This window comes from Mus caroli, unplaced genomic scaffold (assembly GCF_978045245.1).
Source record: "Mus caroli unplaced genomic scaffold, Mus_caroli_1 scaffold_9, whole genome shotgun sequence".
NCBI lineage: Eukaryota > Metazoa > Chordata > Mammalia > Rodentia > Muridae > Mus > Mus caroli.
The window spans coordinates 77,610,960-77,683,048 of NW_028227264.1; the positions used below are offsets into that span (position 1 = coordinate 77,610,960).

At 37.7% G+C, this 72,089-nt stretch overlaps 1 protein-coding gene across 4 annotated transcripts; it reads left to right on the forward strand.

The window, feature by feature from the left end:
* The first annotated feature begins 5,642 nt into the window (after window positions 1-5,642).
* LOC147002685 (vomeronasal type-2 receptor 116-like) lies at window positions 5,643-49,308 on the forward strand. 4 transcript variants are annotated; one of them, XM_085842956.1, is made up of 6 exons: window positions 5,643-5,903; window positions 23,470-23,761; window positions 24,796-25,605; window positions 27,251-27,391; window positions 31,284-31,407; window positions 44,970-49,308. In XM_085842956.1, the coding sequence occupies exons 1-6, from the start codon at window positions 5,689-5,691 to the stop codon at window positions 45,905-45,907; spliced, it is 2,520 nt and encodes an 839-aa protein (XP_085699082.1). In that variant the 5' UTR covers window positions 5,643-5,688; the 3' UTR covers window positions 45,908-49,308. The 4 variants fall into 4 exon arrangements, with proteins under 4 accessions (XP_085699082.1, XP_085699081.1, XP_085699084.1 ...); XM_085842955.1 differs by having other exon boundaries at window positions 27,251-27,478; window positions 44,970-49,307; XM_085842958.1 differs by having other exon boundaries at window positions 27,251-27,336; window positions 44,970-45,331.
* The last annotated feature ends 22,781 nt before the right edge of the window (window positions 49,309-72,089 follow it).

A 72,089-nucleotide genomic window follows, 5' to 3' on the forward strand; every position in this document is an offset into this window, starting at 1 on the left:
ATTCGGTTAGCAAGAACTTTATTGAGGATTTTTGCATCAATATTCATAAGGGATATTGGTCTGAAGTTTTCTATCTTTGTTGGGTCTTTTTGTGGTTTAGGTATCAGAGTAATTGTGGCTTCATAGAATGAGTTGGGTAGAGTACCTTCTGTTTCTATTTTGTGGAATAGTTTGTGAAGAACTGGGATTAGATCTTCTTTGAAGGTCTGATAGAACTCTGCACTAAACCCATCTGGTCCTGGGCTTTTTTTAGTTGGGAGACTATTAATGACTGCGTCTATTTCTTTGGGGGATATAGGGCTGTTTAGATCATTAACCTGATCTTGATTCAACTTTGGTACCTGGTATCTGTCTAGGAACTTCTCCATTTCATCCAGGTTCTCCATTTTTGTTGAGTATAGCCTTTGGTAGAAGGATCTGATGGTATTTTGGATGTCTTCAGGATCTGTTGTTATGTCTCCTTTTTCATTTCTGATTTTGTTAATTAGGATGCTTTCCCTGTGCCCTCTAGTGAGTATGGCTAAGGGTTTATCTATCTTGTTGATTTTCTCAAAGAACCAGCTCCTTGATTGGTTGATTCTTTGAATAGTTTTTCTTGTTTCCACTTGGTTGATTTCACCCCTGAGTTTGATTATTTCCTGCCGTCTACTCCTCTTGGGTGAATTTGCTTCCTTTTGTTTTAGTGCTTTTAGGTGTGTTGTCAAGCTGCTAATGTGTGCTCTCTCTAGTTTCCTTTTGGAGGCACTCAGAGCTATGAGTTTTCCTCTTAGAAATGCTTTCATTGCGTCCCATAAGTTTGGGTATGTTGTGGCTTCATTTTCATTGAACTCTAAAACGTCCTTAATTTCTTTCTTAATTCCTTCCTTGACCAAGGTATCATTGAGAAGAGTGTTGTTCAGTTTCCACGTGAAGGTTGGCTTTCTATTATTTATTCTGTTATTGAAGATCAGCCTTAGTCCATGGTGATCTGATAGGATGCATGGGACAATTTCAATATTTTTATATCTGTTGAGGCCTGCTTTGTGACCAATTATGTGGTCAATTTTGGAGAAGGTACCATGAGGTGCTGAGAAGAAGGTATATCCTTTTGTTTTAGGATAGAATGTTCTGTAGCTATCTGCCAGATCCATTTGATTCATAATTTCTCTTAGTTTCACTGTGTCCCTGTTTAGTTTCTGTTTCCATGATCTGTCCATTGGTGAAAGTGGTGTGTTGAAGTCTCCCACTATTATTGTATGAGGTGCAATGTGTGCTTTGAGCTTTACTAAAGTTTCTTTAATGAATGTGGCTGCCTTTGTATTTGGAGCATAGATATTCAGGATTGATAGTTCCTCTTGGAGGATTTTACTTTTGATGAGTATGAAGTGTCCCTCCCTGTCTTTTTTAATGACTTTGGGTTGGAAGTCAATCTTATCAGATATTAGAATGGCTACTCCAGCTTGTTTCTTCATGCCATTTGCTTGGAAAATTGTTTTCCAGCCTTTCATTCTGAGGTAGTGTCTATCCTTTTCTTTGAGATGAGTTTCCTGTAAGCAGCAAAATGTTGGGTCTTGTTTGTGTAGCCAGTTTGTTAGTCTATGTCTTTTTATCGGGGAGTTGAGTCCATTGATATTAAGAGATATTAAGGAAAAGTAATTGTTGTTTCCTGTTATTTTTGTGGTTAAAGTTGGCATTTTGTTCTTGTGGCTGTCTTCTTTTAGGTTTGTTGAGGGATTACCTTCTTGTTGTTTCTAGGGCGTGGTTCCTGTCCTTGTATTGGTTTTTTTCTGTTATTATCCTTTGAAGGGCTGGATTCGTGGAGAGATAATGTGTGAATTTGGTTTTGTCGTGGAATACTTTGGTTTCTCCATCTATGTTAATTGAGAGTTTGGCTGGGTATAGTAGCCTGGGCTGGAATTTGTGTTCTTTTAGTGTCTGTATAACATCCGTCCAGGATCTTCTGGCTTTCATAGTCTCTGGTGAAAAATCTGGTGTAATTCTGATAGGCTTGCCTTTATATGTTACTTGGCCTTTTTCTCTTACTGCTTTTAGTATTCTATCTTTATTTAGAGCATTTGTTGCTCTGATTATAATGTGTCGGGAGGTATTTCTTTTCTGGTCCAGTCTATTTGGAGTTCTGTAGGCTTCTTGTATGTTCATGGGCATCTCTTTCTTTAAATTTGGGAAGTTTTCTTCTATAATTTTGTTGAAGATGTTTGCTGGTCCTTTGAGTTGAAAATCTTCATTCTCATCCACTCCTATTATCCGTAGGTTTGGTCTTCTCATTGTGTCCTGTATTTCTTGGATGTTTTGAGTTAGGATCTTTTTGCATTTTACATTTTCCTTGATTGTTGTGCCGATGTTCTCTATGGAATCTTCTGCACCTGAGATTCTCTCTTCCATCTCTTGTATTCTGTTGCTGATGCTGGTATCTATGGTTCCAGATTTCTTTCCTAGGGTTTCTATCTCCAGTGTTGCCTCATTTTGGGTTTTCTTTATTGTGTCTACTTCCCTTTTTAGGTCTAGTATGGTTTTGTTCATTTCCATCATCTGTTTGGATGTGTTTTCCTGTTTTTCATTAAGGACTTCTACCTGTTTGATTATGTTATCCTGTTTTTCTTTAAGGATTTGTAACTCTTTAGCAGTGTTCTCCTGAAATTCTTTAAGGGATTTTTGTGCTTCCTCTTTATTGTCTTCTGCCTGTTTAGCAGTGTTCTCCTGCATTTCTTTAAGTGTGTTATTAACGTCCTTCTTGAAGTCCTCTATCATCATCAGGAGATACGCTTTTAAATCCGTGTCTAACTTTTCCGGTGTGTTGGGGTGCCCTGGACTGGGCGAAGTGGGGGTGCTGGGTTCTGATGATGGTGGGTGGTCTTGGTTTCTGTTAGTAAGATTATTACGTTTACCTTTCGCCATCTGGTAATCTCTGGGGTTAGTTGTTATCGTTGTCACTGTTTAAAGATTGGAGCAGAAGCTGTGTTCCACTCACCAGCAGTCTCTAAATCCTGTGGCGGGGGTCGTGGGTAGCTGATGGTACCCCGGTGCTGGTCCAGCCGGAAGAGGCCTGTGGTCCTACTCAGGCCGTTTTTCTGCTTCCCTAACTAATGCAGTCTCTGGTCCCGCGTGCAATTGGATTGGAGCAGAAGCTGTGTTCCACTCTCCAGAAGTCTTAAGATCCTGTGGTGGGTATTGTGGGTAGCTGGTGAGTGTCAGCCGACCCTGCGCCCCAGCTGCCCAGGTGCTTTTCTGACCGGAAGAAGGTTGTGGCCCTATGTAGGCCGCATTTCTCTCTCCCCAACCAGAGCAGTCTCAGGTCCCGCGTGATTGGACTGGAGCAGAAGCTGTGTTCCACTCACCAGCAGTCCCAAAATCCTGCGGCGGGGGTCGTGGGTAGCTGGCGGGTGTCAGGCAACCCTGCGCTCCTGCTACCCCGGCACTGATCCGGCTGGATGAGGCCTGTGGCCCTACTCAGGCCGGTTTCTGCTTCCCTAACTAATGCAGTCTCAGGTCCCGCGCAATTGGATTGGAGCAGAAGCTGTGTTCCACTCACCAGCAGTCCCAAAATCCTGCGGCGGGGGTCGTGGGTGGCTGGCGGGTGTCAGGCAACCCTGCGCTCCCGCTACCCCGGCACTGATCCGGCCGGATGAGGCCTGTGGCCCTACTCAGGCAGGTTTCTGCTTCCCTAACTAATGCAGTCTCAGGTCCCGCGCAATTGGATTGGAGCAGAAGCCGTGTTCCACTCACCAGCAGTCCCAAAATCCTGCGGCGGGGGTCGTGGGTAGCTGGCGGGTGTCAGGCAACCCTGCGCTCCCACCACCCTGGCGCTGATCCGGCCGGATAAGGCCTGTGGCCCTACTCAGGCCGGTTTCTGCTTCCCTAACTAATGCAGTCTCAGGTCCCGCGCAATTGGATTGGAGCAGAAGCTGTGTTCCACTCACCAGCAGTCCCAAAATCCTGCGGCGGGGGTCGTGGGTAGCTGGCGGGTGTCAGACAACCCTGCGAGCTCCTGCTACCCCAGCACTGATCCGGCTGGATGAGGCCTGTGGCCCTACTCGGAGTGCTAGGTTCTGATGATGATGAGTTGTCTTGGTTTCTGTTAGGAAGATTCTTATGTTTGCCTTTTGCCATCTGGTAATCTCTGGAGTTAGTTGTTATAGTTGTCTCTGGTTGGACTTGTTCCTCCTGTGATTCTGTTAACCTCTGTGGGCAGACATGGGAGTGTAGCTCTCTCCTGAGTTTCTGTGATCAGAGTACTCTCTGCAGGAAAGCTTCCTCTTGCAGGGAAGGTGCACAGGTATCTGCCGTTCGGACCTGCCTCCTGGCTGAAGATGAAGGCCCAAACCTGGGCCTGTGCCAGAAGCTGTGTCACTTCTGCCTGTCCCAGAAGCTGTGTAGCTTCTGTAGTCCTCACTCTCACCTGCACAGACTAGTCATTGAGGGAACCTGGATCCAAGATGTGTCCCCCAGGTGCTCTGCAGCAGAGCCCTCCCGGGCAGGGCAGACACCTATCCTCTGGCAAAAAAGGTGCCCAGATGTCTGGAGCTGGAAACAGGGCTTGTCCCAGAAGCTGTATAGCTTCTGTAGTCCACACTATCACCTGTGCAGACTAGTCACTGAGGGATCTGGGAACCCAAGATGGCTCCCCCAGGTGCTCCACAGCAGAGCCCTCCTGGGTGGGGTTATCGAGCTTTCATGGCAATCAAATTAACAAGAAAATGTAGACATGTCTAAACTACAGCACAATGTATTTCACGGTACTAAAATTGTTTTATTGCTAGAAAATAATACTTTCTCTTGTTTTATCTGTAGAGTAATTCCATGAAATGCACATAGAGATCCTCCGCACATATGTCATTTGGAGAAATTGGAGGTTGGGGACAGTATTTCTCTAATATGCTCATGTCAAAAATGGGGAGAAGTGATAAGGAGGACAATGAAGATATATCAATTCAGCGATCCAACATGGATAAAAATAGAGAAAAATAGCCAAGAAGATCAAACTTAAGATCAAATTAGTATGATATCTACAGTGAAATTAAGTTATGCATTTGAAGTGATAAGTTCACCTTCACATCAAGCTAGATAAAAATGAGACCCAAAAGGTCAGGAGCAGTGAACTGACCAATTATTTGTATATAAACATGCATGTATCAAAGACAGAATGGTCTCAGAATCCTGAGACACATAGGAAAGTAAAAAGTATTAATTTTTATGGACTCTGGTGTCCCTTTAATTAAACCATCAATTCGTGGTAATGTGTTTTTGCTTCTCTGTTCCTGTATTTCCAATGATGATTATCTTTGATGACATATCTGGACATTATCTTGAAGGACTCTCTCAAAAAAATCTGTCTTCTTACACCCCTGTGGCCAAAACCAGAAAAGCAGAAAGCAACCCTGGGGTTTTTCAGTCTTGGGCTAAATAATTGTGATTCTGATTAGAAAAGAAAATAAGTCCTATTAAGCAGTAATCTGTTTATCACTGAGTGTGGTGACTCAGGTGGAAAGCCTGAAGGATCAAGTGCCATAGAACTCTCAAGAGGTGGATGAAAGGATCCCTGCAAATGTCTCTAGATTATTAGAGTGACATATTCAGTCAGAATGTCAACAACAATGCAAATATACAAGCACAGTAACTCAAAATATATATGTTACACACCATGGGTTTTACCACCACATGACTTAGATCTTAACGGAAATATCACTTAATATGCTGCTCTCTTGGCTTCTTATCGTTTGGTTTTTACAGATGCCAACTTTCACCTGGATCATTGCAAATGATCTCTGCCCAAATGACACAAAATGCCTAATACACTCTGATGGAACTGTTGTCATTGGTGCATTTTTTCCTATTTTACATAATTCACTTGTACATTCAACAACAGATTGGAAATACTTTCCTATGGACTCAGATAATTATTTTGGGTAAGTGCTTTGTATTAACTAATATTACATATTCTTGTCTCCTGATTTTAATATGTATTCTAACATTTTCCCAAGTATTTCTCATCATGAGGCTTGACATATTCCATACCAAGTTCTCTAATTTTTTTCCTTAGTGCCTTTTTCTGTCCTCTCAAGTGAGAAGAAAAATGTGTCATTGAATAGTTTTATGTTTAATATTTGATTGCTGCAGTTCGTTCTCCTTTCCCCATGCTGCCTGTCATTCCTCAGACTCAGAGCATATACCATGCCAGTTCCGTATTAGAAAGGGAATTGGCAGTAGCCTGACACAACTGTTCAGAGAATTGGGGAATGCCAGTAGTGATTATGTTAGAGCAGATAATGCCTTTGAAGTTTTTGACTTTGGAAGGCCTGCAAAGCTTCTAGGGTGATCTGTGTTGCTTGTGTCAGCTAATTCTGATTTGAGTTCAATAATGGCAGAATATGAAATTTACCTATCTTCACTGTTATTTTGTATCATTAACATTTTGTATAGTATTGAAACCTAATATTTTCACATCATTTGATTTCAGATTAAAACATATTTAAACCATATGTTTCCTTTATACATCACTTGACCTTGAGGATTTATTCATAAAATAACATTCATTGAGATTATGTGCACTGATAACTCTTCCGTAGTTTTTAGTCTGCATGAACAGCAGATCTAGATAGACAGTTTATTTCAATTTCCTTGGTGAACTCAGAGATAACCATGTGCAATACTTTTTCAAAGAAATATAGGGTATTTTGTATCATGCTGAAATTCCTATCACTGTAGTATACACATAAATTAAAGAACTGAAATGGAAAACCAAAGCATGTATTCAACCCTGAACTCAACATGGGGGAATAAACATGGGTAATGTGTGTCCAGCTTGTGGTTAGTTGCATTGAAAATTGCTGAAAGACTAAGTAGATTCTTAGGAATGATACATTGCTACTCTTTGCTAAAAATTTGGTATGGTGATAATGTGTTAGTTAGGTCAAGACAGTGCAGAAGAGATATAATTCAGAAATGAAACATTTTTAGGTAAAGAAAACATCTTTGTATATTTTGTCATAAGATTTAATAGTGACCAGAGTAATTGAAAAGTTCACAGCTCGGGGAAATATTTCATATGCATATTTCAAGGATACATTTTTTTTTTGGTTTTGCTAGAAATAACACTGTATTTGATTTCTCTTTTCTTTTCTTGTGCAGTATCTCAATGCCAGGCACCACTTTGCACTATGCCCCATGTCTCTTCAGACAGTATAGAGATAGCAATCTGACTGCAAAAACACATGTGAAATAAACAGATGTAAGTGCCAAGCTCATCAAAAACAAACAGTCGCAAACGGCTTGTCAGATTATTTAACATGATATAAAATAAGGAAATAGAATTTTCAGATTTTTTTATTTACCAAGTATGATAAATACAGTTATTTGCCTTATTTAACTTATTTTAACAATATTTAGTTTTATACAATTAGGGTATATGTACAGAGATACATTAATATCTACTAATCTTCGTTCAAACCAGGGACTAAACCTATATAATACAGTGAAGGAGTGCATAGCCGTTTGACATGACTATTTCTGACAGTGGTCAGTGCATTTTCTGCACACTATGAGTCATTGTGCACAAGCACAAGCATAATGATTCCAATGAACACAAATGATGATGTGCTTTAGCGTGGCTAGAAATATATACATCAACATTGCTGTTTCAATTTACCTGTGTGTAATTGAATTTATTTTCTGATTTTTTTATAAATTCATTTTGCAATAATTTAATGCAAGAAGTGGTTATTGTTCTTATTTTATGTGTTTTTTAATTATTTGGAAGCATAATCAACAGTAAGACAAGCATTGGAACTTCAAGCTAAAGTGTTTTACACATAAAACAAAGTCTAAATATTTGATTTATTTTTATATAGTGGTATTTTAAAGCTGTAACTTTTTTCAGTGAAATATTGCTAGTTATGTTACCAGTTTCATGAATATTGGGTAAATATTAAACCACCAAAATATCCTAATTACAAAAGTATATTGGTTTTGGTTTAAGATCATGTAAATTCACAAAATAACATTCCAATAGGACAGTGGAAGTGAATATACATGCTAATAAACAAAAAAAGCAAGTTCTTTATATAAATATGACATTAATATTTGATACATTGTGAACATCCTTGTACCCTCCCTTTAGTCCTCCTTCTTACTTGCTTTGACAAAATCTATACTTCACAACTCATGTCCACATATAAGTGGGAACATGGAATGTTCATCTTTCTGGGCCAGGGAAACCATACTAGGGACAAGTTTTTCTAGTTCCAAATTCTGTTCTGTCATTTTTTTAATCATTTTATTTGATTACATTTTCAGATGATCTCCCCCTTCTTGGTTACTGCTCTACCAACACCCCATTCCATCCCCAATCATCCCCTCAACTTTGAGTCTATGAGGGTGCTCATCTAGCCATTCACCCATGCCCACCTCACACCTCTAGCATCACCCTATGCTGCAACATGAAGCCTCCCTCCCTTCTTTATCTCTGTACCCCATTTTATAGTGTTATTTGGTTATCTGGAGTCTAACTTGTTGTATTCTTTTTTAAACAATTTTTTATTAAATATTTTGAATATCAGTCTTCTATATGATGTAGGGTTGAGAAAGGTCTTTTCACAATCTGTGGGTTGCCGTTTGTCCTATTAATATTATCCTTTGCCTTACAGAACCTTTTCCATTTGGTAAGGTTCAATTTGTCAATTTTTGATCTTGAAGCATTAGCCATTGGTGTACTGTTCATGAAATTTTTCTCTGTGTCAGTGTGTTCAAGGTACTTTCTTAATTATATCAGTTATGTGGAAGACATAGAGTTGGTGAAAATAGTTTTTGCCTTCTGAAGACTACAGTTTGGATATATTGATGTTTCCTTTGTCTTACAAGACCTTTTTATTTTCATGAGTTTCCTTTTATTAACTGTGATAGTGTACAGTGACAGTGTTATTGGTGTTCTGTTCAGAACGTTGTTTACTGTTTCAATGCATTCAAGGCTATGACCAACTTTCTCTCCTAATAGATTCAGTGGTTCTGGTTTCATGTAAATATATTTGATCCAACTGAACTTGAGTTTTGTGAAATATGCTAGATGTACATTTTTTTGCATTCTATAATTACGGGAATCTAGTGAGATTTCACCATTTGTTTTGAAAATACTTTCTGTTTACAATTGTGTACTTTTGAAATCTTTATCTGGAATCAGGTGTCCTTAGATGTATGTATATAAGTCAGGGTATTCCATTCAATTCTATTACCCAACCTGTCCTTTTTAGCTAATGCAATGTGTTTTTTTTTTTATTATTGCTTTATAGTACAGATTGAAATCATGGCGAGTGATACAATTGGGATTTTCTTTTATTGTACAGAATTTTTTTAATCTAACTGGGTTTTTATTTCTACATATGAAGTTGAGTATTCTTCTAAATCTTGTAAAGTATTCTGTTGGAATTTTGCTAAAGATTACATTGAAACTTGAGATTGCTTTTGGCTTAACAGCCATTTTCATTATGTTAACCCTACTGATATAACAGCACATGATGTCCTTCTGTCTTCTTATATCTTTTTCAATTTCTGTCTTGAAATAATTAATGTTTTTATTATAAATGTTTTCGATCACTTGGTAAGTTTTAACACACATTTTTTAATATAATTAGTGGCTTTAGTTAAAAGTGTTATATTCCTAAATTTTTCTTCAACCTGTTAATTGTTGCAATATAAGATGTTTAGTGACACATACATACATGTGTGTGTGTGTGTGTGTGTGTGTGTGTGTGTGTATTAGGTTTTTTTTAATCCTGCAACTTTGGAGCATGAGTTTCATGATAGAATTTTTGGTTACGTGTCTATATCATCATGACATCTGCAATTAGTGATATTTTGATTGCTTCCTTTTCAATTTGTAATCCCTTAAAATCCTCTACTGTATGACTGTTTTATCTCCAACTGTACATTAATTGTTGAATTAATCTAGAGATAGTGTACAGCTTTATCTTGTTCCTGATTTTTGAGGAATTTCTTTCTTGGATACAGGCTTAGTGTAAACTGCCTTTATTATATGTATATCCTTTGTATCTCTGATCTGTACAAGAGTTTTATCATGAAAAGGTGCTCAATTTTGTCAAATGACCTTACAGCATCTAATGTCATGATCCTGTACTTTGATTTAGATTTTTCATTATGTGGATTGCCTTGAGAGATTTTTGTATATTGAACAATGGCTGCATCTCATAGACTATACGTGGTTGATCATAGTGCATCCACTATTTTTAGTGTTCCTACAATTCCTTTTCAGGTACTTATTGAGTATTTATGCATCTATGGTCAGGAGGGAAATTTGTCTATAATTGATATTTTTATTCTTTGTGGTTTTAGTCATTAAAGTGTCACTGGCATTTTAAATGAATTGTGTAATGTTTCTTCTGGATATGTTTCAAGGAGGATTAGCATTAGTTCTTCCTAAAGAGTCTGGTTGAATCCTGCTCTAAACCACCTGGCCTTCAGTTTTTGTGTTTGTTTTAGTGGGGTGATTTTAATGACTTCTTCAATTTCCTTCAAGTCTATAGGACAATTTATGTTGCTTATCTAATTTTGATTGAACTCGGATAAGTAGTATTTATGAGGGAAATTGTCCCTTTCTTTTACCACTGGGTGGAATATGAATCTTTAAAGTAAAAACATAATTATATGGATCTCTTTGGTAAATGTTGTTTGCCTCTTTTTGTTTCTGACATTGGTGATTTGGGTATTTTCTTTGTGTCTTTTAGGCAGTGTGAATAAATGTTTTCCTATCATATGGTTTTTCTTAGAGAATCAACTCTTGTTTAATGTATTCTTTGTTTTGTTCTTTTTGTTTCTGTTTTAATAAATTAAGCAATGAGTTTGAGTATTTCCTGCCATTCAGTCCTTGTGCATTTGTTTGCGTCTTTTCCCTAGAGCATACAGATGTGCTGTTAAGTTAAATGGAGGAGATCTCTGCAGTATTTTTGATGCAAATAGTGTTTAAAGCTTCCTCTTAGCAAAATTTTATTGAGTACTATAAATTTGAGTGTGATGTACATTCATTTTCACTCATTTGTACAAAGTATTTAATTTCTTACTTTATTTATGCATTGATTTGTTACTCATTCATTAGAGAGTTGTTCATTTTCCATAAGTTTGTAAGCTGTATGTTGTTCCTGGCATTGTTGATATCCTACTATATTTAGTATTTGTCTGATCATATATACTGATTTATTTCAATTTTTTTATGTATTTAGACATGCTTTGAGAAAAAGTCTGTAGTAATTTTCTAAGAGTGTTCTATCAAGTGCACAGAAGAAATTATTTTCCTTTGTGTTTGTGTGAAATACATTTAGTTTTCTGTTATATACATTCGGTTCATATTGCCTAAAACCTCTATGATGTCAATGGTTAGTTTTTGTCAGGAATGAACAGACCATTGGTGAGAGTGGGATATTGAAGTATCAGTCTACAAGTGTGTGAGGGATGGTGCGTAATTTAACCTTTACTAATGTTGCTTTTCAAGTCTTGGTACCCTTGAATTTAAGGTATAGTTTTTAAGAAATGAAATATAATATTGGTAGATTTTCTTTGATAAGAATGAAGTCCACTTCCCCATCTTTTTATGTTAGTTTTGACTCTATTTTGTTAGACATTAACATGTCTACTTAGCTACCTTCTTGGATAATTGTTTGAAAATTGCTTCTAGGCCTTTACTCTGAGATATTGTCTATCCTTGATGTTGAGGAGTGTTTGTGTTATGCAGCAAAGTAGACATCTTGTTTTTTTTCAGCATTTGGGTTGGTGGTTATTTGACAAGGAATTGAGTACAATAATAATGAGAGATATCAATAATTAATGATTGTTAACTCTTGTAATTTTGTTGTAGGTATTGATGGTGGTGGTGGTGATGGGTGCGTTTTTGCTTTCCTCCTTTTATTATGCTGGTATGAGATTACTTAATGCCTGAAGTTTCAGGAGTACATCTGACTTCTTTGGGTTAGAGATTTTCTACTTGTACATTTTTGTTCTTTGTGTTTCTCATGGAGTATCTTGTTTCTTCTTCCATGGTGATTAGAAGTTTTGCTGGGTATAATACTCTTCATGGATATCTGTGGTCTCTTAGAATATACTTAAACCAAGCCAGGCCCATTTGAGTTTTAAAGTCTCTTTTGAGAACTCTCATACAATTGTGTTAGGCATGACTTTATATATTACTTGACATTTTTTCCTTGCAGTTTTAATCTTTTTTTAGTTTTTGTTTCCTTTGCTTTTTTTATTTAGTGTTTTGATTGGTATATAGCAGGAAGGTTTCCTTTCCTTGTCTTTTTCTATTCTGTAAACTACTTGAAGTGTAAGCATCACTTTCTTTAGGATAGAAAATTTTTATTTTAAGAATTTGATAAAATATATCCTGAAGTTTTGACTTGGGCATTTTAAACTCCTATTATTTCTGTCGGTTTAATATTTGGTCTTTTTATATTGTCCCAGATTTCCTGGGTGTTTTTTGTCTGGATTTTTTTTTATATTTAACATCTTCTTTGAAGGATTTTATTTTATCTATGTTGTCTTCTACGAATAAGATTCTTTCTTCTGTCTCTTGTATTCTGTTTGCCAATGGTAGTATCTGTAATTCCTGTTCACTTAGATTATCCATTACAAGAATTCCCTCATTTTATACACTCTTTGTTGCTTTTATGTTGATTTTCTGGATTAAATAGACTCATTCATTTCCTTATGTATTTCTATCTCCTTTAATTTCTTGACATATTTTTTACTGGGTTTATAAATTCCCTTCCATTTTAGTTTTTTTCTTTTTCAAATTCTTTAAGGGACTTAATCATTTTCTCTTTATGAACCTCTGTCATCTTCACAAAGTTGTTGTAAAGGTCATTTGCTGTGACTCGTTTGTCTTGGGATATTTAGGGTTTATAAATACATACTATAAAGAGATTGAAGGGAACTAGTGCTGTCATGGTGCTTGGACTATTACTCACTGTGTCTATACTGATACCTAGACATCTGGATTTGTACCAATTATACATATAGGTACGAACTTCTGGGTTTGTCTTCCTTGGACTTTCTATTTCTTTTTATTTTTCTTCCTTGGTTTCTGGATCATCTTTGGTCTTCTGGACAGAGTGTCATGTGCCTAACTTAAATCACTGCTATTGTCTCTGTTCTAGTTGGCTCTTGTACTTCTGATGGCCTCAATGACTTCTGATTCATGCAAGCAGGACAGTTGGTATCTTATCTGGTTTAAAGTAAGATGGCCAACCACCCGAATTGATAGAAGGTTTCTGTCAGAAATGTGGACCATGACATGGTGACAACTAAAGCAACGGTGATGGGGGATTTACTGTCTTTGGATAGGCAGGGTGGAAAAGCTATCTTACCTGGGGTTCAGGAAACTAGTCTGACATCTAGTTGGGTAGAAGTTTTCTTCCAGAAGTATGGGCTTCAATATGGAGATAAAGAGAGAAGGGAAGATTGGGGTTAAATTGTTTTCCTCCTTTCCTTTTAGAAAAAGACAAATTTAAATCTAATATACATAAAATATAAAGAAATATATATATATTCTGATTAATTTACAACAATGCATATAAGCCTTATCTTTCTGTAAAAAGTAATGTAATTGACCGCAAATTTTCAAGAAATGTGTTGTCATGAAGAAAACACTAAAAAACAGAAAGTATATGTTTAACTTACTCTTTTTTTATCTTAATTGATCTATCCATTTGGATACCTATACTGATCTATATTTCAAATAATCTAGTAAATTATAAAATATTCACATTTGTGTCTGAAAAATCATATTCTTCATATGCTCCATTACCTGTTTTCACTCAATATTAAAATTTCACAAAGAACGAAGTATGCATTTTCTTAAAAAGTTAAGCAAATTACAAATAAACTTAAAGTTTTGATATTTTTACTTATTTAGATGATGATGAATGATAATCCAGCAGAATATAAGGTTTGCAATGATGAAATTATGACATTTAACAATTATTTTCTTTTTAAAGAAATCTTTCCTTTCTTTTATAATTGTATATATGTATGACATATGACTTTTTCCTAAGCAGGAATTTATATATAATTTCAAGGACTGACTGGTTTATTTTCCCTATCCATATAGTGCTCTGTATTTGAGATTTGCATTCTTTACTTTTATTTCTGACACATCATAAATAATAATTTCATAATCTACAATGTCCTTTAAAATTTTGATCCGTAGATATTGTAATTCTCTCAATTTTTTCTTTTTTACTTAACCAATTTATTATTACTTTTATATGCAAAATGGTGACTCCATTCCCGCCCCCACCTTGCAGATATTTTCACCACATTTGCCCTCCTCTTTGCCTATGAGAGAGTGTCCCCCTGGTATCTTCCCTCCATGGGGCAACAAGACATTGTAGGATTAGGTACATCTTCTACCATGAGGGTAGACTGGGCAGTCCTCTGCTACTCATGTGCTGTATGAACAGAGCAACTCATATATGCTCTTCTGTTTGTGGGTATGACTCTGGAAGTTATGAGGGTTCCAGGTTAGTTGAAATTATTGGTCTTCCTAATAGATGGCCTTCTCATCCATTCCTTCAGTCCTTCCCATAACACTTCACTAAGGTTTCACAAATTTATTCAAGTCCTTAGTTGTGAGTATCTCCATCTGTCTGATTCAATTGCTGGATCAGAGTCTCTGAAAAGATGGTCATACTGGGCTTTTTTCTTCAAGCACAACATAGCATCACTATTAGGGCCAGGGATTGTTGCCTATCAATGGAATGGACATTAAGTTGGGCAAGTCATTGGTTGTCCTTTACTTCAGTCTCTGTTCCAATATTATCCTGAAAATTATTTTGAGTTACAACTCTACAGTCTAGGTTGTTACCTTCCAGAGTCTCATTCATGGTCCCCTATCTAGAAACAAGAAGTTATGAGTATTTTAGACTGCTGTATTTAAATTACAGTTACATGGATTCTGTTAAACCAGAAACAGATGCTATGTCCACATCATTTCCTTGGATATTGCCAGAGAAATGGACATATTACTTCTTTTGTAGGTCCACCTGCCATAAACATACTTAGCTCTTGGTATTGGTTTTAATGATCTATAGTACTATCAGCTCTACAGGAGATTCACTCTCCTCTACACTATTACCAGTACATGCCAACAGATCCATTGAAATTTATCATTCTATCTCTGGAAAAATGATTGCTCTTTGTGTTTAAGTAATGCAATTGGCCTGTGAATAATGAAATTGAGCAATTATTCTCAACATATTTTGACCAGTGGAGTTTTCCTTTTATTACAGAACTGTCTTTTTGTTTCTGTCATACTCACAAAAAGTCGATTGAAAAAACACAACTGAGAAAGAGCCTACTCTGGATGGTACCAATTCTTGGTATATGGTCTGGGACTATGCAACCTGTACAAACCATGGAAAGCAAGCTAGAATGCATAATTATGTGTGCTATCTGCATCAATTCCTGCCTCCATGTTATTCCTTTGAGTACTTGATTATATGTTCCTCAGACATTAAGGGAAACCTATCAAAGGTCTTCTCAGGGAACCAGCTCAGAATGATAGACCATGACACTGGTCGGGTGGGGTTCCTTAATGCCCCTGTCCCACTGGTCCTAGTTACTTCCCATTTTGGGGCAGATGTTGTGTTCAATGCACCTCTGATCCAATGATCCTGGGAGTGTTAGAGCACCTTGGAGTGGATCTTCCACTGAGTGTTGTGGGACTGGCTAAGGAGTTGGCACCCAAGGTCTGTGCTAGGCACTGCCCCAGACTGGATACAAACTTAATAATTTCTAAGAATATTTGAGACTTTACAGTGGATTTATTCTACACTTTCATTTCCATTGTGGTAGGATCTTTGTATATCCAGGGATGCTGAGATCCCAAAATACAGCACATACTGGTTTGGAATTACAGATATGCCTGCTTCTTCTTTATGATAATATTGTAGCAATGTAGTGGGACACTTAAATATGCGGGTGGTATAAACAATGACATAGACACTTTTTTAATATTTTAAAGCTTAGGTATTTTCTTCATTTACATTTCAAGTCCCCCTTACCCTCCCGCCCCACTCTCCTAACACCCACTCCCACTTCTTGGCCCTGGTGTTCCCCTGGGCTGAGGCATATAAAGTTTGCACAACCAATAGACCTCTCTTTCCACTAATTGCCACCTAGGCCATCTTCTGATACATATGCAGCTAGAAACAAGAGCTCCGGGAGGTACTGGTTAGTACATATTGTTGTTCCACCTATAGGTTTGCAGATCCTTTTAGCTCCTTGGGTACTTTCTCTAGCTCCTCCGTTGGGGGCCATGTGATCCATCCAATAGCTAATTGTGAGCATCAACTTCTGTGTTTGCTAGGTCCTAGCATAGTCTCACAAGAGACACCTATATCAGGGTCCTTTCAGCAAAATCTTGCTAGTGTATGCAATGGTGTCTGTGTTTGGAGGCTGATTATGGGATGGATCCCCGGATATGGAAGTATCTAGATGGTCCATCCTTTCATCTCACCTCCAAACATTCTCTCTGTAACTCCTTCCATGGGTGTTTTGCTCCCAATTCTAAGAAGGGGCAAAGTGTCCACACTTTGGTCTTTGTTCTTCTTGAGTTTCATGTGTTTCACAAATTGTATCTTATATCTTGGGTATTCTAAGTATCTGGGCTAATATCCACTTATAAGTGAGTACATATCATGTGAGTTCTTTTGTGATTGGGTTACTTCACTCAGGATGATGCCCTCCAGATCCATCCATTTGCCTAGGAATTTCATAAATTCATTCTTTTTAATAGCTGAGTAATATTCCACTGTGTACCCCATTTTCTGTATCCATTCCTCTGTTGAGGGGCATCTGGGTTGTTTCCAGTTTCTGGCTATTATAAATAAGGCTGCATTTTCTGTATCCATTCCTCTGTTGAGGGGCATCTGGGTTCTTTCCAGTTTCTGGCTATTATAAATAAGGCTGCTATGAACATAGTAGAGCATGTGTCCTTCTGTGCCGGTTGGAACCTCTTCTGGATATATGCCCAGGAGAGGTATTGCAGGATCCTCCAACCATACTATGTCCAATTTTCTGAGGAACCGCCAAACTGATTTCCAGAGTGGTTGTACAAGCTTACAATCCCACCAACAATGGAGGAGTGTTCCTCTTCCTCCACATCCTCGTCAGCATCTGCTATCACCTGAATTTTTTATCTTAACCATTCTGACTGGTGTGAGATGGAATCTCAGGGTTATTTTTTTTTTTTTTTGACAGACATGAATTCTTTATTATGTGATCATGATACATGGCACTGCCAAGGGAATCAAACACCGCCCATTGTCAGTCAAGAAGATTTCACGTAACTGTAGCTGAGTGCTCTGCTCTATATCCTCTTTTTTTAATATTTTTATTACATATTTTCCTCAATTACATTTCCAATGCTATCCCAAAAGTCCCCCATAGCGCCCCCCCACTTCCCTACCCACCCATTCCCATTCTTTTGACCCTGGCATTCCCCTATATTGGGGCATATAAAGTTTGCAAGTCCAATGGGCCTCTCTTTCCATTGATGGCCGACTAGGTCATCTTTCGATACATATGCAGCTAGAGACAAGAGCTTCGGGGTTCTGGTTAGTACATCATGTTGTTCCAACAATAGGGTTGCAGATCCCTTTAGCTCCTTGGGTACTTTCTCTAGCTTCTCCATTGGGAGCCCTGTGATACATCCAATAGCTGACTGTGAACATCCACTACTGTGTTTGCTAGGCTTCCAAGACTTTTATCATGAATGGGTGTTGGATCTTGTCAAATGCTTTTTCCGCATCTAACGAGATGACCATGTGGTTTTTGTCTTTGAGTTTGTTTATATACTGGATTACGTTGATGGATTTCCGTATATTGAACCATCCCTGCATCCCTGGGATGAAACCTACTTGGTCAGGATGGATGATTGTTTTGATGTGTTCTTGGATTCGGTTAGCAAGAACTTTATTGAGGATTTTTGCATCAATATTCATAAGGGATATTGGTCTGAAGTTTTCTATCTTTGTTGGGTCTTTTTGTGGTTTAGGTATCAGAGTAATTGTGGCTTCTTAGAATGAGTTGGGTAGAGTACCTTCTCTTTCTCTTTTGTGGAATAGTTTGTGAAGAACTGGGATTTGATCTTCTTTGAAGGTCTGATAGAACTCTGCACTAAACCCATCTGGTCCTGGGCTTTTTTTAGTTGGGAGACTATTAATGACTGCTTCTATTTCTTTGGGGGATATAGGGCTGTTTAGATCATTAACCTGATCTTGGTTCAACTTTGGTACCTGGTATCTGTCTAGGAACTTCTCCATTTCATCCAGGTTCTCCAGTTTTGTTGAGTATAGCCTTTGGTAGAAGGATCTGATGGTGTTTTGGATGTCTTCAGGATCTGTTGTTATGTCTCCTTTTTCATTTCTGATTTTGTTAATTAGGATGCTTTCCCTGTGCCCTCTAGTGAGTCTGGCTAAGGGTTTATCTATCTTGTTGATTTTCTCAAAGAACCAGCTCCTTGATTGGTTGATTCTTTGAATAGTTTTTCTTGTATCCACTTGGTTGATTTCGCCCCTGAGTTTGATTATTTCCTGCCGTCTACTCCTCTTGGGTGAATTTGCTTCCTTTTGTTCTAGTGCTTTTAGGTATGTTGTCAAGCTGCTAATGTGTGCTCTCTCTAGTTTCCTTTTGGAGGCACTCAGAGCTATGAGTTTTCCTCTTAGAAATGCTTTCATTGCGTCACATAAGTTTGGGTATGTTGTGGCTTCATTTTATTGAACTCTAAAAAGTCCTTAATTTCTTTCTTTATTCCTTCCTTGACCAAGGTATCATTGAGAAGAGTGTTGTTCAGTTTCCACGTGAAGGTTGGCTTTCTATTATTTATTTTGTTATTGAAGATCAGCCTTAGTCCATGGTGATCTGATAGGATGCATGGGACAATTTTAATATTTTTGTATCTGTTGAGTCCTGTTTTGTGACCAATTATGTGGTCAATTTTGGAGAAGGTACCATGAGGTGCTGAGAAGAAGGCATATCTTTTTGTTTTAGGATAGAATGTTCTGTAGATATCTGCCAGATCCATTTGATTCATAATTTCTCTTAGTTTCTCTATGTCTCTGTTTAGTTTCTGTTTCCATGATCTGTCCATTGGTGAAAGTGGTGTGTTGAAGTCTCCCACTATTATTGTATGAGGTGCAATGTGTGCTTTGAGATTTACTAAAGTTTCTTTAATGAATGTGGCTGCCTTTGTATTTGGAGCATAGATATTCAGGATTGATAGTTCCTCTTGGAGGATTTTACCTTTGATGAGTATGAAGTGTCCCTCCCTGTCTTTTTTAATGACTTTGGGTTGGAAGTCAATCTTATCAGATATTAGAATGGCTACTCCAGCTTGTTTCTTCGTACCATTTGCTTGGAAAATTGTTTTCCAGCCTTTCATTCTGAGGTAGTGTCTATCTTTTTCTCTGAGATGAGTTTCCTGTAAGCAGCAAAATGTTGGGTCTTGTTTTTGTAGCCAGTTTGTTAGTCTATGTCTTTTTATCGGGGAGTTGAGTCCATTGATATTAAGAGATATTAAGGAAAAGTAATTGTTGTTTCCTGTTATATTTGTTGTTAAAGTTGGCATTCTGTTCTTGTGGCTGTCTTCTTTTAGGTTTGTTGAGGGATTAACTTCTTTTTGTTTCTAGGGCGTGGTTCCTGTCCTTGTATTGTTTTTTTTCTGTTATTATCCTTTGAAGGGCTGGATTCGTGGAGAGATAATGTGTGAATTTGGTTTTGTCGTGGAATACTTTGGTTTCTCCATCTATGTTAATTGAGAGTTTGGCTGGGTATAGTAGCCTGGGCTGGAATTTGTGTTCTTTTAGTGTCTGTATAACATCCGTCCAGGATCTTCTGGCTTTCATAGTCTCTGGTGAAAAATCTGGTGTAATTCTGATAGGCTTGCCTTTATATGTTACTTGGCCTTTTTCTCTTACTGCTTTTAGTATTCTATCTTTATTTAGAGCATTTGTTGTTCTGATTATTATGTGTCGGGAGGTATTTCTTTTCTGGTCCAGTCTATTTGGAGTTCTGTAGGCTTCTTGTATGTTCATGGGCATCTCTTTCTTTAGATTTGGGAAGTTTTCTTCTATAATCTTGTTGGAGATGTTTGCTGGTCCTTTGAGTTGAAAATCTTCATTCTCATCCACTCCTATTATCCGTAGGTTTGGTCTTCTCATTGTGTCCTGTATTTCTTGGATGTTTTGAGTTAGGATCTTTTTGCATTTTACATTTTCCTTGATTGTTGTGCCGATGTTCTCTATGGAATCTTCTGCACCTGAGATTCTCTCTTCCATCTCTTGTATTCTGTTGCTGATGCTCACATCTATGGTTCCAGATTTCTTTCCTAGGGTTTCTATCTCCAGTGTTGCCTCATTTTGGGTTTTCTTTATTGTGTCTACTTCCCTTTTTAGGTCTAGTATGGTTTTGTTCATTTCCATCATCTGTTTGGATGTGTTTTCCTGTTTTTCATTAAGGACTTCTACCTGTTTGATTAGGTTATCCTGTTTTTCTTTAAGGATTTGTAACTCTTTAGCAGTGTTCTCCTGCAATTCTTTAAGAAATTTTTGTGCTTCCTCTTTAATGTCTTCTACCTGTTTACCAGTGTTCCTTTGTATTTCTTTAAGTGTGTTATTAAAGTCCTTCTTGAAGTCCTCTACCATCATCAGGAGATATGCTTTTAGATCCGTGTGTAGCTTTTCTGGTGTGTTGGGGTGCCCTGGACTGGTCGAAGTGGGAGTGCTGGGTTCTGATGATGGTGAGTGGTCTTGGTTTCTGTTAGTAAGATTATTACGTTTACCTTTCGCCATCTGGTAATCTCTGGGGTTAGTTGTTGTCGTTGTCACTGTTTAAAGATTGGAGCAGAAGCTGTGTTCCACTCTCCAGAAGTCTTAAGATCCTGTGGCAGGTGTTGAGGGTAGCTGGCGAGTGTCAGCCGACCCTGCGCCCTAGCTACCCTGGTGCTTTTCTGACCGGAAGAGGCTTGTGGCCCTATGTAGGCTGGATTTCTCCCTCCCCAACCAAAGCAGTCTCAGGTCCCGCGTGATTGGACTGGAGCAGAAGCTGTGTTCCACTCACCAGAAGTCTTAAGATCCTGTGGCGGGTGTTGTGGGTAGCTGGCGAGTGTCAGCTGACCCTGCGCCCTAGCTACCCCGGTGCTTTTCTGACCGGAAGACCTCAGGGTTCTTTTGATTTGCATTTCCCTCATTATTAAGGATGGTGAACATTTTTTCAAGTGCTTCTCAGCCATTCGGTATTCCTCAGGTGAGAATTCTTTGTTTAGCTCTGAGCCCCATTTTTTAATGGGATTATTTGATTTTTCTGGAGTCGACCTTCTTGAGTTCTTTATATGTATTGAATATTAGTAACCTATCTGATTTAGGATTGGTAAAGATCCTTTCCCAATCTGTTGGTGGCCTTTTTATAATATTGACAGTGTCCTTTGCCTTACAGAAGCTTTACAATTTTATGAGGTCCCTTTTGTCAATTCTCGATCTTACAGCATAAGCCATTGCTGTTCTATTGGGGAATTTTCCCCTGTGCCCTATCTTCCAGGCTTTTCCCTACTTTCTCCTCTATAAGTTTCACTGTCTCTGGTTTTATGTGGAGTTCCTTGATCCACGTAGATTTGACCTTAGTACAAGGAGATAGGAATGGATCAATTCACATTCTTCTACATGTTAACCACCAGTTGTGCTAGCACCGCTTGTTGAAAATGCTGTCTTTTGTCCACTGGAAATAAATAATAATCTCATTCTGGGATTCTGGGATCCTGAGGTCCTTGGTGTCAGAGCTCCTGATAGTGGAGCTTCTTCTGCGTGTTGTGGGACTGGCTGTGGAGATGAGAACCAAGGTCTGCTCAGGGCACCAGCTCAGACTGATAAGAGCCCTTGAAACAGATTGGGTGCGGTTCCTTAGTGGCCAGGTTCTGCTTTTCCCAGTTACTTCCCATGTTAGGACAGATGTTATGTTCTATGCACCTCTGATCAAATGATCCTGGGTGTGTTAGAGCACCTGAGAGTGGACCTTCCACTGTGTGTGGAGACTGGTTAAAGAGTTGACACCCAAGGTCTGCACTAGGCACTGCCCCAGAGTGGATGAAACTTAACAATTTCTAAGGATAGTTGAGACTTTACAGTGGATTTATTCTACTCTTTCGTTTTCTTTGTGGTAGGATCATTGTATATTCAGAGCTGTCGAGATCCCAAAATATAGTACAAACTACTTTGGAATTTACAGATATGCCTGCTTCTGCTTCTTTATGATAATATTGTAGAAATGTAGTGGGACGCTTGTATGTGCTGGTGGTATAAACAACGACATAGACACTTTTTCATATTTTAAAGCTTAGAAGTTTTAGATGAGCAGATTACCAGAGAGATTTCAACCTCACTAATTCCAAACGTGGCACTATGTCCTGGATAGAGACAGCTCTACTACTCTCCTCATCTTCACATCCAAACAATAATGTTGATGTCCTGCTAGAAAATCTCTCCCCTTTGCTTTCTGCTTGAAGAATCCCCATCTCTCCTGGAAGTTTTGCTATCCCACTTTCTGCTTAGCTATTAGTGGTCAGATATATATTACATCCAAGAGACAAATGAGGAAGGATGTATGTTCACAAAATATTAGACGAGTGATGGGCTATAGAAATAGCAATTCCATGAACTGACAACTAAGATAGAACTTTGCTCTCAACAAGTTTGGCAGTCAACAAATAATATAGTGAAAAAATGTCACACAAAGTACCCCTACACAGAGACTTGCCATCATTCCTATACTCCTCAGTGTTTTATTAAGAACTCTTTTTTGGGATAATACACCATGCCAGAAAGCATAATAAGCGTGAGTGGTTCTTATAACCCAACAGCTATGTACCCACCTGAGATGGTAGGCATCTCCCTATACCCTACTTGATTCCTTAAGTGACACATGTGCCATATTTCCACACTGAGAAGGTCGTATGCACCTATTTTCCAAGATGTACAAACAATAAACAGCTTATACAAAATCAAAATCTTGCCACGGGTAGATTAAAATCACTGAGTAAGTTCTTTCACAATAATCTACCACAGGAATCTGGTGTCTTTGTGAAGAATCAATGATTCTGCATAATCTTCAATGCTGGAAGAGAAGAATGGATAACTTTGAAGAAATATACTTGAATTTATGGTTGATTTATGTTATATTTCCACATCTGCAAACCAGAGAAAGCAAGGTCTCTTGGGTCTATAATTAACAAGGTCCCCCTTTCAGGATCATATTGGCTGTAATTGTCATAGCATACCATTTTAATAGAAAAAATTCATTCGCTGACATAAAAGTGCATGTTCTAAGCAAACACAACCATTCAAAGTATAGAACTAGTGCACTAAAGTTGTATTTATAATTATTATGAGTTCCCCACGTGAATGCTGTGATACTTCTCTGCAGGATGAGTGAACAAAACTACCAACTCGTTTTGGCCATGTTATTCGCCATCAATGAGATCAACTTGAACTCCCATATTTTACCAAACACCTCTCTTGGACTTGAGATTTATAATCTGCCAGCTATTGGAAGAAACATTTTTAGGACTGTATTCTCTTGGCTCACGGGTTTGAGTAGATTGATCCCTAATTATACATGTAGAAAAGAAAGCAAATCAGCTGCTACACTTACGGGAGTATCATGGAAAACATCTGAAACAATTTGGACCATATTGGATCTTTACAAATTTCCTCAGGTGAGTGCAAGTGATGTGAGTGATGGGTAGTCAGGTTGCTTTTCTCTGAATTGAGCTGTTTGCAAAATAAAAGGTAAAGATTTTGATTAATTAAGTTAAATTATCATCTACAAGGACAAAGACACATTGTTTTCGTTTTTATTTTTGTTTTTACTTTTAAATATTGTGCACTGGTTGGTTTTGTATCAACTTGACCCAGGCTGGAGTTATCACAGAAAAAGTAGCTTCAGTTTAGAAATTGCCTCCATGAGATCCTGCTGCAATGCATTTTCTCAATTAGTGATCAAGAGGGGAGGGCCCATTGTGGGTGGTGCCATCCCTGGGCTGGTAGTCTTGGGTTCAGCTTCCAAACGCTGACACCATTGAATACACTAGCAAGATTTTGCTGAAAGGACCCAGATATAGCCGTCTCTTGTGAGACTATGCCTGGGCCTAGCAAACACAGAAGTGGATGCTCACAGTCAGCTATTAGATGGATCCCAGGGCCTCCAATGGAGGAGCTAGAGAAAGTACCCAAGGAGCTAAATTGATCTGCAACCCTATAAATGGAACAACATTATGAACTAACCGGAACCCCAGAGTTCTTGACTCTAGTGGCATATGTATCAAAAGATGGCCTAGTCGGCCATCACTGGAAAGAGAGGCCCATTGGACTTGCAAACTGTATATGTCCCAGTACAGGGGAACGCCAGGTCCAAAAAGTGGGAGTGGATGGGTAGGGGAGTGGGGGTGGGAGGATATGGGGGACTTTTGAGATAGCATTGGGAATGTAAATGAGGAAAATACCTAATAAAATATATTAAAAAAAAAAAAAAGAAAGCAACCTGAGAAAGCCAGGTGAAGCAAGCCAGTAAAGTCCCTCCATGGCCTTTGCATCAGATCCTGATTCCTGACCTGCTTGAGTTCCAGTACTGACTTCCTTTGGTGATCAACAGCAATGTGGAAAGTTTAATGATTTCATTTTGTCTTTTATGACTAAGACATTTTGAATGGCAATTCTTGTTCTCCATTTTAACATTTTGTATTTCTTTCAGCTTACTTTTGGGCCTTTTGATCCTGTTCAGATTGGTAGAAACCAGTTTCAATCTCTCTACCAGGTGGCCCCCAAAGACACAGCTCTGTTGTCTGGTATTGCCTCTTTGATGCTTCATTTCAACTGGAACTGGGTGGGACTCCTCATCCCAGATGACCACAGAGGTGCTCAGTTTCTATCAGACTTTAGAAAGGAACTAGACAAAACTAAAATCTGCATAGCTTTTGTGCAAACAGTATTATATCTGGGGGAAACCCTACTTCGTTTGATATCACAAAATAATATGCACTTTCTAGAATCATCGACAGCAGATGTGATTATAATTTATGGACCTATTTCTATTCTATTAACTTTAATAGAAAGTACACATAGAAAGTCCAACATGAAAAAAGTTTGGGTTATGAATACAAAATGGTTTTGCCCAAATTTGGAGCTATATAATATGTTAGAATTATCCCATGGGGCTCTCATTCTTTCACATCATTATGAGGAGATTGCTGGTTTCAAAAAGTTTATGCAAGAAGCCACCCCCCATAAGTATCCAGAAGATATTTTTCTTCATTTATTGTGGTACCGGTATTTCAAATGCTCATTTTTGCATTCTGAATGTAAAATATTTGGAAACTGCCTGCAGAATGCCTCTTTGGAATTGTTGCCAGGGAGTAGTTTTACAATGACCATGACTGAAGAGAGTTACAATGTGTATAATGCTGTGTATGCAGTGGCCCACAGTCTGCATGAGGAGACACTCAGTCAAATACAATTTCAACCACAGGCAAATATTGATAGGACTCTGTTATTTCCCTGGCAGGTAATGTGAATTCCTTGTATTTTAAACTCCCCAATATGACATCAGATGCTTTAAAAGCTCTCAAACTGGTTATGCTAAGATTACTTTTTCCATTCAATAATCTACAAGTGGTAGCATATATTTCAGTGCCTAGATATCACTGTACTTATATGTCCATAAACATGATGAGTGTACCTGTGGAAGATTGCATTTCACAGAATAATTCTTATTTTGGTAGAGGAAAATATGGATATTTCTCTTTGCAATTTCTCAGAAGTAAAACCCCCGTTTTTAATGATGTACCTAGCCCTTAAGAGGTTTGATGTCTCAAGGTGGGTAATATGCAGAGAAGGCTCCACCATCTCAGAGAAGAAGGTAATGGGCAACAGGGATATGGGTTGTCTGAGGGATAGCCTGGAATGAAGAGCTGTAATCAGGATGGAATTGAATAACTAAACTTAAAATAATATGGATAATAGAAAAATAATTATCTATGTCCACCTTATCGAGGGGATTTAGGAAGTAAAATGATAATTGTCAGACGAAAGGTGATTAGAGGGTAAAGAAAATGAAAATATTGATTAGAGAATACATTACTATAGATAAACAAGGTTAATTTGTTTTTCTTCATTCTGACCCATAGTTAATAGTAGTGGGTATTCACAGTTGTCAACTTTACTGCATCTGGAATTATCTAAAACCCAAAAAGCCTGCCTGTAGGTTCTACTAGAGGTGCCCTGGTACAGTTGGCTTGAGATGTATGTGTCATGAGGTTTTGTCATCTTCAGATCCCAGAGAATTTGTGTGCTTTTTTATTCTTACGAACCATAAACACTCTCTATGGTAATTAAACATACAGGTCAACTGTGCCCCTCTGGATTCCATAGAAGTTATCAAAATATGTAGACCTAGGCTAAAAATTCATGTTAGACTACCCTGTCTAAGTTGCAAACTGCTATTATATTCTACATTGTTAAGTTTATTAAAGTCTGATTTTATTTTAACTAAACAGTCTGGATACAAAACAAAACAATGAAAATCAAGTATTCATGTTGACTTTACACAAAATGGGTCCAATATTCCTGGATGCCATTAGAATTTTTATGTGCTGTCAATCACTCCTGATTATCCACCAAACTCAAATTGCCTCATCTTAAATATTGAGGCTATGAAAATTTCAGAAAATATAAGGAGATAGCTAGTTTTCAGAGAAGTTGAGAATTTTTTACTATATAGTCCTTGATCATTTTCAGTATTATGTCAGAACATAAAACAATTAAAAATAATGGAGCAAAGTAGACTCCATTCCCATTATTGTACAGATTCTTAGAATTATACCTTATTCCATTAGATTATCTGATAGAAATTATGAACTTAAAATCTTTTTTTTATTAAAAAAAAAGTTGAAACTTGTTTTCTGCCTAATCCATGATTTTTTGGCACTGCTTGACAAATTATATTCTATACAAAATGAAATTTACAAAAAATAATATTTATATTCTCCTAAGCTTTCCTTTGTTCAACCCTATATGTAATTAATTAAAACAGCATTAACTTGATATATTACATACACAATACATTTACAGTCAGGACATAACTTCTTATTTGTAATTCAATTATGACTATATGACTGCAATATCATGACAGGATTTCATATATGTTTTAGCTTCACCCTTTTCTGAAGAAGATTCAAGTGAGAAATTCTGTTGGGGACTACGTGGTTCTGGACTGGAAAAGGAAGGCAGATCCAGAGTATGATATTACCAACATTTGGAATTTCCCAACAGGTCTTTCACTATTAGTTAAAGTGGGTACATTTGTTCCCAGTGCTCCCAAAGGGGAACAATTGTCAATGACTGAATATATGATTAATTGGCCCATAGGATTTACAGAGGTGGGTGTGTTTCTAACAAAAGTAAATATTATATCTTTCTGGATCTAATGACTCTTGCTTGGTATTATTGACCACATCAATACACTAAAAACTATCAATCTTAAGATTTTTACTGATAATGTATTCTGGTGGATGTGTTTTAAATATTTTCCAATTTTCTATTCATCTTATCATTTTAAAAAAGGATACCAATTAGTCCTTTCTGATGACATTATAATAAATGAGATATCAGGATATTTATATTGACTTCCTGAGTCATCAGTAAATTTATTTTCAAAATAACAAATTGCAATAACCTGGCAAGAGGAATCTAAGTAGGAATAATATTTCCAACCCCCTTTCATCAAGCAAAACCTGTCAAGTATTGTACTTTAAAAGGGTTTACACATGAGGGATCATTATGAGAGTGGATTTATTTCCCTAATTTATGAAAAAAAACAGAAAAAGATATTATTGAAACAACACTCTTTAGAATAGCCAACAAGTCTTTCACTATTAGTGAAATTGGGTACATCTGCTCACAGTGCTGAGGAACAATAGTCTATATCTGAATATAGGACTAATTGGCCCAGAGGTGGGTAGGTCTCTATTGTAAGTAAATATTATGTTTCTGAAACTAATGACCCTTGACTGCTATTATGGACCACATCAATCCCCAAGCAAATCAAAGGATATGAATGAAAATAACCTCAAGTCCCTGAATAAAGAAACTGAAGATTTCAGAAGATAGAAAGATCTTCCTTTCTAATAAATAAGTTGGATTAACCTAGAGACAATAAACTATATTTTTGACTGTTATCAAATTTCCACATACTTAACAAAGCAATATACAAATACAATGCAATTCCTATCAAAAGTTCCACACAATCATCTACAGACTTTGAAAGGGCAATTATCAAATTCATATGGAAGAACAACAAGCCAGGATGCAAAAATGAACCTTACCAATAAAATAATCTCTGGAGGAATTACCATCCTTGGTCTCAAGTTGAACTACAGAGCAATGGTATAAAAACTGCATGATACTGGTATAGAAACAAGGTAGTTAATCAGTGGAATGAAATCCATTCCCAGAAGTACACTTATAGACACTTGACTTTTGAAAAAATGTTAAAAAAAAACATACAATGAAAAAAGAAAGCATCTTCAGCAAATGATTCTGGTCCAACTAGATATCTGCTTTGCAGAACAATGCAAATAGATCCATATTCATCACTCGTCAAAACACCCAAGTCGAAGTGGGTCAAAGACCTCACCATGATACCAGATACACTGAATATAATTGAAGAGAAATTGGTGAATAGCCTTGAACCCATTGATGCAAAAGACAATATCCTGGGTGGATCATGGAACAATTAATATGTGGGACCTCGTGAGCCTGGAAAGCTTCCATTAAGGCTAGAACAGTATCAAAAGGACAAACATGGGAGCTGGTAATCAGAAAAAGGTCTTCACTAACCCTACATCCAACAGTGGACTAATATTCCAAATAATAAGGTACTCTAGAAGTTAGATTCTAAAACTTAAAAAGTGAATAAACCAATTAAAAATGTGATAAAAATCTACACAGAGAATTTTCAAAGGAGGAGTCTCAAATGTATTAGAAGTGATTAAAGATATGTTCAACAATCTTAGTGATCAGGGAAATGTAAATAAAAATGACCCTGAGAATCAGTCTCACACAAACAAAATTGCCAAGATAAAAACTGGAGAGATAGCTTCTGATAATGAGGACATAGAGACATGGGAACACTAGTCCATTGCTGTTGAGATTGCAAACTTGTGCAAGGACATAGAAAAGCAATCTGGTAGTTGCTCAGAAACCTGGAAATAGTACTACATAAAGACACAGATATACTGCTCCACCATACTAGGACATGTGCTCCACTATGTTTATAGTGGCCTGATTCATTATAGCCAGAACTAAAAACAACCAGATGTCCCTCAACCAAAAAAAGGATAAAGAAAATGTGATTCATTCACTCAATGTTATAATACGCAGCTATAAAATATGCAGCTATAAAAAGACATTAAAATTTCCAAGAACTTGGATGGAACTAGGAAATGTCATCCTCAATGAGGTAATCCAGACAAAGTAGAGAGACCAAATCGAAATATTCATAAGAGCTAGATGGAGGGAGGTAACTTTCTGTGATAGATAACATGGTAGAGAATAGTGTTATCAGTATCTGGTCTTAGAAGAGTCAGAAAAGATGTTTGGATAGTCAGAGGAATGAAAGGTGACCTTTACCTGCCAGGAGTTCAGGAGTTGGGGAAATGTGAAGGAAGGGTCAGAGACATGGCATTAGGAAGACCAACAGTACTTAGGGGATGTGATGATAACTAAGACCAATAGCACTGCAGTTATGAAACGTGAAGAGGACACCTCCAATAGCCAAGCATTTCCAGTAGAGGAGGGATCAGAACAACAACAGAGCCACCAAATTTTTGACCCAAAAATAGTCCTAGCTACAAGAAATAGGGAGATGTTGCAGAGACTGAGAGAATCGCCAACCAATAACTGACCCAACTTTAGAAGCACTGCAGGGGCAAGTATCAATCCCTGGCACAAATAATACCTTTTATGCTTGCAAAAAAAGAACCTAGCATAACTGTCCTTCCAGAGGAAGGAACTAACTGAAACAAATGAAGAGACTCACAGCCTAACACTGGAAAGAGTTACAGGACAATTATGAAAATATTGGAGCCCAGAAATGTTTAAGAACTACACAGGAAGACCAAGAGTGATATATACACGACACTTGGGGAGTCTCACAAATTCAGTCACAAATCAAAGAGTGTACGTGGGTTGGACTTAACCTCACCCACCCCCAATATGTGTAGGATATGTGCAGCTCAATATCCATGTGAGTTCCCCAAAAGCTGTAGTGGTGGCGGTTCTTAAGCTGATAACTCTCTGGAGAATTCATTCCACAAATGAGCTGCCTTCTTTGGCCAGAGTGGAAGAGGATGAGTTTAATCCTGGTGACACTATGTTTGCTAGGGTGGCAGGATATACAGTGGTTACACACCCTTCCAGCAGAAAAGGGAAGGGGGAACACTTTGGGGGTAGCCCAGGAGGGGCAGCATTTGACATATGAATGGAATAAAATATTAATTAATGGAAAATTAACTAACAACACAAATGGCCTATAAACCATTTGGGTGGTGGCAGGTGGTCCTAATTTGTTTAAGAATCTAAGGTGAGAAAGACACTACTAGCATGACAGTAAACAGAAATAGTGTGTGTTCTCCATTTCCACTTTCTCAAATTTTCTGCTTCAACTCCAGTACTTATTTCAACTGATGATAAACCTTTCTGTCCACAATTTGCTATGGTCATGCTGTTTTATCACAATAAGACACTTAGCTTAGACAGTCACATTCGGCTTTCAGGTGGCCTTTGATTTCAAGCCTTTCACAAATAAAGAACAAAGTGAGTATTTCCCTTTTATACTTAACTGTATTGTTGGAAATATGTAGGCAACAAAATTAATATGAGGATAAAAAATTTATTTGTGACATCACAGTTTGAGGGTGAAGTTCCCGAAGGCAGAGGATTATGACAGTGCTGATTTTAGAACACTGGGCAGATTTCATTAAATCATGAAAAGGAACGTGAAGTCCATTGCTAACCAAAGGTCATTTCCACTTTCACTCAATGGCCAATGAAGTAAAATAGCAAAAACCAACATATTTAGATATTAATTTTAATTAATATATTTTCTGTATTATAAAATACATACTTTACTTGTGCACTAATTAAGAGCTAAGTGTTTTGTATCTTGTATTTAATATTTTTCAGATTCCTCACTCTGTATGCAGTGAGAGCTGCAATCCTGGATTCAGGAAAGTTGTCCTGGAGAGCAAGCCTACCTGTTGCTTTGACTGCACACCTTGCCCAGACAATGAGATTTCCAATGAAACAGGTTTAGGACAAGTTTCTCAGAGGATTTTCCATTCTTTCTACAGTGCTCTAACAAAACTAAGTAAAGGAAAAAAATTAGACAAGGGAACCACATGGCCATTACTTTACTTCAGTTTAACAACTGAATCTTTTACCTGTATGTTCTATCAAAATAACACATAGGAATGATTCACCTTTTTAAGTCATTGTAAGCATTGCGGTATCAAGAATTCACTTCTTCACATCAGAGACAAATGTGCAAATTCACCATAGAATTTAATCAATAATATTCTGAGTATTAAGTCTTTGGAATCTTGGCCAGGTAGTGGTGGCGCACGCCTTTATTCCCAGCACTTGGGAGGCAGAGGAAGGCAGATTTCTGATTTCGAGGCCAGCCTGGTCTACAGAGTGAGTTCCAGGACATCCAGAGTGATACAGAGAAACCCTGTCTCAAAAAAAAAACGAAAAACAAAAAACAAAAAACAAAATAATTAACCAAAACAAAACAAAAAACAAAAAAGTAATCTTGAAAGTATACTTACTGACACTTCCATTACATTTAAATGTGAATAATTTAGCTTTGCTATAGTAGTTCCATAATTGTCTTATTTCATACAGTGGACCAGAAAGCTTTTTCATTGTCCCAGTTGCAATTTCTGTGTTCGATCTGTTTTATGGCATTAGAAAGTTTCTAAATTAATTTAATTACAACATTTTATTGCCAGGTTTCCTTCAACCCAGTTAATACATCTGAAACAATAGGTTAGACAAAGAAATTAAGTTATCGTGAAGAGGGTGAAAGACAGACAGTCAGAGATGTAAGGGATGCAATTAAAAAACTGAATACATATTTTGTATAGAATTTTATAAATTTATTCATATTTTTTTTAAAATGTAATTATTTTATATATTTAATATTTCCATATCTACTTATGAACTTGAAACTATAGTTATGTACCATTTGAAAATATTATTGTAACTGACTCAACAGTGGGGATGTCCTCAAAATTTATAATATGTTGTGTTACTCATTAACTTATTAACACCCAAATATCAATAGTGTATGTATGTTCTCATTAGAACTACTGAAAACAAATATAAATGTGTAGAAAGGTCATGTGACATCCTTTAAAATGAGAACTTGACACATGACCACGTTTTGATGCACTGGTAGATGGGTGCAGGTAATGCTGCTGGAGTGAATATGCCAAGATCTACTGAAAGCTGCATACACCTGAAGTGAAGAATAATTAGTTCCAGAAAATTTGGGTGAAATTTTAAACTATGTCAAAATACGAACAACAAGCATGAGCCAGTCACAAGGTATCTGCAATCAGCAAGTGTAGAATAAGCATTGTGCCACTCCAGGTTGAATAGTAACATAAGTAGAAGGGACTTGCGGTTAAAAACATTGAACTGCTAAAGAAATCTATTTGTTGGTTCTTTCAGGATTTTTTGTGAAATAAATTCTATTTCCTATATGTACATTGTATTAAACATATCTCATTTCTGACAGGGGCATGATAATTTTGTTTTTATTATTTATTCTACATCCCAATCCATGCCTCACCTCCTGTTCTCATCCTCAGAAAGTCCCTCTCCTATCCACTTTCTCATTCTCCAATCAGAGGCAGGAGCCCTCACCATTGGCTGACTTCTAACCTGGCATATTATTTGTCTCCATCACAAGTCAAGTCCTCTTCTACTGAGGCCAGAAAAGGCAGCCAAGTTAGAAAAACATCTGACAGAAAATCAAGAACTATATAGATAGCTATATTTTCATTTCTTTGCTGCTAATCTGCTCCATATGTAGGGAGTGGCAGGTTTTGTCTGAGAGTGTCTGCATCTGTTTCAGTCATCAGGAGAGACTATCATTAATAATTTCAGGGATTGGTATTTTCCAATGGGATGAAACTGAAGTGGGACCATTGTCTCTATTGGTTCTATTGGGAATATTGGTTCTCCCTACCCTCAGTCTCTACCTCAACCTTTATTTCTGCATCTCTTGTAGAAAGGATGAATTTAGAGTGAAAATTTGTGTGTGTGAGTTGGTTTCCCTATTTCTTCAAATGGGGATTCCTGGCTACAGGAAGTACACTTTTCAGGTTCCAAAGAACCACTATTATGACTCTGAGCTAAGGTCACCCCCTTTGATTGCTGGGGGTCCCATATCCCAGATCTTTAACATATTCTCATAATACTTGCCATCCTATACCTCACACTAAGGATTTCTAGTCTCTCTCCTGACATTCTATCCCTCTCCTGTGTTTCTCTGAACACTTACCGGGAACACTCCAAGTCACCTCCTTGTCCATTCTGCCACCCAGATTCCTCATTCCATCTGCTTCCTATAACTATTATATTCTACCTTCTAAGTGAGAATCAAGTATCCTCACTTGGGTGCTACTTTTAGTTCAGCTTTGGGTCTTTAGTGTGTGTTGTGTGTATCCTGTACTCATGGTTAATATCCACATATAAGTGTAAACATACCATGATAATCCTTTGGGGTTACCAATCTCTGGATGAGAGTCTCAAGTTCCATCAATTTCCCTACAAAATTCATGATGTCCTTGTTTTTAATGGCTGAATAGTACTCCATTCTGTAGGCATACCAATTATGCTTTATCTATCCATTCTTCAGTTAAGGGATATCTAGGTTGTTTCCAGTTTCTGGTTATTAGGAAGAAAACTGTTATGAACATAGTTGAGCCAGTGTCACTGTGGAATAATGTGCCAACTTTGGATTTATGACCAGAAATAATAGAGCTGGGTCTTGAGGCAGAAATGTTGTCACTTTTCTGATAATCCAGCAAATTGATTTCCAGAGTGTTCTTGCCTAACAGAAGGTTTTTAGTTTCATTAGTTACCACTTCTGAATTCTTTATCTTAGAACCTGATCCTGCTCTTCTGTACAGGAAGTTTTCTCTAGTACCAATGCATTGCAGGCTATTCCTCAGTTTCCTTCTACTAGATTTATTTTATTGTCTTTATGTTAAGATCTTTAGTCCACTTCACTGGAAGTTTTCTATAGGAAGACAGATATAAAAATATTTTCATTCCTCTACTTGCAGACATCTCATTAAATCAGCACTAATTGTTTAAGATGCTTTCTTTTTCCCATTCTATGGTTTTGTGTCTGTAGGTATGTGGCAATATTTGAAGACTGATGCCATGGATCAACCTGTTTATCCCTAGACTATTACCATGCAAATTTTGTTACTATTACTTGATAATATACCTTGAGTTATGGGATATGTATACCTCCAAGAGTTTAATTATAGTTTAGGCTTGTTATAGCAATGTTGGGTTATTTGCTTGTTTGTATCTTTTTCTGTTTTTTTTTTTCATATGAAGTTAAGAATTGCTATCTCAAGGTATGTAATGAATGGTATTGGAATTTTTGTGGGATTCACACTAAATATGTAGATTGATTTTGGTAAGATAGCCATGTATATTATGTTAACCTTACCATTTCAAGAGCATTGGATATCTTTCCATATTCTGATATCTTCCTTAATTTTTTTCTACAATGATTTCAACGTCTTGTTATATAGGTGTTTAAATTGCATGGTTAGAGTTACATGAAGACATATGTATTATTTTTAAATATTGTAAAGTGTTTTATTTCCTTTATTTATTTCTCAGTTAATTTATCATTCATATAAAGGAGGAGTATGTTTTTTTTATTTTTAGTTTATTTTGATCTAGCCACTTTGCTGAAGGTGTTCTCTGGTAGAATTTTTAGGGTTATTTGTATTTATTATATCATCTGTGAATAGCAATCCTTTGACTTCTTTCGTTCCAATTTGCATCGACTTGATTTCTTTTAGTTCTCTGATAGCTCAAGCCAGAGCTTCAACCTGTATTGAATAGATTAACAAGAATGAGTAGCCTTGCCTTGTCCCTGATTTTAGTGGAATTGCCTAAGTTTCTTTTCATGTAATCTGATGTTGGCTGTTGGTTTGCTGTATGTTGGTTTTATAGCATTGAGATATATGCCTTGTATCCCTGATTGCTCCAAGACTTTTAAAAAGAATTGGTGTCAAATTTTGTTAAAGTTATTTTTCTGCATCTAATGGGATGACCATGAGATTTTTTTCATTTTATTTTTATAGTGAATTACACAAATGGATTTTCATGTATTGAACCATGCATGTATCCCTAATATGAGGCTTATTAATTTATTACTTAAGATTCTTTTGATGTGTACTGGTATTCAGTTTGTGAGGTACTTATTCATTTATCTATCTATCTAACTATCTATCTACCTATTTATTTATTTATTTATTTATTTATTTATTTATATATTTAATGTGTGTGTGTTCATTTCTTCATCAGTATTCATAAGGGAAATAGAACTAAAATTCTCTTCTTTGTTGAGTATTTGTGTAATTTGGGTATCAGTATGATGGAAGACACATAGAACAAATTCCACAATGTTCCTGTGCTTCTATGGGGTGGAGTAATTTGTGGAATATTCCTATTAGCTCTTCTTTGAAAGTCTGGTAGAATTCTACAATAAAACCAACTGACTCTGGGCATCTTTGGTCAAGAAATATTTCATGACTGCATCTCTTTTCTCAGGGTTTTAGGGCTATTTATATAGGTTTCCTGATCTTAAATTAACTTTTGTAAGTGTGATACTAGTTTAGAAAACCATCCTCTTTATTAAGTTTTTCCAGTTTTGTAGACTACAGACTTTGAAGAAAGACCTAGTGCTTTATTTGTACTTTTTTTCTCTCTGTTTTCTCTCTCTTTTCTTTTTAGATTTTATTTATTTTGATAACATCTCCACATAATTTAGTTAGTTTGGCAAGGTTGTATCTATCTTGTTGATTTTCTCTAAGAGCTAATTCTTGGCTACATTGCTCCATTTTTTTTCCTAAAAGTTTGATTTCAGAGTATTGAAATCAGATTATTTTATGCCCTCAACATCTCTTAACTGTGTTTTCTTCTTTTTTTTCTAGACCTTTTAAATGTACAATTTAATTGTTCATATGAAAATTTTCAAATGAATTTCTTTATGGACATACTCAATGTAATGGACTTTCCTCTTAGAACAATTTTTCGGTTTCCCAAGAATTTGCATATGCTGTGCCTATATATTTTTTTTAATTTTAAAAATTTATTTCTTTCTTTCTTCCCTGAACCAGACATCATTGAGTAGAGGCTTGTTCAATTTCTTTGAGTTTGTCTACTTTCTGGTGTTTCTGTTGTTGAAGACCAGCTTTCCTACATAGTTGCCTCATAGAGGAAATGGTGTTATTTCAATTTTCTTGTATCTGTGAAGGACTCTAAATTTTGGAGGAAGAACTGAGTGATGAGAAAATGGTATAGTCTTTTGTGTTTGTGTGGAATATTATCTACATGACTTTTAGGTCCATTTGATTCATACTCTCTGCCAGTTTTCTTATTTCTCTATTTACTTTTTGACTAAATACCATGTCAGTTGGTGAGACTGGGGTATAGCATCAACCACTTTTAATATGTGGAGTTTGATGTGTGTTTCCAACTTTAGGAATGATTCTTTTACAAACATGGGTGCCCTTGAATTAGGAGCACACATGTTGAGAATTGAGATATCATTTTACTGGATTTATTTTAATGAGTATATAGTATCCTTTCCCATTTGCTTTGTTTAAATATAGTTGAAACTCTACTTTAATACATATAAGAATAGTTATTATAACTTGCTTCTAGGGTCCGGTGGCCCAGAAAAACTATTATAGCATTTACTCTGAGGTAATAGCTATCTGCATTGCTGACCTGTGTTTCTTTTTTGCAGCAAAAGGTTGGTTCCTGTTTTTGCATTTGTTCTGTTTGCCTGTTTCTTTTTTATTGGAAAGTTGAGTCCATTGCTGGTGAGAGACATTAACAGCCAGTTATTGTTTACCCCTGTTATTTTGATGCTTGTAGTATTAGTGTGTATGTGTTATTGTGTATATTTAACTTTATTTTTCTGGTATGGAAGTATTTATTTCCTGCGTTTTCTTGAAAGTAGTTATCCAATTTCTGTTGGAGTTCTCCTTCAATTAGTTTTTTGTTTGTTTGTTTGTTTGTTTGTTTGTTTGTTTGTAGGAATGGATTTGTGGATAGAAGAGTGTTTAAATTCAGGGTTTTCTTGAAATATTGTTGTTTTCTCCATCTATATTTATTGAGAATTTTTCTGGGTGTAGTACCTTAGATTGCCATGTTAGTTTATGTAGGTTTTAATGTATTTGTCAAGGGCCTTCAGTTTTTAAAGTCTCTATAAAAAAGGCAAAATTCAAGCAGTTTCTGCATTCGTATATTACTTGGTCTTTTTCCTTTGCTGCTTTTAATATTCTTTTTTGTTGTTGTTCTCTAAATTCCATATTTTGGTTATTTTGTTGAGACAAGACTTTCTTTTCTGTTCCAATATACTTTGTGTTCTGCAAGCATATTAGATATTTATAGTAATTTCTCTCTTTAATGTGTGAATATGTTCTACTATGATTTTGTTGAAATATTTTTCATCCTTGGAGCTGAGACTCTTTAACTTCTATTCCTATCATTCCTTGGTTTGGTGTTTTCATTGTAACCCAAATTTTCTGGATATTTTATTTCATGGATATCTTAGAATAAATATTTTCAGCTACTGATATATTAATTCCTTTTATTGTTTGCCTGAGATTCTCTCCTCCATCCTTTCCATGTTGGTGATTCATGCATCTGTTGTTCTGATTCTCTTCCCTAGTATTCCATCTCCAGTTATGCCTCACTTTGTATTTTTTATTGCTCCTATTTCCACTATCATGTCTTGAACACATTTATTTATTCCCCTGGTTAATTGTAGATTCTTTAAGGGATTTCTTTGTTTCCTCTTTAAAGGCCTATATTTATTTTCCCATATTTCTTTAAGCAATATATTCCCCTTAGTTGAATCTAACATCTTTGTAAGATTGAATTTCAGGGAATTGTGGTTTGGTTGTGTTAGGTTATGCAGGACTTGAAGTTGTAGGATAGGGGTGTTCTATGGTCCTTGACTTATGTTGTTTCCTATCATTCTTTCGTTTTGTGTTTTAATTGTACCTTTTTGGTTCTGTATCAATGGGACTGATGAAGGTAGGCAGACAGGTGGTAGGAGAATGGAAGTGTCGTCTGGAAAGCAGGATAATTATATTTTCTCACCTATTAATTCCCATTATTTCACTATAAACACATTATACATAAGTTATTCCTCTGGAATATATAGAGATAAAACATAAAAACTACCTACCTGACTGTTCATTTGATTATAGTTCCTCTATGCAGATTGAAGACATAGTCATTTCATTTATGAATTTAATGTAATTGTAGAAGGAGCACATCAAATGTCACCTCAAAATTCTTCTACTATTGTAGATGAAGGATTAGACATTTCAGTGATATGTACATTTGGTTTGATAGAGTAGAATGAAGAATTTATCTACATATATCACTAACTCAGATTGTATTGATTTAAAAATACAGTGTTGAATATTCAAAAGTTAAAAACATTACTTAGAAAATATAGGGAAATATACAAAAACTATATTTCAACACAAAACATAAGTTTTAAACAAAGTAAAATGTTTTGTGTTACAAATCAGGCACCATTAATGAATGGATATTGTTTATATGAAACGTATTATAAGCTAACATAACATAGTAGCAAAAATGATCTAAAATCAGACAAGCATACATTTATATGAATGTGATATTAGCAGAAATAAAGACATTGAGAAAATGTTAACTATTGTGACAGGAGAGTTTTAAAAAGCATGAGAAAGAACACAAATAGAGAGTAGAGGGAAAAAGGATTTAAATGTATATTCTTTCGATATGATTTAGGAAAAAAATAAATAAAATCATTCTTGAAATGAAACATTTAAAAAATGTGGAAAGTGATACAGGTCAGGAAATAAGTCATATGTTTTTCTTCCACTAAGTTTGATTCACAGAGATTTAGTTTTTAAAATCTGTTCTGGAGGAACAAAGAAAACATAAATTTTATTATTATGTAGGTATTTGATTGAAAAACTTTCACTAAGTTTATCAAAAAGTCTCTCAATATATAAAGGAGTTTACATCCCCCATACTAACCTGAATATCATCAAAGAACACAGAAATGATTAGAGAGTTAAGTCCCAATAACTTTTCTCTAACATCCACATATTAACAATAACATCTCTGAGATTTGCTTGTTAACAAAAAATGAGAGGGGTGAAAAGGACAAGAAATATTTTGAACAATTATTCAGTGGTATCCAAACAAGATCACATGAAAAGAAAATATTTCATACATTTAAGACTACCATGATTTTATACAATGCATTCAATGACCACTATTTCTTGAAAATTGAATTCACAAAATCAATTGGAAATTAAGAAATATTTTGTTTGTGAATTGGTGTAAATTATTTTCTGCAGTATAATTTTGTGTTCTCAAAATCTAAATGTAAGTTTTAACTATATTACAAAATATAAATAAAAGGTTAAGAAAAGAAAAAATATCCTACATATCCAACCATTTGCCAAAGAATTTCATAAATTCGTTGTTTTTAATTACTGAGTAGTATTCCATTGTTTAAATGTACCACATTTTCTGTATCCATTCTTCTGTTGAGGGACGTCTGGGTTCTTTCCAGCTTCTAGCTTTATAAGGAAGGCTGCTATGAACATAGTGGAGCATGTGCCCTTATTACAAGCTGGAACATCTTCTGGGTATATGCCCAGGAGAGGTATTGCAGGACCTTCCGGTAGTACTATGTCCAATTTTCTGAGGAACATCAGACTGATTTCCAGAGTGGTTGTACCAGATTGCAATCCCACCAATGGAGGACTGTTCTTCTTTCTCCACATCCTTGCCAATATCTGCTGTCATATGAATTTTTTATCTTAGCCATTCTGACTGGTGTGAGGGGGAATCTCAGGGTGATTTTAATTTACATTTTCCCAATGATTAAGGATGTTGAACATTTTTTCAGGTGCTTCTCAGCCATTCGGTATTCCTTGGTTGAGAATAATTTGTTTAGTTCTGCAACCCATTTTTTAATAGGGCTATTTGATTTTTTGGAGTTCATCTTCTTGAGTTCTTTATATGTATTAGATATTAGTCCCCTATCTGATTTAGGAATGATAAAGAACATTTCCCAATATTTTGTTGGCCTTTTTGTCTTATTGACAGTGTCTTTTCCCTTACAAAAGCTTTGCAGTGTTATAAGGCCCATTTGTCGATTCTCAATCTTATACCACAAGCCATTGCTGTTGTGTTCAGGAATTTTTCCCCTGTGCCCATATCTTTGAGATATTTCCCCACTTTCTTCTCTATAAGTTTCAGGCTCTCTAGTTTTATGTAGAGATCCTTAATCCACGTAGACTTGAGCTTTGTACAAAGAGGTAAGAATGGATGATTTCCCTTTCTTCTACATGATAACGGCCAGTTGTGCCAGCACCATTTGTGTGAATTCTGTTTTTTTTCCACTGGTTTTAGATCCCTTGTCAAAGATGAAGTGACCATAGGTTTGTAAGTTCATTTCTGGGTCTTCAATTCTATTCTATGGACCAACCTGTCTTTCACTGTACCAGTATCATGCAGTTTTTATCACAATTGCTCTGAAGTACAGCTTGAGGTCAGGCATGGTGATTCCACCAAAGGTTCTTTTATTGCTGAGAAGAGTTTTTGCTATTCTTGGTTTTGTTTGTTGTTGTTGTTATGAATTTGTAAATTTCCTTTTCTAAGTCAGTGAAGAATTGAGTTGGAATTTTGATGGGGATTGCATTGAGTCTGTAGATTGCTTTTGGCAAGATAGCCATTTTTACTATATTGATCTGGAAAATCCATGAGCATAGGAGATCTTTCTATCTTCTTCTTTTTTTTTTTTTTAATGGAGAATTCTCCCAGTCTTTTTTTTTTAATTTTTTATTGGGTATTTTCTTTCTTTATATTTCCAGTGCTATCTCAAAAGTCCCCCATACACTCCCCTCCCCACTCCTTTACCCACCCACTCCCAATTCTGCACCCTGGCTTTCCCCTGTACTGAGACATATAAAGTTTGCAAGACCAATGGCTCTCTATTTCCACTGATGGCCAACTAGGTCATCTTCTGATACATATGCAGCTAGAGACAAGAGCTCCAGGGGGTACTAGTTAGTTCATATTGTTGTTCCACCTATAGGGTTGAAGATCCCTTTAGCTCCTTGGGTACTTTCTCTAGCTCCTCCATTGGGGGCCCTGTGATCCATCCAATACCTGACTGTGAGCATCCACTTCTGTGTTTGCTAGGCCCCTGCATAGTCTCACAAGAGACAGCTATATCAGGGTCCTTTCAGCAAAATCCTGCTAGTGTATGCAATGGTGTCTGTGTTTGGAGGCTGATGGGATGAATCCCCGGATGTGGCAGTCTCTAGTTGGTCTGTCCTTTTGTCTTAGCTCCAAACATTGTCTCTGTAACTCCTTCCATGGGTGTTTTGTTCCCAATTCTAAGAAGGGGCAAAGTGTCCATATTTTGTTGTTTGTTCTTCTTGAGTTTCATGAGTTTCACAAATTGTATCTTGTATCTTGGGTATTCTAAGTATCTGGGCTAATATTCACTTATCAGTGAGTACATATCATTTGAGTTCTTTTGTGATTGGGTTACCTAACTCAGGATGATCCCCTCCAGGTCCATCCATTTGCCTAAGAATTTCATAAATTCATTCTTTTTAATAGCTGAGTAGTACTCCATTGTGTAAATGTACCAGATTTTCTGTATCCATTCCTCTGTTCAGGGGCATCTGGGTTCTTTCCAGCTTCAGGCTATTATAAATAAGGCTGCTATGAACATAGTGGAGCATGTCTCCTTCCTACCAGTTGGAACATCTTCTGGATATATGCCCAGGAGAGGTATTGTGGGATGCTCCAGTAGTACTATGTCCAATTTTCTGAGGGACCACCAGACTGATTTCCACAGTGTTTGTACAAGCTTGCAATCCCACCAACAATGGAAGAGTGTTCCTCTTTCTCCACATCCTTGCCAGCATCTGCTCTCACCTGAATATTTGATCTTAGCCATTCTGACTGGTGTTAGGTGTAATCTCAGGATTGTTTTGATTTGCATTTCCCTGATGATTAAGGATGCTGAACTTTTTTTCAGGTGCTTCTCAGCCATTCGGTATTCCTCAGGTGAGAATTCTTTGGTTAGCTCTGAACCCATTTTTAATGGGGTTATTTGAATTTTTGAAGTCCACCTTCTTGAGTTCTTTATATTGGATATTAGTGCCCTATCTGATTTAGTATAGGTAAGGATCCTTTCCCAATCTGTTGGTGGCCTTTTTTTCTTATTGACGGTATTTTTTGCCTTACAGAAGCTTTGCAATTTTATGAGGTCCCATTTGTGGATTCTTGATCTTACAGCCCAAGCCATTGCTGTTCTATTCAGGAATTTTTTCCCCTGTGCCCATATCTTCAAGGCTTTTCCCCACTTTCTCCTCTATAAGTTTCACTGTCTCTGGTTTTATGTGGATTTCCTTGATCCACTTAGATTTGACCTCAGTACAATGAGATAGGAATGGATCAATTCGCATTCTTCTACATGTTAACCTCCAGTTGTGCCAGCACCATTCCTTGAAAATGCTGTCTTTTTTCCACTGGATGGTTTTAGCTCCCTTGTCAAAGATCAAGTGACCATATGTGTGTGGGTTCATTTCTGGGTCTTCAATTCTATTCCATTGGTCTATTTCTCTGTCGCTATACCAGTACCATGCAGTTTTTATCACAATTGCACTGTAGTACACCTTGAGGTCAGGCCTGGTGATTCCACCAAAGGTTTTTTTATTGTTGAGAAGAGTTTTTGCTATTCTCAGGTGTTTTGGGGTTTTTTTTGGGGGGGGGGTTTGTTGTTGTTGTTGTTGTTGTTGTTGTTGTTGTTGTTGTTATTTCAGATAAATTTGTAATTGCCCTTTCTAACTCAGTGAAGAATTGAGTTGGAATTTTGAATGGGATTGCATTGAGTCTGTAGATTGCTTTTGGCAAGATAGCCATTTCTACTATATTGATCCTGGCAATTCATGAGCATGGGAGATCTTTCTATCTTCTGAGATCTTCTTCGATTTCTTTCTTCAGAGACTTGAAGTTCATATCATACAGATCTTTCACTTCCTTAGTTAGAGTCACACCAAGGTATTTTTGTTATTTGTGACTATTGTGAAGAGTGTTCTTTCCCTGATTTCTTTCTCATTCTCTTTATACTTTGTGTAGAGAAATCCCACTGAGGTAACCCAATCACAAAAGAACACACATGCTATGCACTCATTGATAAGCAGATATTAGACCAGAAACTTATATTACCCAAGATACAATTTGCAAAACACATGAAACTCAAGAAGGAGGAAGACCAAAGTGTAGATACTTCATTCCTTCTTATAATGGGAAACAAAATACCCATGGAAGAAGTTGCAGAGACAAATATGGGAGCTCAGACAGAAGGAAAGACCATCCAGAGAATGCCCCACCTGGGAATCCATCCCATAATCAGCCACCAAACCCAGACACTATTGCCTTTGCCACAAAGATTTTGCTGACAGGACACTGATATAACTATCTTTTGTGAGGCTATGCCAGTGCCTCACAAAAGAAAACCAGTCGGACAAATACAGAAATGTGTGCTCACAGTCATCTATTGGATGGAACACAGGGCCCTTAATGAAGGAATTAGAGAATGTACCCAAGGAGCTGAAGGTGTCTGCAACCCTGTAGGAGGAACAACAATATGAACCAACCAGTAACCCCCAGAGTTCAGTCTCTAGTTGGATATGTAACAGAGGATGGCCTAGTTTGCCAACAATGTGAGGAGAGGCCCTTGGTCTTGCTAATATCATATGCCCCAGAACAGGGGTATGCCAGGGACAGAAATTGGGATTCGGTGGTTTGGAGAGCAGGGCAGGGGGAGGATATAGGGGACTTAGCGAATAGCATTTGAAAGGTAAATGAAGAAAATATCTAATAAAAATAGAAGATAAAAAATAAGGACAGTTCAACATACAGTAAAATAAATGGACTCTAGTAATATGGTTTCCTGCATATTTTCATTGTCTGTTTGGCACAATCAATATTTATGGAATAAAAGAAAACCAGTATTAAAAATATTTTCAAGGGCTGGATTGTAGGCAAGCCTCTTGCACACATTCTGTTTAGTGATTGCTGTGGGCTGGACAGCCTCACTGCACTGTTGTGATTTTTGAGGTGGTGACCATGAGCTACTTAACAAATCAGGTTGAGTAATATGGTAGAGGCAGGGCAGGCTAAACCACATCCCTATGTATTCATAGTAAGTTCTTACCTCCTTATCATATCTTCAGTTCCGTCTTGTTTGCTCAGTGATATATTCGTAATGGGTAATGTGAAAAACACGCATATCTCCAGAACGGGGATTTACTCATGGGTATTTTGGAAAGGAGTATAAACCTTAACTTGTAGGATTATTCACTTTAGAATACATGATTCTCATTACCAAAAGTGACAATGGAACATGGTTGTAATGACAATACAATGAGGTTGAAATATAAAACATATTAGGGTAAAGGGAAAACTTGACCATGGATTTATAACCAACTTCATTTCTACCAGGTTTGGATCACTGTGTGCACTGTCCAGAAACTCATTATGCGAATGAAGAGAAGAGACACTGCCTGAAGAAAAGAGTAACTTTTTTGTCCTATAATGATCCCCTGGGAAAGGGAATCACACTTCTGTCCATTGGATTCTCAACACTCACAGCTCTTGTTATTTGGGTATTTGTAGACCACAGAGGCACTCCAATTATAAAGGCCAATAATAGATCTCTCAGTTACATACTGCTCATCACTCTCACCCTCTGTTTCCTCTGTCCATTGCTCTTCATTGGCCTTCCAAATACAGCAACATGTATAATGCAACAGTACATGTTTGGACTTCTGTTCACCATGGCCCTATCCACTGTGTTAGCCAAAACCATCACTGTAGTTATGGCCTTCAAGATTACTGCTCCAGGAAGAAAGATAAGATGGTTGCTGACATCACAGGTCCCTAAATTTGCCATTCCAGTTTGCACCCTGATACAAGTACTTCTGTCTAGTATATGGCTGGGAACATCTCCTCCATTTATTGACAAGGATTATCACTCTGAACATGGACACATCATCATTCTTTGCAACAAAGGCTCATATATTTACTTCTACTGCACTCTGGCCTACCTGGGAGTCATGGCCTTTGGGAGTTACCTCTTGGCTTTCTTATCCAGGAGATTGCCCGACAGATTTAATGAATCTAAGTCCCTAGCTTTCAGCATGCTTGTGTTCTGCAGTGTATGGGTCATGTTCCTCCCTGTCTACCACAGCACCTCTGGGAAGGTCATGGTGGCTATGGAAATGTTCTCTACCTTGGCTTCCAGTGCAAGCATTCTTATCATAGTCTTTGCTCCTAAGTGCTACATCGTTTTGTTTAGGCCAGAGTTGAACACACTTACTCACAACAGGGATAAAAGACACCACAGGAGCAAAACTTTACTTAAAACACAGTTCACATGATTCTTCAACTAAATTGAATTTTTCAAGATCTTAACCAGTTTGACTGTCAAATGTAAAGTTATGGCATGTTGTTCTTATGATAGCTTGTGGATATAAATTCTCACCAAATATTCTATCTGTAGCTTGATTCCCTAGAATGCCATGATGAAATAAGTAAAAATTTCACACACTATGACTGCCATGTTAAAATTCATACCACAATATTCCTCATAACATTTTATATTTTCAAATCTTTTTATTTTTTAATCTTTTTTTCAGTACAGATTTTATCCCCCTCATAGTCCATTCTCTGTCTTTTCCACATTCCACACCTCTTACCCTGTCTCCATGGGGATGACTCCATTCCAGAATCCTCCACCCCAACAAACCCGCACACTCCCTGGATCCTCCTTTTCTTTGATGGTTAGGTGTATCTTCAGAGTCCAGCACCAAGAGTCTTCTGCTGTATATGTGTTGACTGTCTCATATTAGCTAGTGTATGCTGCCTGCTTTGTAGCCCAGTGTCTGTGATTTCTGCAGTCCAGCTTAGTTGAGATTACTGGTTCTCCAACAGGGACACCCTCCTCCTCAATTTCTTCCAGCTTTTCTCTAATTCAACCACAGAGGTCAGGAGCTTGTTGTACTATGTTAATTCTGAAAATGCATGACCCTGGGTATCTCTCCATTCTCTGAGATTTTCTTTGATTTCTATCTTAAGTGATCTCAAGTTATCTTCCTACAGATTTTCACTTGTTTGGTTACAGTTACCACAAGATCTTTTATAGTATTTGTGGCTATTGTGATGGGAGTTGTTTCCCTAATTTCCTTCTCAGCTTGTTTATTATTTCTATAAAGGAAGGCTACTGACTTATTTCTGTTAATTTTATATCCAGCGACTTTGCAGAAGTTATTTATTAGCTGAAGATGTTGTCTGGTAGAACTTTTAGGAATACTTATGTACACTATCATATTATCTTCAAATAGTGATTCTTTTGCTTTTTCTTTGCCAATTTCTATCCCATTGTTTTCTTTTGGTTGTCTTATTGTTCTAGGTAGAACTTTGAATAATATATTGAATAGGTATGGGGAGAGTGGTCATCCTGGTCTTGTCTCTGATTTTAGTGGGATTGCTTCAACTATCTCACCACTTAATTTGATATTTGCTGTTGGTTGACAGCAAATTTCTTTTATTAACTTTAAGTATGGGCCTTGAATTCCTGATCTCTTCAATACATTTAACATTAATGGGTATTGTATTTTATTAAATACATTTTCATGTGATTTTTTTACTTTAAGTTTGTTTATATAGTGGGTCACATAAATGGATTTTCATATATTAAACCAACCTTGAACAATATGATGAAGCCTTCTTGATACTGTTTAATAATGGTTTTGAGGTGTCCGTGTATTCAGTTTTCCTAGAATTTTATTGAGAATTTTTCCATTGATATTAAAAAGAAAAATTGATATGAAGCTATTTAGTTTGACGTGTTTTGTTGTTGTTGTTGTTGCTGCTGCTGCTGTTGTTGTGTTCTTCTTTGGTTTAGTTATCAGAATAATTTTGTCTTCATAGAATGAATTATGTAGTGTTTCTTCTGTTTCTGTTTTATGGAATAAATTGAAGAATTAAGTTTCTTTGAACGTCTGGTAGAATTCTGCACTAAATTCCTGGGTTGTTTGGTTGTTTGTTTGATCTTTGGATGGGTGGGAGGTGGGGGGTTTTAATGACATCTATTTCATTAGGGAATATATGTTTGTTTAGATAGTTTACCTGCTCTTGATTTAACTTTCATTTGTGTTATCTGTCTACCAAATCACCCATTTAATCTAGATTTTCCAGTTTTGTTTAGTATATGCTTTTGTAATGGTACCTGATGATTTTTTTTAATTCCCTCAATTTCTGTACTCATGTATTTCTTTTCATTTCTGATTTGCTAATTTGGATAATATCCCTGAGTCTTTTAGATTGGATAGGTGTTTATCTGTCATGTTGATTTTCTCAAAGAACTAGCTTCTGGTTTTGTTGAATCATTGTATAGTTCACTTTGTTTTTATTTTGTTGATTTCTGCTCTGATTTGTTCTGTTTCTATTTAAGAGGGCTTTCTGTTGTTTTGTTGTTTTTGAAATCTAGCCTTAATCTGTGATGTTCTGATAGGATGCATGGGATTATTTCAATCATCTTGTCTTTGTTGAGGTTTGTTATGTAACCCCTTATATGGTCAATTTTGGAAAAGGTAGCATGAGATGCTGAGACGATAGTATGTTCTTTTGTTTCAGGGTAAAATGTTTTGTAGATATCTGTTAAATCCATTTGTTCATAACCTCTACTATTTTCACCGTGTCTCTATTTATTTTCCGTTTCAATAACCAGTCAATTGGTGACAGTAGGGTGTTGATTTCTCCCACTGTTATTGTCTGGTGTTCAATGTGTGTTTGGAAATTAAATAAATTTTATTTTATGGGTATTTATGCCATTCAATTTAGGGCATAGCTGTTCAGAATTGAGACTTTCTCTTGGCAGATTTTTTTTTCTATGATGAATGTCAAGTGTCTGCCCCCATATTGCTTGATAACTTTGATAATCTATACTCGTCTTCTGTGGACATTGAACTTCAGTGTGTACCTTTCATTTATAAGTTGTCAAAGAAGATCTCATCAAAGAATTTCCCCAGATAAGCTTTGTACATATGTGGCTTGTTACACTTGACAACAAAAGACACCCATTTTACAGGTAGATGTCAAATTTTCTATTGGATGGATAATTTCTACGGTAAAGAATGCTTCACTTGCCATAAAACTGCAAAGAGGATTGACCTATTGTTAGAAGAATTTCTTTGAATAGATCTAAAAGTTTATATTAAGGTGTACAGCATATGTGCAATGAATTGATCCTCAAGTTTCTAATAAAAAGAAATACAATGTCCAAGAACTAATGTATACTCTTCAGTTGCCTTAGGTAGAGTTTCATGTGTATCACTTCACCACATCATACAGGCTACAACAATCAATGCCCTGTTTATAGAAATGAGTGATATTTACTTATATTCCAATATCATATTGTTATTGGTCAGTTAAAAGCTATTCTTCAGGCGGGGAGGGGTGTAGCAAGCCTATAGTTCCAGAACTTGGGAGGCAGAGGCAGGTGGATTTCTGAGTTTGAGGCCAGCCTGGTCTACAAATTACATTCCAGTACAGCAAAGGTACACAGAGAAAACTTTTCTTGAAAAAAAAAAAAAAGCTATTCTTTAACATGATACTCCACTAGAGATTATTATTTATAGAACTGGCATTGAATAACTGAGAAAACTATCCCATTGTCACCAAATCGATCATAGTTAATCAGAACACTATATGTTGGCTAGTCAGTAGTGGCATAAGCCTTTAATACAAGCAATTGGGAAGCAGAGGCAAGAGGATTTCTGAGTTCGAGGCCATCCTGGTCTACAGAGTGAGTACCAGGACAGCCAGAGATAGACAGAGAAACCCTGTATCAAAAATCCAAAAAACAAAACAAAAAAAAAAGAATACTATATGTGCACTAGACAAAATAGTGTTAAATCAATACACATATGTGATCTACGGTAATCTCTTTGTTAAACTGTGGATTGTAATTGTTCTCTCATGTGCTTAAGCTCTCACTTTTAGGAGTTCTGGCAAAAAGGACTTCACTTGTCAAATAAAGACAATAGTGGATCACTGAGGTGAAGACATTTCTAAGAGTTACTTATTCCAGAAGGAACACAGTGAAGATTGTTACATCACCAATCCTTGCCAAATCAAGTATCATACATTTGCATATAATAGGATTTTTGCTTTAGTGGGCAAAAATTCTAACTCAATGACAGGCCATGCAATGACTAACCACATTCTACCACTGGGAGGGTTCCATAAATCCATGATAAGTGATAGAAATGGTTAGAATTCCAGTTTGTGTATTGTATGAACTGCAGATCAATGAGTAAAGACTCTTGCAATCAAGTGTACATACATTATGCTAATCTCAAAAACCACAATGTAAAAAGAATGAACCAAATCCTAACACATTTACCATTATCTGTATATGTGCCTTGTCCTTCCCTCCTTAACACTCAGTACACAGGCCAAAGGATGATTTTGTATCTATTTGTTGCTGTCTGGTTCTCATGAACAAAGGTGAGTTGTAGCCACCAAAAATTCCTAGATGCCATGAAAGCAAGAGGATCCATTGACACAACAGGGATAGCATTAGCTGAAATACCTATTAAAGGGGAGAAAGCACCTTTAGAGTCCATATCCAGAGGTTAGGCATGACCTCCAGTTAAGGGAGGGCACCACCCACCCATCTCAAAAAATTTAACCCAGAGTTGCTCCTCTCTAAAGGTAATGCATGCACAAAGAGAAGAGGAGAGGCTGAAGGAAAGTCCATCAAAGTACAGACCACCTATAGATCCATCCCATATGCAGCCACCAAACTCAGACACTATTGCTGATGCCAAGAAGCACTTGCTGACAGAATCCTGTCCCCTGAGAGGCTCTTCAAGAGACTGATCAATACAGATACAGATGCACACAGCCAAATATCAGACTGAGGATGGGGAGTCCAAAGGAGAAGTTAGGGCAAGGACTCTAGGAGCTGAATGGATTTGCATCCCCAAAGAAAGAACAACAATCCCAAACAACCAGACCTGCCAAAACTCTCAGGGATTAAACCACCAACCAAAGAATATACATAGAGTCACCCATGGCAGCAGGTGCATATGTAGCAGAGAATGTCTTTATCTAGCACTATTGGGGGGGGGAGGGCCTTGGTCCTGTGAAAGCTCTATGCCACAACATAGCTGAATCAGCAGTGGGTAGATAGGTGGGGAGCTCCCTCGTAGAGGCAGGGGGAGAGGGGTGAAGTTTGGCATTGGTGGAAGGGAAACTGGGAAAGAGGAATATATTTGAAGTATAAATAAATAAATCATAAAATATTTTAAAATGTTTATATATCTGAGAATAGGTAGATATTTGTTGTTATCTGGGTCTTATGAACAAAGTTCAAGATCATATTTCCTTTTTTTTCTGGGCAATGAGAGGTGAAGGAACAGCAGGAGTCAATGTAGCAGAGAGAATGTTCACTGAGTGGGTAAGGACACTCAACACTGACACATAAAACATTCAACTTGAAAATGTTTTAGACTAGACAACAGAACTTAATATGGTTGGCTCTACTGGCCTTCAATTATCAAATGTTTGTATATGTCAGTGTCATTATGCTGATTTCTTGCTCTACATGATGAGTTTTACAACTAACTTATTCTTCCAACAATGTTTACCTGATAGTTGGTACAAAATGTTGTCTAGTGAGAACACGAACATCCCTGACACCCATTCTATTACTAAAACTGTGCTGATTCCTGGCTCCTGAAACTCTGTGACTCATACCTTATCTAATTTTCAATTATTTTATTGAATATTTTATTTATTTACATTTCAAATATTATCCCCTTTTCCAGTTCCCTCTCCAGAAGCCTCCTTTTGCATCGCCCTCCCCCTGCTTCTATGAGGGTGATCCCCCCACTCATCCACCCACTCTCACCTGACTAGCCTGGCATTCATCTACAATGGGGCATTAAGCCTTCAGTGGACCAAGAGCCTCTCTTATCATTGATGCAAGATAAGGCCATCCTCTGCTACATATGAAGCTGGTACCTTAGGTCCCTCAATGATTACTAGGTGGTTGGTGGTTTAGACCCTGGGATCGATGGCATGTCTGGCAGTTTGGTATTATTGATCCTCCTTTGGGATTGGAAACCCCTTTAGCTCCTTCAGTCCTTTCCTTAACTACTCCTTTGGGGTCCCCATATGCAGTCCAATGTTTGGCTACGTGCATCCAAATTTGTATTTGTCTGGCTCTGGAAGAGCTCTCAGGAGACAGCTATATCAGGTTCCTGTCAGCAAGCATTTCTTAGTGTCAGCAATAAGGTCTGGGTTTGGTGTTTGTATATGAGATAGATTCCCAAGTGGGTATTCTCTGGATGCCCTTCTCTCCAGTATCTGCTCCACAATTTGTGCATGTATTTCCTTTAGACAGGAGAAAATCTGGGATAAAAATTTGGAGATGAGTGAGTGGCCCCAGCCCTCAACTGAGGGCCTTGCTTAACATGTAGATATGGTCTCCACAGGTTCTCCCTCCCCTCTGTTTGGTATTAAAGCTAAAGTCATCTCCACTGTCTCCTTGGAGACTCTTGTTTTCTAGCATCTGGGTATTTCTGGTGGCTAACCCCAGTTCTTCACCCCCACCCCATAGCTACACACCTCTGTTCATATTTTCCTGGTGCTCTGTATATCATCCCAGTACCCTCCCATACCTCATCCTGCCTCCCTTTTCCCCTCCCCCTCCTTTGTTCCTCCAAAGAACCACCCAACCTCTAATTCCTCTGAGTCTTTTGTTCCCCTTTCTAAGATGGACAGAAGGCTCCAAGCTTGGTCTTGCTTCTTCTTGAGCTTTATATGGTCTTTGAGATAGATTGTAGGTATTCTGAGCTTTTTGCCTACTCTCAATTTATTAGTTAGTACATTCCATGTGTGTCCTTTTGTGACTTGGGCTCCTCACTCAGGAAGATATTTTCTAGTTCCATCCATTTCTCTGTGAATTTCATGAAGTCATATTTTTAATAGCTGAGTAGTACTACATTGTGTAATTTTACCACGTATTCTGTATCAGTTATCTGTTGAGGGACATCTTGGTCCTTTCCAACTTCTGACTATTATAAATACAGCTGCTATGAACATAGAGGAGCATGTGACCTTATATGTTTGAACATCTTTTGAGTACGTACCCAGCAGATTTATATATGAATCCTCACATAGTACTATTTCCAAATTTCTTAGGAACTGACAAACTCATTTCCATAGAGGTTTTACAAATTTGCAATCCCACCAATAATGGAGGAGTGTTGCTTTTTCTCCATATTCTCACCAGCATTTTCTATCACCTGAGTTCTTGATCTTAGCAATTCTGACTGGTGTAAGATAGAATCTCTGGGTTGTTTTGATTTGAATTTCCCTGATGACTAACTATATTGGATATCTCATTAGATGCTTCTTGCCTATTTGAGATTCCTCAGTTGAGAATTCTTTGTTTAGCACTGTACCCATTTTTAAATAGGGTTATTTGATTTTCTGGAGTCTAACTTCTTGTGTTCTTTGTATATTTTGTATATTAGTCCTCCAGCAAATGTATTATTTGTAAAGATTTTTCTTATTCTGTTAGTTGCCATTTTGTCTTATTTACAATATCCTTCACCTTGCAGGAGATTTCAATTTTATGGTGTCCCATTTTTCAATTGTTGATCTTAGAGCATAAGCCATTGGTGTTCTGTTCAGGAGATTTTCCCCCTGTGCCCATGTGTTGAGGTTTTCCCCACTTTCTCTTCTATTAGTTTTAGTGCATCTGGTTTTATTTGGAGGTCCTTGATTCATTTGGATCATACCTTGGTAGAAGGAGATAAAAATGGGTGGAATTTTATTCTTCTACATGTTGACTGCCAACTGAACCAGCACCATATGTTGAAAATGCTGTCTGTTTTCCACTAGATGGCTTTAGCTTCTCTGTCAAACATTAAGTGACTATAGGTGTGTGGATTCATTTCTGTATCTTCAATGCTTTCCATTCATCCACCTACCTGTCTCTGTACCAGTACTATGCAGACTTTATCACTATTGCTCAGTAGTAAAGCTTGAGGTTAGTGATGGTAATTCCAACAGAAGATCTTTTATTGAGAATAGTACTTGCTGTCCTCTTTTTCTTTTTTCTTTTTTTTTTCTTTTTTTTTTTTTCAGTTACTGCTCTTTTTTAAAATTTTTCTAATTTTTTTTAGGTATTTTCTTCATTTACATTTCAAATGCTATCCCAAAAGTCCCCTATACCCTCCCCCAACCCTGCTCCCCTACCTAACAACTCCCAGTTCTTGGCCCTGGTATTCCCCTGTACTGGGGCACATAAAGTTTGCCAGACCAAGGGGCCTCTCTTCCCAATGATGGCCGACTAGGCCATCTTCTGCTACATATGCAGCTAGAGACACATTGTTAATCCAAAGGAATTTGCAAATCATGTTTTCTTACTCTATGACAAATTGAGTTGGAATTTTGATGAGGATGGCACTGGATGTGTAAATTACTTTAGGCAAAATTGCCATTTTTACAATACTAATTCTGCAAATCCATGAGCATGGAAAATATTTCCATCTTTTGTGTGTGTGTATGTGTGTGCCTGTGATTTCTCCTTTTTCTTTTTTAATTAGATATTTTCTTTATTTACATTTCAAATGCTATCCCAAAGGTCTGCTATACCCAACCCCTGCCCTTTTTCCCTTCCCATTCACTCCCACTTCTTGGCCCTGGCCTTCCCCTGTCCTGGGGCATATAGAGTATGCAAGACTGACGGGCCTCTCTTCCCACTGATGGCCGACTAGGCCATCTTCTGCTACACATGCGGCTAGAGACACGAGCTCTGGGAATACTGGTTAGTTCATATTGTTGTTCCACCTATAGGGTTGCATTCCCTTCTGCTTCTAGAGTACTTTCTCTAGCTCCTATATTGGGGGCCCTGTCTTCTATCCATGGGATAACAGTGAGCATACACGTCTCTATTTTCCAGGAACTGGCATAGCCTCACACAAGACAGCTATATCACGGTCATTTCAGTAAAATCTTGTTGTCATATGCAATAGTGTCTGGGTTTGGTGGTTGATTATGGGATGGATCTCTGGGTGTGGTAGTCTAGGGATGATCCATCCTTTCGACTTAGCTCAAAACTTGCCTCTGTAACTCCTTCGATGGGTATTTTGTTCCCTATTCTAAGTATGAATAAATTATGAGTAAGTATGAATAAAGTTGGTCTTCCTTCTTCTTCATTTACTTATGTTTGCCAAATTATATCATGGGCATTCTAACTTTCTGGGCTAATATCCAATTATCAGTGAGTGCATATCAAGTGAATTCTTTTGTGATTGGGTTACCTCACTTAGGATGATATCCTCCAGATACAACCATTTGCCCAAGATTTTTTGTTTGTTTGTGTATTTTTTTGGTTTTTGGTTTCTGTTTTTTTTGTTTTGTTTTGTTTGGTTTGGTTTGGTTTGGTTTGGTTTGGTTTGGTTTTTAGTTTTTGTTGTTTGTTTGTTTGTTTGTTTGTTTGTTTGTTTGTTTTGGTTTTTGGTTTTTGGTTTTTCTTTTTCTTTTTTTTTATTACGTATTTTCCTCAATTACATTTCCATTGCTATCCCAAAAGTCCCTCAACCCCCCCCCCACTTCCCTACCCACCCATTCCCATTCTTTTGGCCCTAGCATTCCCGTGTATTGGGGCATATAAAGATTGCAAGTCCAATGGGCCTCTCTTTCCAGTGATGGCCGACTAGGCCATCTTTTGATACTTATGCAGCTAGAGACAAGAGCTCCGGGATACTGGTTAGTTCATCATATTGTTCCAACTATAGGGTTGCAGATCCCTTTAGCTCCTTGGGTACTTTCTCTAGCTTCTCCATTGGGAGCCCTGTCATCCATCCAATAGCTGACAGTGAGCATGAACTTCTATGTTTGTTTGGCCCCGGCATAGTTTCACAAGAGAGAGCTATATCTGGGTCCTCTCAGCAAAATCTTGCTAGTGTATGCAATGGTGTCAGCATTTGGAAGCTGATTATGGGATGGATCCCTGGATATGGCAGTCTCTAGATGGTCCATCCTTGCATCACAGCTCCAAACTTTGTCTCTGTAACTCCTTCCATGGGTGTTTTGTTCCCAATTCTAAGAAGGGGCACAGTGTCCACACTTTGGTCTTCATTCTTCTTGAGTTTCATGCATTTAGAAAATTGTATCTTATATCTTGGGTATCCTAAGTTTTGGGCTAATATCCACTTATCAGTGAATACATATTGTGTGAGTTCTTTTGTGATTGTGTTACCTCACTCAAGATGATGCCCTCCAGGCACATCCATTTGGCAAGGAATTTCATAAATTCATTCTTTTTAATAGCTGAGTAGTACTCCATTATGTAAATGTACCATATATTCTGTATCCATTCCTCTGTTGAGGGGCATCTGGGTCCTTTCCAGCTTCTGTCTATTATAAATAAGGCTGCTATGAACATAGTGGAGCATGTGTCCTTCTTACCAGTTGGGACATCTTCTGGATATATGCCCAAGAGAGGTATTGCTGGATCCTCCAGTAGTACTATGTCCAATTTTCTGAGCAACCGCCAGACTGATTTCCAGAGTGGTTGTACAAGCTTGCAATCCCATCAACAATGGAGGAGTGTTCCTCTTTCTCCACATGCTCGCCAGCATCTGCTGTCACCTGAATTTTTGATCTTAGCCATTCTGACTGGTGTGAGGTGGAATCTCAGGGTTGTTTTGATTTGCATTTCCCTGATGATTAAGGATGTTGAACATTTTTTCAGGTGCTTCTCTGCCATTCGGTATTCCTCAGGTGAGAATTCTTTGTTCAGTACTGAGCCCCATTTTTTAATGGGGTTATTTGTGTTTCTGGAGTCCACCTTCTTGAGTTCTTTATATATATTGAATATTAGTCCCTTATCTGATTTAGGATAGGTAAAGATATTTCCCAATCTGTTGGTGGTCGTTTTGTCTTATTGATGGTGTCTTTTGCCTTGCAGAAGCTTTGCAGTTTCATGAGGTCCCACTTGTCAATTCTCGATCTTACAGCACAAGCCATATTCTATTCAAGAATTTTTCCCATGTGCCCATATCTTCAAGGCTTTTCCCCACTTTCTCATCTATAAGTTTCAGTGTCTCTGGTTTTATGTGAAGTTCCTTGAGCCACTTAGATTTGACCTTAGTACAAGGAGATAGGAATGGATCAATTCGCATTCTTCTACATGATAACAACCAGTTGTGCCAGCACCATTTGTTGAAAATGCTGTTTTTCTTCCACTGGATGGTTTTAGCTCCCTTGTCGAAGATCAAGTGACCATAGGTGTGTGGGTTCAATTCTGAGTCTTCAATTCTATTCCATTGGTCTACTTGGCTGTCACTGTACCAGAACCATGCAGTTTTTAACACAATTGCTCTGTAGTAAAGCTTTAGGTCACACATGGTAATTCCACCAGAGGTTCTTTTATCCTTGAGAAGAGTTTTTGCTATCCTAGGTTTTTTGTTATTCCAGATGAATTTGCAGATTGCTCTTTCTAATTCGTTGAAGAATTGAGTTGGAATTTTGATGGGGATTGCATTGAATCTGTAGATTGCTTTTGGCAAGATAGCCATTTTTACAATGTTGATCCTGCCAATCCATGAGCATGGGAGATCTTTCTATTTTCTGAGATCTTCTACAATATCTTTCATCAGAGACTTGAAGTTTTTATTATACAGATCTTTCACTTCCTTAGTTAGAGTCACGCCAAGATATTTTATATTATTTGTGACTATTGAGAAGGGTGTTGTTTCCATAATTTCTTTTTCAGCCTGTGTATTCTTTGTGTAGAGAAAGGCCATTGACTTGTTTGAGTTAATTTTATATCCAGCTACTTCACCGAAGCTGTTTATCAGGTTTAGGAGTTCTCTGGTGGAATTTTTAGGGTCACTTATATATACTATCATATCATCTCCAAAAAGTGATATTTTGACTTCATCTTTTCCAATTTGTATTCCTTTGATCTCCTTTTGTTGTCGAATTGCTCTGGCTAGGACTTCAAGTACAATGTTGAATAGGAATGGAGAGAGTGGACAGCCTTGTCTATTCCCTGATTTTAGTGGGATTGCTTCCAGCTTCTCACCATTTACTTTGATGTTGGCTACTGGTTTGCTGTAGATTGCTTTTATCATGTTTAGGTATGGGCCTTGAATTCCTGATCTTTTCAAGACTTTTATCATAAATGGATGTTGGATCTTGTAAAATGCTTTTTCCACATCTAATGAGATGATCATGTGCTTTTTGTCTTTGAGTTTTTTTATATACTGGATTACGTTGATGGATTTCCTTATATTGAACCATCCCTGCATCCCTGGGATGAAACCTACTTGGTCAGGATGGATGATTGTTTTGATGTGTTCTTGGTTTTGGTTAGCAAGAACTTTATTGAGGATTTTTGCATCAATATTCATAAGGGATATTGGTCTGAAGTTTTCTATCTTTGTTGGGTCTTTTTGTGGTTTAGGTATCAGAGTAATTGTGGCTTCATAGAATGAGTTGGGTAGAGTACCTTCTGTTTCTATTTTGTGGAATAGTTTGTGAAGAACTGGGATTAGATCTTCTTTGAAGGTCTGATAGAACTCTGCACTAAACCCATCTGGTCCTGGGCTTTTTTTAGTTGGGAGACTATTAATGACTGCTTCTATTTCTTTGGGGGATATAGGGCTGTTTAGATCATTAACCTGATCTTGATTCAACTTTGGTACCTGGTATCTGTCTAGGAACTTCTCCATTTCATCCAGGTTCTCCAGTTTTGTTGAGTATAGCCTTTGGTAGAAGGATCTGATGGTGTTTTGGATGTCTTCAGGATCTGTTGTTATGTCTCCTTTTTCATTTCTGATTTTGTTAATTAGAATGCTTTCCCTGTGCCCTCTAGTGAGTCTGGCTAAGGGTGTATCTATCTTGTTGATTTTCTCAAAGAACCAGCTCCTTGATTGGTTGATTCTTTGAATAGTTCTTGTTTCCACTTGGTTGATTTCGCCCCTGAGTTTGATTATTTCCTGCGGTCTACTCCTCTTGGGTGAATTTTCTTCCATTTTTTCTAGAGCTTTTAGATGTGTTGTCAAGCTGATAGTGTGTGCTCTCTCTAGTTTCTTTTTGGAGGCACTCAGAGCTATGAGTTTTCCTCTTAGAAATGCTTTCATTGCGTCCCATAAGTTTGGGTATGTTGTGGCTTCATTTTCATTGAACTCTAAAAAGTCCTTAATTTCTTTCGTTATTCCTTCCTTGACCAAGGTATCATTGAGAAGAGTGTTGTTCAGTTTCCACGTGAATGTTGGCTTTCTATTATTTATTTTATTATTGAAGATCAGCCTTATTCCATGGTGATCTGATAGGATGCATGGGACAATTTCAATATTTTTGTATCTGTTGAGGCCTGTTTTGTGACCAATTATGTGGTCAATTTTGGAGAAGGTACCATGAGGTGCTGAGAAGAAGGTATATCCTTTTGTTTTAGGGTAGAATGTTCTGTAGATATCTGCCAGATCCATTTGATTCATAACTTCTGTTAGTTTCACTGTGTCCCTGTTTAGTTTCTGTTTCCATGATCTGTCCATTGGTGAAAGTGGTGTGTTGAAGTCTCCCACTATTATTGTGTGAGGTGCAATTTGTGCTTTGACCTTTACTAAAGTTTCTTTAATGAATGTGGCTGCCTTTGTATTTGGAGCATAGATATTCAGAATTGATAGTTCCTCTTGGAGGATTTTACCTTTGATGAGTATGAAGTGCCCCTCCCTGTCTTTTTTGATGACTTTGGGTTGGAAGTCAATCTTATCAGATATTAGAATGGCTACTCCAGCTTGTTTCTTCTGACCATTTGCTTGGAAAATTGTTTTCCAGCCTTTCATTCTGATGTAGTGTCTATCTTTTTCTCTGAGATGAGTTTCCTGTAAGAAGCAAAATGTTGGGTCTTTTTTGTGTAGCCAGTTTGTTAGTCTATGTCTTTTTATTGGGGAGTTGAGTCCATTGATATTAAGAGATATTAAGGAAAAGTAATTGTTGCTTCCTGTTATTTTTGTTGTTAAAGTTGGCATTCTGTTCTTGTGGCTGTCTTCTTTTAGGTTTGTTGAGGGATTACCTTCTTGTTGTTTCTAGGGCGTGGTTCCCGTCCTTGTATTGTTTTTTTTTTTTTTTTCTGTTATTATCTTTTGAAGGGCTGGATTCGTGGAAAGATAATGTGTGAATTTGGTTTTGTCGTGGAATACTTTGGTTTCTCCATCTATGTTAATTGAGAGTTTGGCTGGGTATAGTAGCCTGGGCTGGAATTTGTGTTCTTTTAGTGTCTGTATAACATCTGTCCAGGATCTTCTGGCTTTCATAGTCTCTGGTGAAAAGTCTGGTGTAATTCTGATAGGCTTGCCTTTATATGTTACTTGGCCTTTTTCTCTTACTGCTTTTAGTATTCTATCTTTATTTAGTGCATTTTTTGTTCTGTTTATTATGTGTCAGGAGGTATTTCTTTTCTTGTCCAGTCTATTTGGAGTTCTGTAGGCTTCTTGTATGTTCATGGGCATCTCTTTCTTTAGATTTGGGAAGTTTTCTTTTATAATTTTGTTGAAGATGTTGCTGGTCCTTTGAGTTGAAAATCTTCATTCTCATACACTCCTATTATCCGTAGGTTTGGTCTTCTCATTGTGTCCTGTATTTCTTGGATGTTTTGAGTTAGGATCTTTTTGCATTTTCCATTTTCTTTGATTGTGTGCCGATGTTCTCTATGGAATCTTCTGCACCTGAGATTCTCTCTTCCATCTCTTGTTTTCTGTTGCTGATGTTCGCATATATGGTTCCAGATTTCTTTCCTAGGGTTTCTATCTCCCGTGTTGCCTCATTTTGGGTTTTCTTTATTGTGTCTACTTCCCTTTTTAGGTCTAGTATGGTTTTGTTCATTTCCATCACCTGTTTGGATGTGTTTTCCTGTTTTTCTTTAAGGACTTCTACCTGTTTGGTTGTCTTTTCCTGTTTTTCTTTAAGGACTTCTACCTGTTTGATTGTGTTATCCTGTTTTTCTTTAAGGACTTGTAACTCTTTAGCAATGTTCTCCTGTAATTCTTTAAGTGATTTATTAAAGTCCTTCTTGATGTCCTCTACCATCATCATGAGATATACTTTTAAATCCAGGTCTAGATTTTCGGGTGTGTTGGGGTGCCCTGGACTGGGCAAAGTGGGAGTGCTGGGTTCTGATGATGGTGAGTGGTCTTGGTTTCTGTTAGTAAGATTTTTACGTTTACCTTTTGCCATCTGGTAATCTCTAAAGTTAGTTGTTATAGTTGTCTCTGTTTAGAGATTGTTCTTCTGGTGATTCTGATTACCGTCTATCAGCAGACCTGGGAGACAGGCTCTGTCCTCTGAGTTGCAGTGGTTAGAGCACTCTCTGCTGGCATGCTCTTCTCTTACAGGGAAGGTGCACAGATATCTGGTGTTTGGACCTCCTCCTGGCTGAAGAAGAAGGCCCAAAACAGGATCTTTCCCAGATGCTGTGTTGCTTTGGCAGGTCACAGAAGCTGTCAGCGTCTGTGGTACACACTCTCACCTGTGCAGACTAAGTTCCTAAGTTCGGCGGAGTCCTGGAACCAAGATGGCGCTCCCTGCTCCTGAGGCAGAGGGCTCCCGTGCCGGGCGGACTCCTGCCCTCCCCAGCTGGGAGGGTGGCCGGATGTCTGCGGCCCAAAAAGGGTGCTGCCTCAGTGGCTCTGTGGCTCCCGCCTGTCCCAGAAGCTGTCTGCTTCTGTGGTGCACACTCTCACCTGTTGGTTTTTGGTTTTTTGAGACAGGTTTTCTCTGTTTAGCCCAGGCTGTCCTGGAACTCACTATGTAGACCAGGCTGGCCTTGAACTCACCTGGTTCTGTCTCTCAAGTGCTGAGATTAAAGATGTCTGCCACCTCACCCAGTTGTAGTTGATTGTTTTTAATAGTAGAGTAGTACTGCATTGTGTAAATGTACCACATTTTCAGTATCTATTCCTCTGTTGAGAGACATCTTGGTTCGTTCCAGCTTCTGGATATTATAAATAAAGCTGCAATGAACATAGTGGGGCATATGTCCTTGTTACCAGTTGGAACATTTTCTAGTGCCTAGGAGAGGTACTGCTAGATCTTCCAGAAGAACAATGTCCAATTTTCTGAGGAACCACCAGACTGACTTCTAGAGTAGTTGTACAAGCTTGCAATCTCACCAACAATGGAGGAGTGTTCCTCTTTCTCCACATCCTCACCAGCATCAGCTGTCATCTGAATTTTTGACTTTAGCAATTCTGACTGGTGTGAGGTGGAATCTCAAGGTTCTTTTGATTTGGATTTCCCTGATGATAAAAGTTGTTGAACATTTTATCAGGTGTTTCTCAGGCATTCCATATTCCTCAGTTTAGAATTCTTTGTTTAGCTCTGCACCCCATTTTTAATGGGGTTATTTGAATTTCTGGAATCCAGCTTCTTGAGATCTTTGTATATATTCGATATTATTCATCTAACAGATTTAGGGTTGATAAAAAATACTTTCTCTGTCTGTGGGTGGCCTTTTTGTCTTATTGACAGTGTCTTTTGCCTTACAGAAGCTTTGCAATTCATTGAGGTCCCATTTGTCAATTCATGATCTTACAGCACAAGCCATTGCTGTTCTGTTTAGGAATTTTTCCCCTGTGCCCATATCTTTGAGACTTTCCTCCTATAAATTACAGTGTCTCTGGTTTTAGGTGGAGTTCTTTAATCCAGTTATACTTGAGCTTTGTACAGGGAGATAAAAATGGATCAATTCACATTCTTCTACATGATAACTGCCAGTTGTGCCATTACAATTTGTTGAAAATGCTATCTTTTTTCCAGTGGATGGTTTTAGCTCCTTGTCAAAGATCAAGTGACCATAGGTGTGTGGGTTCATTTCTGGGTCTTCAAATCTATTCCATTGATCGGCCTCTCTGTGCTGTACTAGAACCATAAAGTTTTTTTCACAATTGCTCTGTAGTACACCTTGAGGTCAGGCTTGGTTATTCCACCAGAGGTTGTCCTGTGCTATTCCCATCCCGCAGGAACGCACACAGAACACAAGTCAAGACCTTTCGTGGTTACACTTTATTCATAATCGTGAGGTAGAACCAAGAAGGATAGAAACGTGTTGCTATATATACCCACAGGTGTGACGTGTTAATACTACTGGCGGTTCCACCCACAGTCTCAAATGTCCCAGGGGACGGACTAGTGACTTGGCAGGCATTTGCTCCGGCACATGCGCACAATGGAGCTTAGCGCCATCTAGTGACGGCATGTATTATCACGGCTTCCTACAAGAGGTTATTTTATTGTTGAGAATAGTTTTTGCTATCCTAGGTTTTTTATTATTCCAGATGAATTTGCAAATTGCCCTTTCTAACTCAGTGAAGAATTGAGTTGGAATTTTGATGGGGATTGCATTGAATCTGTAGATTGCTTTCAGGAGGATAGCCATTTTGACTATATCAATCCTGCCAATCCATGAGCATGGAAGATCTTTTGATCTTCAATTTCTTTCTTCAGAGATTTGAAGTTCGTATCATACAGATCTTTCACTTCCTTAGTTAGAGTCACACCAAGGTATTTTATATTATTTGTGACTATTGTGAAGGGTGTTGTTTCCCTAATTTCTTACTCAGTCCATTTATCCTATGTTTAGAGAAAGGCCATTGATTTGTTTGAGTTAATTTTCTATCCAGCTACTACACTGAAGCTGTTATCAGGGTTAGGAGTTCTCTGGGAAATTTTTAGGGTCACTTATGTATACTATCATATCATCTACAAATAGTGATATTTTGACTTCCTCCTTTCCAATTTGTATCCCCTTGATCTCCTTTTGTTGTCTAATTGCTCTTGCTAGGACTTCAAGTACTATATTGAATAGGTAGGGAGAAAGTGGGCAGCCTTGTCTTATCCTTGATTTTAGTGGGATTGTTTTTAGTTTCTCTCTATTTATTTTGGGGTTTTTTTTTGTAATTCTTTTTTTTAATTAGGTATTTTCTTCATTTACATTTCCAATGTTATCCCAAAAGTCCCCCATACCTTTCCTCCCCCCACTCCCCCCCCACTCCCACTTCTTGCCCCTGACATTCCCCTGTACTGAAGCATATAAAGTTTACAAGACTGATGGGCCCCTCTTTGCATCTTCTGCTACATATGCAGCTAGAGACAGGAGCTCCGGGGTATTGGTTAGTTCATATTGTTGTTCTACCTATAGGGTTGCAGAACCCTTTAGCTCTTTGGGAACTTTCTCTATCTCCTCCATTGGGGGCCCTGTGATTCATCGAATAGCTGACTGTGAGCATCCACTTCTGTGTTTGCTAGGCCCCGGCATAATCTCACAACAGACAGCTATATCTGGGTCCTTTCAGCAAAATTTTGCTGGTGTATGCAATGGTGTCAGCGTTTGGAGGCTGATTATGGGATGGATCCTCGGATATGGCAGTCTCTAGATGGTCCATCCTTTCGTCTCAGTTAAAAACTTTGTCTCTGTAACTCCTTCCATGGGTGTTTTGTTCCCAATTCTAAGAAGGGGCAAAGTGTCCACATTTTGGTCTTCGTACTTCTTGAGTTTCATGTGTTTTGCAGATTGTATCTTGTATCTTGGGTATTCTAAGTTTCTGGGCTAATATTGACTTATCAGTGAGTACATATCATGTGAGTTCTTTTGTGATTAGGTTACCTCACTCAGGATGATGCCCTCTAGGTCCATCAATTTGCCTAGGAATTTCATAAATTCATTCTTTTCAATAGCAGATTAGTACTCCATTGTGTAAATGTACCACATTTTCTGTATCCATTCCTCTGTTGAGGGACATCTGGGTTCTTTCCAACTTCTGGCTATTATAAATAAGGCTGCTATGAACATAGTCCAGCATGTGTCCTTCTTACCAGTTGGAACATTGTCTGCATATATGTCCAGGAGAAGTAGTACTATGTCCATTTTCTGAGGAACCGCCAGACTGATTTCCAGACTAAATAACAATGGAGGAGTGTTCCTCTTTCTCCACATCCTCACCACCATCTGCTGTCACATGAATTTTTGATCTTAGCCATTCTGACTGGTGTGAGGTAGAATCTCAGCGTTGCTTTGATTTGCATTTCCCTGATGATTTGCATTTCCCTGAAGGATGCTGAACATTTTTTCAGGTGCTTCTCAGCCATTGGGTATTCCTCAACTGAGAATTCTTTGTTGAGCACTGAGCCCCATTTTTTAATGGGGTTATTTGATTTTCTGGGATCCAGCTTCTTGAGCTCCTTGTATATATTTGTATATATTGGACACAGTCAATTAGACAAAACGGACACCAACAGATTGGGAAAGGATCTTTACGTATCCTAAATCAGATAGGGAACTAATATCCAATATATACAAAGAGTTTCTCTCCATTTAGTTTGATGTTGGCTACTGTTTGCTGTATATTGATTTTATTATATTTAGGTATGGGACTTGAATTCCTGGTCTTTCCATGACTTTTATCATGAATGGGTGTTGGATTTTGTCAAATGCTTTCTCAGCATCTAAAGAGATGATCATGTAGTTTTTGTCCTTGAGTTTGTTTATGTAGTGGATTACGTTGACGGATTTCCATATATTAAGCCATCCCTGCATTGCTGGGATGAAGCCTAATTGGCCATGATGGATGATCATTTGGATGTGTTCTTGGATTCAATTTATGTGGATTTTATTGAGTATTTTTGCATCAATATTCATAAGGGAAATTGGTCTGAAGTTCTCTTTCTTTGTTGGATCTTTGTGTGGTTTAGGTATCAGAGTAATTGTGTCTTCATATAGTGAATTGGGTAGAGTATATTCTGTATCTATTTTGTGGAATCGTTTGAGAAGAGTTGGGATTAGGTCTTCTTTGAAGATCTCATAGAACTCTGCACTAAACCCATCTGGTCCTGGGCTTCTTTTGGTTGGGAGACTATTGATGACTGCTTCTATACTTTAGAGGAAATGAGACTGTTTAGATCACTAATCTGATCCTGATTTAACTTTGGTACCTGGTATCTGTCTAGGAATTTGTCCATTTCATCCTGGTTTTTCAGTTTTCTTGAGTATAGCCTTTTGTAGTAGGATCTGATGATGTTTTGGATTTCCTCGGGTTCTGTTGTTATGTCTCCTTTTTCATTTTTGATTTTGTTAATTAGGATATTGTCCCTGTGCCCTCTAGTTAGTCTGGCTAAGGGTTTATCTATCTTGTTGATTTTCTCAAAGAACCAGCTCCTCGTTTGGTTGATTCTTTGAATAGATGGTTTTTTTCCCTCTTGTTTGATTTCAGACCTGATTTTGATTATTTCCTGCCATCTACTCCTCTTTGGTGAATTTGCTTCCTTCAGTTCTAGAACTGCTAAGTGGGCTGTAAGGCTGCTAGTGTATGCTCTCTCTAGTTTCTTTTTGGAGGCACTCAGGGCTATGAAATTTCCTGTTAGTACTGCCTTCATTTCATTGTGCCCCATAAGTTTGGTTACGTTGTGGCTTCATTTCCATTAAACTCTAAATTTCTTTATTTCTTCCTTGAACAAGTTGTCATTGAGTAGATTGTTGTTCAGTTTCCACATCAAAGTTGGCTTTATATTATTTATTTCTTTATTGAAGATCAGTCTTAGTCTGTGGTGATCTGATAGGATGCATGGGATAATTTCAATATTTTTGAATCTGTTGAGGCCTGTTTTGGTTAATTGTGGAGAAGGTTCCATGAGGTGCTGAGAAGAAGGTACACCTGTTGTTTTAGGGTAAAATGTTCTATAGATATCTGTTAAATCCATTTGTTTAATAACTTCTGTTAGGGTCAATGTGTCTCTGTTTAGTTTCTGTTTCCAGGATCTATCCATTGTGAGAGTGAGGTGTTGAAGTCTCCCACTATTATTGTGTGAGGTGCAATGTGTGCTTTGAGCTTTACTAAAATTTCTTTAATGAATGTGGCTGCCTTTGCATTTGGAGCATATATATTCAGAATTGATAGTTTATCTCGGTAGATTTTACCTTTGTTGAGTATGAAGTGCCCCTCCTTGTCTTTTTTGACAACTTGGGTGGGAAGTCAATTTTATTCGATATTAGAATGGCTACTTCAGCTTGTTTCTTCAGACCATTTACTTAGAAAATTATTTTCCAGCCTTTCACTCTGAGGTAGTGTTTGTCTTTTTCCCTGAGGTGGGTTTCCTGTAAGCACCAAACTGTTAGGTCCTGTTTGTGTAGCCTATCTATTAGTCTATGTCTTTTTATTGGACAATTGAGTCCAACGATGTTAAGAGAGATTAAAGAAAAGTAATTGTTCCTTCCTGTTATTTTTGTTGTTAAATTTGGGATTCTGTTCTTGCAGCTGTCTTCTTTTAGGTTTGTTGAAGGATTGCTTTCTTGTTTTTTCTAGGGTGTAGTTTCCGTCCTTGTGTTGGTGTTTTCCCTTTATTATCTTTGAAGGGCTGGATTAATGGAAAGATATTGTGTGAATTTGGTTTTAACATGGAATACTTTGTTTTCTCCATCTATGGTAATTGAGAGTTTTTAAGGGATTTTTGTGTTTCTTCTTTAAGGGCTTCTATTTGTTTAGCAGTGTTTTCCTGTAATTATTTAAGGGCTTCCACCTGTTTCAGAGTGTTCTCTTGCATTTTTGTGAGTTATTAATACCCTTCTTAAAATCCTCTACCACCATCATGAGATATGATTTTAAATCTGAATCTTGCTTTTCGGGTATGTTGGGGTATCCAGGGCTTGCTGAGGTGGGAGTACTGCATTCTGATGATGGTTAGTAGTCTTGGTTTCTGTTAGTAAGATTCTTACATTTGCCTTTATCCATCTGGTAATCTCTGGCATTAGTGGTTATAGTTGTCTCTGGCTGGAGCTTATTCCTCCTGTGATTCTGTTACCCTCTCTCAGCACTCCTAGGAGTTCAACTCTCTCCTGAGTCTCAGTGGTCAGAGTACTCTCTGCAAGCCACCTCTCCTCTGGCAGGGAAGGAGAGCAGGGGTCTGGAGCTCAGATCTGCTTTCTGGCTGAAGATGACAGCCTGAAACTGGGCATATCCCAGATGCTATATTGCTTCTGCAGTCTGCAGGCTCTTCTGCACAGACTGGTCTCTGGGGGACCTGGGATACAAGGTCGTCATTTCAAATTTTAGACTGTCCTGTACAAGTAGTTTTATATAATCAGCAGAGGCTCCTGTATGGAATTTATTTTCTAGACCAGGCTTTTTCTACATGTGTTCTACATGTCTCTAACTCATCACTCTATTGTTTTTAGCTCTGATAGTGTATTGTGACTGGCTATGCTTTCATCCTTTTGTTTACAGGGAGAGGTGTTTTGGCCTTCTGCCCAATACTGGCTGTAGCACCCAAACTAAGGCTGCATTTCTAAAAGTCATGAGAAATGGGAATCAATTCCAATAGGGTAAGTCTGGGCTGACCTTAGAAAATCTAAAGGAGTTAATCCCACTGCTCTGGACTTTCAAAATTCTCCATGGGTTTTGCAATCTGTTGCTGTATCAGCTGCATCTGGCCCTTGTGTAACCCAGAGCTGGTTCCTCCACCTTAGCTGTGCTACCCTCAGGAGAAGCTTCAATTTCTTTGTCCTGCTTTTAAATTTAGTATGAGCTTCTTGAAAAGGCAACTTTTCCTATTTCTAGGAAAATTTCTTCTCCTTGGCTAGAAAAAATTCCCAGCTATTTGTCTTGTGTTGTTCTGGGAAGCTTTGACTTCAGTCTGTTTCCATTATTCCTTTCTTCTTATTAGTAATTATTATTATTATTATTATTATTATTATTATTATTTTAAAGAGATCAGATGCCTTGCCCAGCTAACCTGACTATTTTCTGCTTTTTACTCAGTGCTTTTTATGCTGTATGCTTGGGTTTTAATTGCCATTAAATTGGGCTCCATTTTGTTGCAGTTAGGCCCTGGTTCACCTTCCCAGCCACCATATTCACAGAAATAATCCTCAGACTCAAATATATATTTACAATTGCATTGGCTATATGTGGGACTGTGAAAAGCAGCCTATTTTCTGGTGGAGCAAGGTTTAAACCCCAGAGACACAGCAGATTAATCTGCAAACGATGGAAGGTCCAATTGCGATGCTCTCAGACACTGGGCTCCAGACATGAGGCCCCAGCTCCGTAATTCTGTGGCCCTCAGTCACATAGACTGTCTGGATTCCTCCCCCACAGTTACATGGCAACAGCAAAGTAGGCCCAACCCACTATAAAAGGAGCTACTTGCCCACTCCTCGGTCTCTTGTTCTCTTACCTCTTATTCTCTTGCTCCTTCTTTTAGCCTCTTTCTCTTACTCTTGACTCTCACCCTCCTTCTCTCTTTCCTTCCCCCTATCTCCTCATGGCCATGGCCAGCCTCTACTTTTCCGCTCTTCTCCCTCTCTCTGCCTTTCTACAATAAATTCCTCAAAACGATGGACTGCCTCTTCTAATCAGGACCCACTGTGCTGGAGCAATGGAACAGATTTCCCTCTAAGTAGCTGTATGTCTTACCTCTCACCTGCAAGACTACCTGCACTCCAGCCACAGCTGCCAACAACCCAAGCCACCTTCCAAGCAAGTCACCTGAGCTAGGCAGACTCCTCCCCAGTAGCCTGCCAGAGCTCTCCTTCCTGCCCTTTTTCCTTCGGCCCCCTTGCCAGAGTCCACCTGAGGGTTCCCACATTATTCTCAGCTCTTCAGCTACATACTGTGGCATCTGGAATATCTGAGAGTGAGAACCTGTTGTCCCTGGCCTCAGTGTGGCTCATGGACCCTAGAATCGTCACTTCTAAAATGCCTAGTGGTCTGTCATGCTCAAGAGTCGGAGCCCGACTTGGGCAGTTGTGCCGGTACCCCAGACTATGCCCTTACCTCACCCCCAGAGTGCGATCCTGCTGATTTCCACAGTACAAAGCCTGTGCATGTCTTCTATGGGATTCACAGTGCAGGCAGACTCCCCATGTCTGCCTTGCCCAGCGGCCCCAGCCCAAAATGGGTGCAGGAGCCCATATTTTGTACCACATTTATAGCTTTGCTCTACTGTGATTAGATTATCACTAATATAACCCAATTTTTTAGCCCACTTTCTGACACATGCCTGGTAACATGTGCTCATATAACATGTGTCATTCTCAGTGAATCATCCATCCTGGCTCTGTCCCAGAATCCTTACTTTCTCCTAGATGTTCCACTTCTATTTCCTGCCTCAGCCATAGGCCATACTATTTTTTTATTGTCACAAGATATACTCTTTATAGTGGTGTTTTTTAGGAAATATTTACACATTTCATTTTAATTTTAATTAATCACTTCAGAATGTTCACAAACATATTCATAATAATCAGGCTTCCAGATTCCTCTTCAACCTAGGCAAGTCCCAGGAGAGACATCCATTTTGTTAAAATAACTGGACTGGCCATATTTAACTACCTATATGCTAATAATTTTGGTTTCTTCCATTATAATATGAGTCACTATGAGAAATACACCCTTAATTGAAAATGAACAGTTTTACACTGGAGCCAATCTACATTCATCCCATAGATTCTCATGGATAGAGACTGATGAGTCCCTTCCACCCCCATTCTATACAGTTGATTTGATTGATATTCAGTATGTTTTGTGCTGGCAAACACCTTGAATAGTGTCACGCTTCAGAAGTCAGGTTTTGTCTACAAGACATAATTTTGGTTATGTAGCCTCTGACTTATGGCTCTCATAGTTGTTTCTTCTGCTCTTTTATGATGATATCTGAGCCTTTACTATGGTGTAATACTGATGTCCCATTTGTAAGTAATCATACTACTGACTCTTATTTTCTTCACTATGAGTTCTGAGATTTTAGTGTTAAACCATCTCAATGAACACACAAAGTTCTGATAAAGCATGATAGGTGCTCTAGATAATGCATATAATGATGAATACCTAAGGATGCTTGCCTTACATGATTAATATAAGTAGGTTGAGGTTTGTGACTCCTGTCCAAATAATATTATGAAGCATGGGTTGTTACAGTTTAAAAAAATTAAATCAAGCCTGAAAGTGATTGTTTAACAGTGGAATATTTGTGTCAGTGCCACATTCTCAGGCATATTCTGCCCTGCTGATTATTCATATAGTAACCTCACTGAATCTTATTATTTATTTTGATCGTGATGACTTTCAAATGTCATTATTCAAATTTAAATCATTTAAATAATAATGTAAAATAAAAAAAGAACTACCAAAACCACAACATAGTTTAAGAGTATCGAGTACATACAAGCTCTAGAATAGAAGCTTCAGTCCCTGTATGTATGATTAGAAGAAGAGGGATTTACAATACTTAAAATGAATTACTAGGTAATGTGATATACACAGTACAGAATCAGAAAACATCATATAATGATATAAGATATAAAAGGTAAATTTCTTTTTATTTAGTATGCATCCAATTTCTTTACTCCTGATGATTAGGCTATGTCTAATTCATCACCAACTTCTAAGTAACTTTAAAAGTCCCACAGCCTTTACAAATTATTACATACTAAAATTTCAATATCTATAAAATATGCAATCTCTTTAAAATTCAGTCTTATAAGATAGGATTACTGAGTTATTTGTATTGGTATTTCCCCCAATGACTAAGGACTTTGTATATATTTTTCATTTTTATTGGATATTTAATTCATTTACATTTCAAATGCTATCCTGAAAGCCTCCTATACCCTCTGCCCTCCCTGATCCCCTCACCCACTCCTTCTTCCTGGTCCTGGAATTCCCCTGTACGAGGGAATATGATCTTCGCAAGTACAAGGGCCTCTCCTCCCATTGATGACCAACTATGCCATACTGTGCTACATTTACAATTAGAGAAACAACGATGGGGGTGAGGGGACTAGTTAGTTCATATTATCGTTCCTTCTATAGGGTAGGAGAGCCCTTCAGCTCTTTGGGTACTAGCTATAGCTCCTTCATTAGCAGCCCTGTGTTCCACCCAATAGATGACTGTGATCATCCACTTCTGTGTTTGCCAGGCACTAACATAGCCTCACAAGAGACAGCTATTTCAGGGAACTGTCAGCAAAATCTTTGTGGCATATGCAAGAGTGTCTGGGTTTGGTGGTTGCATGGGATAGATCCCTGGGTGGGACTGTCTCTGGATGGTCTTTCTTTCGTCTCAGCTCCGTACTTTGTCTCTATAACTCCTTCCATGGGTATTTTGTTGCCCATTCTAAGAAGTGAAGTATCCACACTTTGGTCAACCTTCCTCTTGAGTTTCATGTGTTTTGCAAATTGTATTTTGGATATTCTGAGTTTCTGGACTAATATCCACTGATCACTGAGTGCATATCATGTGTCTTCTTTTGTGATTGGGTTACCTCACTCAGCATGACATCCTCCAGATCCATCCATTTGCCTAAGAATTTCATGAACTCATTGTTTTTAATTGCTGAGAAGTACTCCATTGTATATCCATTCCTCAGTTGAGGGACATCTGGGTACATTCCAGAATCTGGCTATTATAAATAAGGCTGATATGAACATAGTGGAGCATGTGTCCTTATTACAAGTTGGAACATCTTCTGGGTATATG

What these genes read in the sequence shown, in the direction of transcription:
- LOC147002685 (XM_085842955.1), top strand. Translation starts at nt 5,689, where the DNA reads ATGCTGCTCTCTTGGCTTCTTATCGTTTGGTTTTTACAGATGCCAACT. An exon ending in ATCTTTACAAATTTCCTCAG is followed by an intron (nt 23,762 to 24,795) that starts GTGAGTGCAAGT and finishes TATTTCTTTCAG; the next exon opens with CTTACTTTTGGGCCTTTTGA. An exon ending in TGAGATTTCCAATGAAACAG is followed by an intron (nt 31,408 to 44,969) that starts GTTTAGGACAAG and finishes CATTTCTACCAG; the next exon opens with GTTTGGATCACTGTGTGCAC.